The following is a 72,089-nucleotide window of genomic DNA, read 5'->3' as shown; positions in this document are numbered from 1 at the left end:
TCATATATACATATATACAGTCAATAATTTTACTTTATAATGCAAATCCTTAGTATTCATCAGCTATGCATAGAGCTAGCAATGCCACAAATTGTATGACTATTTGTATATAAATGTGTGGTGATAGGATAAAAATTATTAGATTGTCTTTATAAGAGTGAACTACAGGTAGCAGGCCAAGATCACTGAGTAAAATGGTGCAGAAGCATGGGGTGTGTGTGTGTGTGTGTGTGTGTGTGTGTGTGTGTGTGTGTGCATAATGGAGAAAGAGAGAGAGAGAATACAGGATGGTGACGTGGTTTAATTGCAGAATTAAGGTTTTCTTCCTATAGGTTTGTTTTTGAAAATTAAAATCATTAAAATAGAAGTATTAAAATGTAGAGAAAATTAATGAATGAAATAAGAAATCAGAAACCCTAACACATGAATCTTATAGTAAGTTCCTGGTGAATCTGATTCCCTTTGGGTGTTTTATCTAAATGATTCTGTAGCTAATTAAAGGAACAAAACTTTTATAAATGCCAGTCACAACTGATTGCATACTGCTACTTATAAAGTTGTACTGAGAGAGATTTGAAGGCTAACTCAATTAGTAATGTCTGCAGTGGCCACAGTATGGGCCCAAGTCATGATAAAACTGTCAGCCTTGAAGCAGACTGTGTTTACCAATGCCTTCAGAATCTATATATGAACACTTGAGGGCGATCTCTTCCTGCGTTATACATACAGAGGGTTTTTTTTTTTTTTTCTTCCTATAGTGTAATTCCAACAGAATGGAGTCCACTGGAGAAAGGAATGGCAAACCACTTCAGTATTCTTGCCTTGAGAACCCCATGAACAGCATGAAAAGGCAAAAAGACAGGACCCTGAAAGATGAACTCCCCAGGTCAGTAGGTGCCCATACTGCTAGCATATTGCTACTGGTGATCAGTGGAGAAATAACTCCAGAAAGAATGAAGGGCTGCAGCCAAAGCAAAAACAACACCCAGTTGTGGATGTGACTGGTGATAGAAGCAAGTTCCGATGCTGTAAAGAGCAATATTGCATAGAACCTGGAATGTTAGGTCCATGAATCAAGGCAAATTGGAAGTGGTCAAACAGGACATGGAAAGAGTGAACATAGACATTCTAGGAATCAGCGAACAAAGATGGACTGGAATGGGTGAATTTAACTCAGATGACCATTATATCTACTACTGTGGGCAGGAATCCCTTAGAAGAAATGGAGTAGTCATCATAGTCAAGATAAGAGTCTGAAATGCAGTACTTGGATGCAATCTCAAAATTGACAGAATGATCTCTGTTTGTTTCCAAGGCAAAGCATTCAATATCATGGTAATCCAAGTCTATGCCCCAACCAGTAATGCTGAAGAAAATGAAGTTGAACCATTTAATGAAGACTTACAAGACCTTTCAGAACTAACAGCCAAAAAAGATGTCTTTTTCATTATAGGGGACTGGAATGCAAAAGTAGGATATCAAGAAACACCTGGGGTAACAGGGAAATTTGGCCTTGGAGTACAGAATGAAGCAGGGCAAAGGCTAATAGAGTTCTGCCAAGGGAACACGCTGGTCACAGCAAGCACCCTCTTCCAACAACACAGGAGAAGACTCTATACATGGACATCACCAGATGGTCAACACCAAAATCAGATTGATTATACTCTTTGCAGCCAAAGATGGAGAAGCTCTATACAGTCAGCAAAAACAAGACCGGGAGCTGGCTCAGATCATGAACTCCTTATTGCCAAATTCAGACTGAAATTGAAGAAAGTGAGGGAAAACCACTAGACCATTCAGGTATGACCTAAATCAAATCCCTTATGACTATATAGTGGAAGCGAGAAATAGATTTAAGGAATTAGATCTGACAGAGTGCCTGATGGACTGTGGACCAAGGTTTGTGACATTGTACAGGAGACAGGAATCAAGACCATCCCCAAGAAAAAGAAATGCAAAAAAGCAAAATGGCTGTCTGGGGAGGCCTTACAAATAGCTGTGAAAAGAAGAGAAGTGAAAAGCAAAGGAGAAAAGGAAAAATACAAGCATCTGAATGCAGAGTTCCAAAGAATAGCAAGAAGAGATAAGACAGCCTTTCTCAGCTATCAATGCAAAGAAATAGAGGAAAAAAACAGAACGGAAGAGACTAGAGATCTCTTCAAGAAGATGAGAGACACTAAGGGAACATTTCATGCAAAGATGGGCTCAATAAAGGTCAGAAATGGTAGAGACCTAAAAGAAGCAGAAGATATTAAGAAGAGGTGATAAGAATACACAGAAGAACTGTGCAAAAAGATTTTCATGACCCAGATAATCACGATGGTGTGATCACTCACCTAGAGCCAGACATCCTGGAATGTGGAGTCAAGTAGGCCTTAGGAAGCATCACTACAAACAAAGCTAGTGGAGGTGATGGAATTCCAGTTAGGCTATTTCAAATCCTGGAAGATGATGCTGTGAAAGGGCTGCACTCAATATGCCAGCAAATTTGGAAAACTCAGCAGTGGCCACAGGACTGGAAAAGGTCAGTTTCCATTCCAATCCCAGAGAAAGGCAATGCCAAAGAATGCTCAAACTACCACACAATTATACTCACCTCACATGCTAGTAAAGTAATGCTCAAAATTCTCCAAGCCAGGCTTCAGCAATACATGAACCGTGAACTTCTAGATGTTCAAGCTGGTTTTAGAAAAGGCAGAGGAACAAGAGATCAAATTGCCAACGTCTGCTGGATCATGGAAAAAGGAAAAGAGTTCCAGAAAAACATCTGTTTCTGCTTTATTAACTATGTCAAAGTCTTTGACTGTGTGGATCACAATAGACTGTGGAAAGTTCTGAAAGAGATGGGAATACCAGACCACCTAACCTGCCTCTTGAGAAACCTGAATGCAGGTCGGGAAGCAACAGTAAGAACTGGACATGAAACAACAGACTGTTTTCAAATAAGAAAAGGAGTAGGTCAAGGCTGTCTATTGTCACCCTGCTTATTTAACTTCTATGCAGAGTACATCAGGAGAAACGCTGGGCTGGAAGAACAAGCTGGAATCAAGATTGCTGGGAGAAATATCAATAACCTCAGATATGCAGATGATACCACCCTTAGGGCAGAAAGTGAAGAGGAACTAAAGAGCCATTTGAAAGTGAAAGAGGAGAGTGAAAAAGTTGGCTTAAAGTTCAACATTCAGGAAACTAAGATCATGGCATCTGCTCCTGTCACTTCATTGCAGATAGACTGGGAAACAGTGGAAAGTGTCCGACTTTATGTTTTTGGGCTCCAAAATCACTGCAGATGGTGATTGCAGCCATGAAATTAAACGTTTACTCCTTGGAAGGAAAGTTATGACCAATCTAGACAGCATATTAAAAAGCAGAGCCATTACTTTGTCAGCAAAGGTCCATCTAGTCGAGGCTATGGTTTTTCCAGTGGTCATGTATGGATGTGAGAGTTGGGCTGTGAAGAAAGCTGAGTGCCAAAGAATTGATGCTTTTGAACTGTGGTGGAGAAGACTCTTGAGAATCCCTTGGACTGCAGGGAGATCCAACCAGTTCATCCTAAAGGAGATCAGTCCTGGATGTTCATTGGTAGGACTGAATTTGAAGCTGAAACTACAATACTTTGGCCACCTGATGCAAAGAACTGACTCATTGGAAATGACCGTGATGCTGGGAAAGATTGAGGGCAGGAGGGGAAGGTGATGACAGAAGATGAGATGGTTGGATGGCATCACTGACTTGATGGACATGGGTTTGGGTAGACTCCGGGAGCTGGTGATGGACATGGAGGCCTGGAGTGCTGTGGTTCACGGGGTTGCAAAGAGTTGGACATTACTGTGTGACTGAACTGATACTGTAATTCCTTTTTCCAAATGTGTGTGTGTGTGTCTGCTATGTTTCTTCACTCGTGTCTGACTCTTTGGGATGCTATGGTCTGTAGCCTGCCAGGCTCCTCTGTCCATGGAGTTCTCCAGGCAAGAATACTACAATGGGTTCCCCGTTCCCTCTTCTAGGTGATCTTCCTGACCCAGGGATCCCACGTGCTTCCCTTATATCTCCTGCATTAGGCGGATTCTTTACTACTAACCACTTGGGAAACCCCCTTTTTCCTAATATAAAGTAGTTAATCACGCTACACTCTAACTTTCCCAGCCATACAAGATCCATACAGCATGAAATGCACTCCAGATAACTGTTGATAATTTAAATTTAATTTTAACCAGCCTGATATGTTGATGAATATGAAAGGCTGCAGAAGCTGAGGATAAAGGCCCAACTATGCTGGATGGGTTTGTGGTTCTGGAGCTCACTGGTAATTACAAATGTAGATGTATATCTGGTATTTTTCTGTAGATAAGTATGGAAGTGTAAATATCAGAAAAATATTCAGACTACTTCTGCCAGCAGAACTCTGTATCTGGTGAAATGGAATACGTGAGGGAGAGAGACCATCTGCTTGACCTTTACTGTTTATTAAGTCACACCAATATAGTAGACCATTTGAAAGATAAGGCAATAAAGTCGTATCCCTTGCAGTGAGAATCTGTTACAATCTAGACATATATATATATTTTTAAATGGGACACATTTTAAATGTTAAATGCTAGAGGAAATTTAGATGCCAACTCAGAAGCTTACAAAGTAATCCTTCCATCCCTGTGATAACATTATGAGGTATATCTAACTTCCATAAAATTCTACTAAGAAGGGCATGGACTAAAGTCATTTATGGCAACAAAGGATGATTTTCTCAAGGCATATACCAGGGAGATTAAAGTTTAGTACAAGGAAAAGAAATGTGACTACAGAACCAATAACGACATTCACAAACAGGAACAGAGACACGTTGTTTGTCAATCACTGCAAAACCAAGGGAAACAAAGGCATGAATGAGGAAGAGTCAGGAGGGAGTCAAGAGTTCACCTCAGATAAACTCAGAGGCTTATTCAAAGTGTCCTGTGAATAGTGCTGACATTTGGTTCACTAAAGCTTAAAAGTGCAGGCCAGAGGCCAGGCACCTGTGTACATATAAAAAGGCATAGCTATAAGTTGTGTTTTTGTCACTTGTTTATGGGCTTGGGCAGTTTCAAGAGCCAGCATTCTTTTTCACCTATGAGTTCTCCTTATCAGCTGCTCACTGATGCCAGAATTTTCTTCAAGAGTATGATTTCATTTTTATTCAGTTCAGTTCAGTTCAGTCGCTCAGTCGTGTCCGACTCTTTGCAACCCCATGAATCGCAGCACCCCAGGCCTCCCTGTCCATCACCAACTCCCAGAGTTCACTCAGACTCACGTCCATCGAATCAGTGATGCCATCCAGCCATCTCATCCTCGGTCGTCCCCTTCTTCTCCTGCCCCCAATCCCTCCCAGGATCAAAGTCTTTTCCAATAAGACAACTCTTCACATGAGGTGGCCAAAGTACAGAAGTTTCAGCTTTAGCATCATTCCTTCCAAAGAAATCCCAGGGTTGATCTCCTTCAGAATGGACTGGTTGGATCTCCTTGCAGTCCAAGGGACTCTCAAGAGTCTTCATTTTCATTAGAACTTGTGAACTCTGTTCAAACACAGCCAAAGTTTTGACTATTTTAAATGCTGCTCTTTGACAAAGAATGCTTAAACATTACCTAAATGAGTACGTGCTAAGGATTTAGATTTTCAGAAGGTTGGAGATGGAAGTGCAGGTTGCCTTTAGCGAGAAGTGGTTGGGAAAGGTCACTCATATTGTTATGGTGTCTTTGAAAGACCAGGTTTAGATAGGAATAGAATAGGATGAGAGTGAACATATGTTAGGTTAGAAGGGAATAGGTTTATGAGCCTACAGACAATAAAGACATTTGACTATTTTATAATTATTCTGGAAGATGGCAAAATTAAAAATTGTCCTTTGTGTATTGTCATTTTCTTAACACTTCAGTTCAGTCACTCAGTCGTGACCAACTCTTTGTAACCCCATGAACCACAGCACTCCAGGCCTCCCTGTCCATCACCAACTTCTGGAGTTTACTAAACTCATGTCCATTGAGTCGGTGATGCCATCCAACCATCTCATCCTCTGTCGTCCCCTTCTCCTCCTGCCCTTAATCTTTCCCAGCATCACGGTCTTTTCCATTGAGTCAGTTCTTCACATCAGGTGGCCAAAGTATTAGCGTTTCAGCTTCAACATCAGTCCTTCCAATGAACACCCAGGACTGATTTCCTTTAGGATGGACTGGTTGGATCTCCTTGAAGTCCAAGGGACTCTCAAGAATCTTCTCCAACACCACAGTTCAAAAGCATCAATTCCTCGGGGCTCAGCTTTCTTTATAGACCAAATCTCACATCCATACATGACTACTGGAAAATCCACAGTCTTGACTAAGATGGACCTTTGTTGACAAAGAATTGGCTCTGCTTTTTAATATGCTGTCTAGGTTGGTCATAACTTTCCTTCCAAGGAGTAAGCGTCTTTTAATTTTGTGGCTGCAATCACCATCTGCAGTGATATTGGAGCCCCCCAAAATAGTCAGCCACTATTTCCACTGTTTCCCCATCTATTTGCTATGAAGTGATGGGAGCGGATGCCATGATCTTAGTTTTCTGAATATTGAGCTCATAACCCTTAGGACTGCTAAAAAGTACCTATCTTGAGATAAGCATCATTTCATTCTAAATTAGGCAAATAAATGCCAACTATTTATATTACTGTGTGTAGATGTGTAATTTAGGTGTAGGGAGGATTTACAGGGCACCTTAGAGAAACAATTGAGATAATTAAATGTTTGGGAAATTGATTTTTTATGTAGGGTGAAGGACTTAAATCTTTTGGTTTGTGTAAAATAGGACCACATAGGATCACGGATTAATGTAAATATTAGAAATTATATTGCACAAAATTAAAGTGGTGGCATGTACCTCTTCTCCATATATATCACCCTACTTAAAGTATGAAGCTTGCTTTTGATATTTTTCTAGAGCCATCATTATAGGCTTTATTTCCTTTCTTCAGTAAGAAGTAATACAATAGTGCTTATAATGAGGTGGCAGGGATTGAAATTAGAGAATACAAAATATATTTCATACATTTTAATGTGATAATTCATTTACATCTATGAACATTTAATAACACTATTGGATGGAAATGAAAGGATATGCAGATCATACTTGAATCCCCTTTTCATCTGCATTGTCCTGATTTTCCTTGTATTTGTTTGAGTGAATCTACTCTTTTCCATAATTATTTGATGATTTTAGCCACAATTACAACCAACTAATTGTAACGCTGCTTCTTTACTATCAGGCATGACTCATTTCCTTACAGAAAAAACTATTACTTAATTTCACTGCAGTTTTTTCCCTAGCTCTATTGAAACCATCCTAAAAATTCAAAATGTCAAATCCTGGAAGATGATGCTGTGAAAGAGCTACACTCAATATGCCAGCAAATTTGGAAAACTCAGCAGTGGCCGCAGGACTGGAAAAGGTCAGTTTTTATTCCAATCCCAAAGAAAAGCAATGCCAAAGAATGCTCAAACTACTGCACAATTATACTCATCTCACATGCTAGTAAAGTAATGCTCAAAATTCTCCAAGCCAGGCTTCAGCAAAAAGTGAACCGTGAACTTCCAGATGTTCAAGCTGATTTTTAAACAGTAGAGACATTACTTTGTCAACAAAGGTCTGCCTAGTCAAAACTATGATTTTCCAGTAGTCATGTATGGATGTGAGATTTGGACTATAAAGAAAGATGAACACTGAAGAATCAATGCTTTTGAACTGTGGTATTGGAGAAGACTCTTGAGAGTCCCTTGGACTGCAAGGAGATCCAACCAGTCCATCCTAAAGGAGATCAATCCTGGGTGTTCACTGGAAGGACTGGTGTTGAAGCTGAAACTCCAATACTTTGGCCATCTGATGCGAAGAGCTGACTCATTTGAAAAGACCGTGATGCTGGGAAAGATTGAGGACAGGGGGAGAAGGGGACGACAGAGGATGAGATGGTTGGATGCCACGATCGACTTGATGGACACGGGTTTGGGTGGACTCTGGAAGCTAGTAATTGACAGGGAGGCCTGGCATGCTGCAGTTCATGGGGTTGCAAAGAGTCGGACATGACCCAGTGACTGAACTGAACTGAACCCCTGTGTTCAGGCTTTGTTACTGGATGATTTAGAGTTCTGGCATCTGGGCTACAATAACTTAACTCTATCAATTCTTTTAGATATTATGATTTTGTTTTTTTTTAATTAACTGTTTATTATTTTTTAAAAATTAAAAGATTTAATTTTTTAGCTTTACTGAGGTGTAATTCACAAAGTTGTAAGATATTTAAAATGTACAATGTGATAATTTGATGCATGTATACATTGTAAAAAAATTTTCCCCATCAAATTAATCAGCATATCTGTCGCCTCACTTTTTTGTGTATGAGAATTCTTACTTTTAAAAACTATAGTTGATTTATAATATTGTGTTAGCTTCAGATGTACAGCAAAGTGATTTAGTTACATGTATTATATATTTTTCAGACTATTTTCCCTTATATGTTATTAGAAGTTACTGAATGTAGTCCCTGTGTTATACATTAAATCCTTGTTGCTTATCTATTTTATGTACAGTAGTTTGTATCTACTAATCCCGTACATTTTCTGTTGTTTAGTTTTTCAGTGCTGAAGTTTGTAACCATTTTTCACATTTAAAAAAATGTTTATCTATCTACTTAATTTTGGCTGTGCTGGGTCTTTGTTGCTGCACTGTCTGGTTACATTGAGCAGGGGCTGCTCTCTAGTTGTGGTGCGTGAGGTTTTCATTGCTGTAGCTCCTCTTGTGGCAGAGCACAGACATGAGTGCTTCAGTAGTTGTGCGCAGGCTTAGTTGCCCCATTGCACGTGGAATCTTCCCAGACCAGGGATCCAACCCTTGTTCTCTGCACTGGCAGGCAGATTCTTAACCACTGGACTACCAGGGAAGTCCAATCCCATACTTCTAGTTTATCTGCCATCCCCCGACCCACTGTACTAAGGGAAAAAAAAAAAGTTCATGCACTCTGGTAGTTCATGTGTGATTACAAACCTTGGTGGGTTTTCATCTCTGTTTACCTAGAATTAAAGCTACGGTTGTTATACACCCTCCTACTGTTGGTGAACTCAGTTTGCATGTTGCATTAACACTGTAACACTGGACATTATTTTGATGTCCTGTTTTCATAATTCTTTATCAATGCTCCCTACAGTTGCCCCTGAAAGTGCATTTGCTTGCCAGTCACATTATTCAACATTTTTCAGTAAAATTAGGTTGCATTCAGTTTCTCACAGCCTCTTTTGACCTATCATAACCCACCACTTCTTTGTTTGCTTGTTTGTTTTTGGCTGTGCTGGGTCTTTGTTGCTGCCTTTGGGCTTTCTCTAGTTGCTGGGGGGTGGGGTGGGAGCAAGGTTATTCTCTGCTGCTGCTGCTGCTAAGTCACTTCAGTCATGTCTGACTCTGTGTGACCCCAGAGATGGCAGCCCACCAGGCTACCCATCCCTGGGATTCTCCAGGCAAGAACACTGGAGTGGGTTGCCATTTCCTTCTCCAATGCATGAAAGTGAAAAGTGAAAGTGAAGTCGCTCAGTCGTGTCTGACTCCTAGAGACCCCATGGACTGCAGCCTACCAGGCTCCTCCGTCCATGGGATTTTCCAGGCAAGAGTACTGGAGTGGGGTGCCATTGCCTTTTCCAGGTTAGTCTCTAGCATGTGGAATCTCCCAAGACCAGGGATCAGTTCTGTGTCCCCTACATTGGCAAGTGGATTCTTAACCACTGAACCACCAGGGATGTCCCATAGCCCACCACTCTTAAAAAAGAATGCTACTGACTTGATTACAAAGCCAGGTCAGTTGCTCTGCATAACGTCCTAATTTAACCCAAGATTCATCCTTAACTTTTTCCTCTATTCTCCATGTTTCCTATAGACATTAGGATTGATTGGATTCAGGCTCAAGGGTTTAACTTTGTTTTGTTAAGACTATTTCATGGGTGATGCTGTATACTTCATATTGCATTGTATTTGAAAGCATGTTATATCTGGTTGTTTCACTTCTGCTGCTGCTGCTGCTAAGTCGCTTCAGTCGTGTCCGACTCTGTGCGACCCCATAGATGGCAGCCCACCAGGCTCCCCCGTCCCTGGGATTCTCCAGGCAAGAACACTGGAGTGGGTTGCCATTTCCTTCTCCAATGCATGAAAGTGAAAAGTGAAAGTGAAGTTGCTCCGTCGTGTCCGACCCTCAGCGACCCCATGGACTGCAGCCTTCCAGGCTCCTCTGTCCATGGGATTTTCCAGGCAAGAGTACTGGAGTGGGGTGCCATTGCCTTCTCCAATAGTGGATGCTAAGACTGATCAATGAGTTCAAGAGTTGGCAACTTGATTCCTTTATTATAGTTTTCCATTTATCTTTTACTTAATGATTTTATCACCTATTGACAAACATAGTTTGAGTCATTTCATTAGGAGTTGTAAAATGTTGACTTTCTAATTCTAGTATACTCTTATCCAATAAAACGATTAGATTTCCAGGAAATACTATTCATACTGCAAAAATAATATAAAATCTCAATTCTTTCGCTTTAGTTAGGAGTTTTAAAAATAATGAGTTAGTGCCCAACAACATTTAATTATGGCCATGAAGGCTTATTTTTTCTTTTCTCTTTTTATATTTTTCATTTATTTTAATTACTTAGAATAATAGTATTTTTGAATCATCAAATCATCTCACCTTTGACCAGTGGGAGCCTCCTCAATCTGACTCTTGAGTTTTTTGTTTTTGTTTTTGGATGTGTACCCATTATTAGCCTTTGATAGCTTCTTTGCTTTCTGGTACAACAATCTGTTCCAAGCTCATCTTGTATATTTTCTGCCCCAGAAATGGATTAAGCTTGGTCCTTTTAGTGAAAATCATATTTAATTGTAGCTATTCTAATTGAGGCGTTTAGTGGTATTTTATTTTGGATTTAATTTGCATTTCACTGATAGCTAATGATTTTGAACCTCTTTTCATGTGCTAATTGACTATTCATACATCTTCTTTGGTGAAAGTGTTCAAATAATTCACCTATTTTATTTATTTTTCTATATATATTTCTAAAATTTTACTTTATAATACTGTATTTGTTTTGCCATACATTGACATGAATCCGCTTCGGGTGTACATGAGTTCCCAATCCTGAACCCCCTCCCACCTCCCTCCCCATATCATCTCTCTGGGTCATCCCAGTGCACCAGCCCCAAGAATCCAGTATCCTGTATCAAACCTAGACTGACAATTCGTTTCTCACATGATAATATACGTGTTTCAGTGCCATTCTCCCAAATCATCCCACCCTCTCCCTCTCCCACAGAGTCCAAAAGTCTGTTCTATGCATCTGTGTCTCTTTTGCTGTCTCGCATACAGGGTTATCATTAACATCTTTCTAAATTCCATATATATATCGAATTTAGTTACTGTATGGAATTTAGTGTTAGTATACTGTATTGGTGTTTTTCTTTCTGGCTTACTTCACTCTGTATAATCGGCTCCAGTTTCATCCACCTCATTAGAACTGATTCAAATGTATTCTTTTTAATGGCTGAGTAATACTCCATTGTGTATATGTACCACAGCTTTCTTATCCATTCATCTGCTGATGGACACCTAGGTTGCTTCCATGTCCTGGCTATTATAAACAGTGTTGCGATGAACATTCGAGCACACGTGTCTCTTTCAATTCTGGTTTCCTCGGTGTGTATGCCTAGCAGTGGGATTGCTGGGTCATAAGGCAGTTCGATTTCAAGTTTTTTAAGGAATCTCCACACTGTTCTCCATAGTGGCTGTACTAGTTTGCATTCCCACCAACAGTGTAAGAGGGTTCCCTTTTCTCCACACTCTCTCTAGCATTTATTGCTTGTAGATGTTTGGATCACAGCCATTCTGACTGGCGTGAAATGGTACCTGATTGTGGCCTTGATTTGCAGTTCTCTGATAATTAGTGATGTTGAACATTATTGTGATTTTAGAGACAACAAATTTTTAAAGGGTTGAGATTATTATGTGGCTATTTTTTCAACAGCTGAAAGTTTGTCCTAAAGTGGTTAAGTGGCTGATGTCCTGAAGCTAACAGTTGTTACAGCTGGGACCCTGGCTTAGGATGCAGTGTTTCTGTCACTAGAACCTAATCTGTTAACTAGTACTCTCTGAATCATCCTTAACTATTTCCAGAAGTCAAAATTCTACTGATGTCAAAATTTGTGTTTTTTGGGGGGCCCAACGAATCAAAATTTCAAAACTTTTTCTTAGCTTTTGAATTTTCCAGGCTATTGATAACCTGTGTCATTACACTAGCAGCCAGTCCAGTATTCCTGCTGTCACCTTTCCACAAGCCAAGGGACATGGCTCCAGGGTCCTCTGTCTTCAATTTTCCTTCCTCTCTTTGTAAGTAGTCCCAGGTGAGTTTTAAATTTGTTATCCTATTCCTCAATTTTTTTTAAAGTGAAAGTCTTGTCTTTAGTATTTTTTGCTATGTTTCTTTTAATTGAAGTATAATGGATATAAATATTATAGAAGTTATAGGTGTATTGTGATTTACACTTTTAAAAAGTATTATATTAACGTATTCCCTGTGTTGCTAGATATAGCTTATTTTATACATAAAAGTTTGTACCCCTTAATCTACTCCTTAAGTTCCTTTCTTTCTGCTTCGTGTAGAGCCAATTCTGTTTGTAGGATCTCAGCCTTTACGTTTTTCTTTCTCCTGATTTTCAGATTCAAACCGACTTCACTAGAATCTGACTTATAAGGTTTTATATATTTAAATATACAGAGTTATGAGTTTGCCAAAGGTTTCATTCATTGCTCAAATACCATCCATCTTCCCATGTCTGAGTAGGGTGTGATTTAACAAGGAGTTATTCTCTCATCAACTTGATATCTAACTCCAATCTGAATTCTGTCTATTGCCTCTGGGGCCTCCCCAAGAGGTTTCTTTGTTCTAATATTTGGAACCTTCAAATGTTAACTTATTTGGCAAAAAAGAAAAAAAAAAAAGCATCTTTGAGAGATGTGATTAAGTTTAGAGTTCAAAAATGGAGAGATTATACTGTATTACCTAGGTGGGCCCTGAATGCAATCTTTAGTTGTGTCCGACTCTTTGTGATCCCATGGACTGTTGCCTGCGAAGCGCCTCTGTCCATTGACTTTTCCAGGCAAGAATACTGGTGAGTTGACATTTCCTCCTCCAGGGGGACTTCCTGACCCAGGAACTGAACTTGTGTTTCCTGTGTCTCCTGCATTGGCAGGCAGATTCTTTGCCAGTGAGCCACCTGGGAAGCCCCAAATGCAATCATATATACCTTTTAAAGGCAAGATTTGAAAACATACATGGGAGAAAATACTGTAAAAAATAATCAGACAGAGGCTTGATGCTTTATTCCCTGAAGATTAGAATGATGCGGCCACAAGTTAAGAGATGCTAATAGCTACAGAAAGAAACTGGGAGGGTCACAGCTCCCCAAAAGCCTATCAAAGGACCATTGACCCTGTGACATATTAATTTCAGCCCAGTCAACTTGATTTTGGACCTCCTGAAATGTGAGGGAATGAATTATTTATTTAAGCCACCAACTTTGTAATTTGTTGCAATAACCAAAAGAAATCAGCACACTTATCATGCTTAACTTCATGTTAGTTTGTATTATTTTCTAATTTCCAGTAAAGTTCTAATGCCATGTGTCCTTGGTATGCTTTCTCATTCTGCCTCTGATACATTTCAGCTGTGTAATCTTGGCAAATCATTTATCTTCTCTGTTATTCAGTTGCCTAACGTTTGTGGGAATAATAATTGTATATACTTGTAGGGTTTTTTAAGGGCTTAATAAACTTACATTGTTAGGAGCTTAGAACAGTGCCTAGAACTGCAAAGTACTATGTAAATTGATGTTAGATAAATGTTTAAAAAGTAGGTAAAACATTTTAGGGGAAGGGAAATGGGGAGATAGCCATGGAATGATGCTTGTCTCCTCTTTATGTTTTGCTGAATGGTTTACTTTTGTTTTAGGTTCAAAGGATTTGTTAACTAAAGAAACCACTCATCACACATAATAAGCAATTTTAATATTTAATAGAGGATTATTGGACTTAATTTAAATACACAGTCATTGCAAGTGAAGAAACAGAGGCAATAGAGAAAAGTAACAGCACATACATCGCCAAATGGAGCTGAATGACCTACAGAGTTAAATAGCACTGGGAAGTCCCTTGTTAACAGCAATCTGGAGTCCCAGATTGGGAAAGGATCCCAGCAGTGCATCCATCCCATGGGTGAGACTTCAGATTGCAATTCCAAGAGCTCCCACTTATTATCCCAGGCCACAAAGTGATGTCTTTACCAGATTGTGCACAAAAATGCAGCCCTGGTTTTACTTTAATTTTTTTTTTTAAAAAACACTGTGTTTCACTCTGTAAGTCAAAGGATTTCATTAGACCTCCGGGGGATTGGCCAGACCCTCAGGGACTCAAGAATTTCAACACCCATTCCCTTTCTTATCTAAAGTACCACTTGACTTGCTATGCTTACAGACAGGCATGGAATCCAGACAGGGTCCAGACAGGTCAGAAGCAGGTCAGCTCTCCTACTTCTGAAGCCTGAACAAGACTTCTTCCTTTTTAATTTCCTTAACAAACTACTTTCTGTTTACTTTCAGAAGAAACAAATTGGAAACAAAAAATAAAAAATATTCTTTTTGTGTTGTGTTTTTTATATAGGGTTTATTCAAAAGAAAAGCACATATTGCCATCAGATGTTTAAATCTCTGACAATTATTATTTACATAGTTAAGAAGTAACCTTTTAAAATTGTGAACTGGAAAAAAAATAAACCAAATATCATTTCTATATAAATTAAATCCAATGAAAAAAAATCACAAACAAACCTATATGGTGAGACTGATTATTTAAATGTTTTTTATTGAAATATATTTTTAATATAACAGAATGGTAGTCTTTGAAAAGAAAATAAATTTTTTTAGCTTTCACTGATTCTTGTTCCAATTATTCCTGAAAAAGAAAGATAACATATTAGTTTTGTATAAAAAGTATCCAATGGCTATATAGAAAATTCCTGTTGTTGCATTATGATTTTAACATTAAGGGACTATATTGAATGGTTATCTATAAATCCATGCTACTGGAGATCCAGCCAGTCCATTCTGAAGGAGATCAGCCCTGGGATTTCTTTGGAAGGAATGATGCTGAAGCTGAAACTCCAGTACTTTGGCCATCTCATGCAAAGAGTGGACTGATTGGAAAAGACTCTGATGCTGGGAGGGATTGGGGGCAAGAGGAGAAGGGGACAACAGAGGATGAGATGGCTGGATGGCATCACGGACTCGATGGATGTGAGTCTGAGTGAACTCCGGGAGATGGTGATGGACAGGGAGGCCTGGGGTGCTGAGATTCATGGGATCGCAAAGAGTTGGACACGACTGAGTGACTGACCTGAACTGAACTATTAGAAGTCATATTTAAGAGAATCAAGTTTGTTTTCCTCTATCTTCTTATAGCTATTATGCAGTTTCATAACAATTTAAAAATACAAAGCTAATTCAATGTTATGATTTATTTGCAGGCATACATATATTGTATAGAATATTTTGTGTGGGAGTGTCGGGATCAGATCACCAATCTCCTGATACTAAATGACTTGAAGTAGAATTCATTCTCTTTCTTAAAAACTTTTGTAGAAAAGTAGTACTCTTTCTTTTACCTGTTATGAATTATCATTAATATAGTAAGGAAAGAAATATAAATGTTTATTAAAATATGAAAGTATTAAAATTTGGAATATCTTGAACTAATTCACTAATAAATACCCTTTTATCTTATATAATAGTAAAATAAAAACCTCAAAGAATATGACAGAAGAAAAGGTTTAACAATTCAACATTTAAGCCTTTTAATTTGTTTCGTAATAGCTGCTGTTAAGAGGCATCACTAACAATAGTAAAAGGTATCAAATTAGGTCTTCATTTCTACTGTAAGCACTGATGTCATCTTAGCAGAAATCCTGATGTGGTTAACAGTCAAAGCCTTGCCATTTTCCTGTCTAGCGAATATTTTTAACAGTCAAATTGGAAAAGATTTATGAAAGGATAAAGGAATGAGGTCACAATAAAGGATAGAAATGGTATGGACATAGCAGGAGCAGAAGATATTAAGAAGCAGTGGCAAGAATACTCAGAAGAAGTATACAAAAAAGGTCATAATGACCCAGATAACCATGATGGTGTGATCACTCACCAAGAGCCAGACATCGTGGAGTGTGAAGTCAAGTGGGCCTTAGGAAGCATAACTATGAACAAAGCTAGTGGAGGTGATGGAATTCCAGATGAGCTATTTCAAATCCTGAAAAATGATGTTGTGAAAGTGCTGCACTCAATATGCCAGCAAATTTCAAAAACTCAGCAGTGGCCACAGGACTGGAAAAAGTCAGTATTCATTCCAATCCTAAAGAAAGGCAATGCCAAAAAATGTTCAAATTACCATGCAATTGCACTCATCTGATACTCTAGCAAAGTAATACTGAAACTTCTCCAAGTTAGGCTTCAACAGTACATGAACCGGGAAGTTTCAGACGTTCAAGCTGGATTTAGAAAAGGCAGAGGAATCAGAGGTCAAATTGAAAACATATGCTGGATCATCGAAAAAGCAAGAGAGTTCCAGAAAAACATCTATTTCTGCTTTATTGACTATGCCAAAGCCTTTGACTGTGTGGATCACCACAAACTGTGGAAATTCTGAAAGAGATGGGAATACCAGACCACTTTACCTGCCTCCTGAGAAATCTGTATGCAGGTCAAGAAGTAACAGTTAGAACTGGTCATAGAACAGCAGACTGGTTCCAAATTGGGAAAGTAGTATGACAAGGCTGTATATTGTCACCCTGTTTATTTAACTTATATGCAGAGTACATCATGCAAAATGCTGGGCTGGATGAAGCACAAGCTGGAATCAAGATTTCCAGGAGAAATATTAATAACCTCAGATATGCTGATGACACTACCCTTATGGCAGAAAGTGAAGAAGAACTAAGGAGCCTCTTGATGAAAGTGAAACAGGAGAGTGAAAAAGCTGGCTTAAAACTCGAAATTCAAAAAACTAAGATCATGACATCCAGTCCCATCACTTGATGGCAAATAGATGGGGAAACAATGGACACAATGACAGACTTTATTTTCTTGGGCTCCAAAATCACTGCAGATGTTGATTTCAGCCATGAAGTTAAAAGATGCTTGCTCCTTGGAAGAAAATTTATGACAAACCTAGACAGCATATTAAAAGGCAGAGACATTACTTTGCTGACAAAGGTCCACCTAGTCAAAGTCATGATTTTTCCAATAGTCATGTATGGATGTGAGAGTAAGACCATAAAGAAAGCTGAGCTGATGAAGAATTGACGTTTTTAAACTGTGGTGCTGAAGCAGGCACTTGAGAGTCCTTTGGACTGCAAGGAGATCCAACCAGTCCATCCTAAAGGATATCAGTCCTGAGTGTTCATTGGAAGGACTGATGTTGAAGCTGAAACTCTAATACTTTGGCCTCCTGACGTGAAGAGCTGACTCATTTCAAAAGACCCTAATGCTGGGAAAGACTGAAGGCAGGAGGGGAAGGGGACGACAGAGGATGAGACGGTTGGATGGCATTACCGACTCAATGGACATGAGTAAACTCATGAGTAAACTCATGAATAAACTCCGAGAGTTGGTGATGGACAGGGAGGCCTGGTGTGCTGTGGTTCATGGTGTCACAAAGAATTGGACATAACTGAACAATTGAACTGAACTGAACTGAACTGAACTGATACTGCTATCAGACTTAGCTTTTGGAAACAAAGAACTGGTCAAATTTTGTAATAAAGGTCAATAAATTCCTTTTGATACAGGAAACAATTAGCAGTGTTTTCAAGGCCCACTTTTCTGAAGTCTTATTTCTTTTTACCCATACATTCTAAAATATCTCTTTATCTCCATGTGAGTCATGAACTATAAGTATGTATATAGACTGATGGAAGGAGAGTTGCTGCTGCTGCTGCTAAGTTGCTGCAGTTGTGTCTGACTCTGTGAGGCCCCATAGACGGCAGCCCACCAGGGTCCCCCATCTCTGGGATTCTCCAGGCAAGAACACTGGAGTGGGTTGCCATTTCCTTCTCCAATGCATGAAAGTGAAAAGTGAAAGTGAAGTTGCTCAGTCGTGTCCGACCCTCAGTGACCCTATGGACTGCAGCCTTCCAGGCTGCTCCGTCCATGGGATTTTCCAGGCAAGAGTACTGGAGTGGGGTGCCATTGCCTTCTCCGAAACAACTACTAGGAGTATTCAATTAGTGGCAATACACTTTAGAAATTATTCACTGTTGAATTTAAGCTCTCATTTGTCTTTAGCCTGTGCCCAGGTTTCAGAGTATCTTCCATGTACTTTGGAATCCTTCTTTTCCTTTTTTAAAATAGCCAAAGCTCTAAAACTTAGGGACAAAAGGCTTCTATTTTTTTTTTTTAATCATTGTTTTTAAGAAAATTTAGAGGACTATAGTTTTGGTCAAAATAAGTAACAGAAACTGAATATACCATCTTGTCTGAAATGAACTTAAAATTTACCAAAATATGAGAAGCAACTATTTCTCAAGATCTGAATATCAAGTTATGAAGAACAGCAATCCCTAAGAGACAAGAAGTAGAGGAAATGAACCCTATGATTGTCTTAGCTTACTGCTTGCATTGCTTCAAGGCCTTAGTGAAGGGAGATGGAGCTGGGAGTCTAAGAAGACCAAGATAGCTACAATTCACAGGATAGAGAATCTGAAGGAAAGAGGAGGACAAAGACATAGACACAAAGATCTAAAAAGGTTATCCTATGCTTATAGCAGCGTTATTTACAATAGCCAAGATATGGAAGCAAGGTACATGTCCATCAACAGATGAATAAATAAGGTGACAATGGATTATTAGTCAGCCATGGACTGAAGCCCATCAGGCTCCTCTGTCCATGGAATTCTCCAGGTAAGAATACTGGAGTGGATAACCATTCCCTTCTCTAGGGGATCCTCCCATTCCCGGGAGTGAACATCAATCTCCTACATTGCAGGCAGATTCTTTACCATCTGAGCCACCAAAGAAACCCCATATGTATTAGTAGCTCGGTCATGTCCAACTCTTTGTGACCCCACAGACTGTAGCCTGTTGGCTTTTCTGTCCATGGGATTATAAAGGCAAAAATACTGGAGTGGATTGCCATTCCCTCCATATATATACCAATATATACAAATATTAGTCACTTATAACAAAGAATGAACTTTTGCCATTTGCAACAACCTGAATGGACCTAGGAGTATTATGCTTAGTGAAATAAGTCAGACAGAGAAAGACAAAGTCTCTGTGTTATCAACTTATATGTGGAATCTAAAAATTAAAACAAAATACTGTATATAACAAAACAAAAAAAGACAATTATGGAGCACGAACTAGTGGTTATTGGTGGGGAGAAGGAAGGTGGGAGGGAGAAGATAAGGGTATGGGATTAGGAGATACAAACTACTCTGTATAAAATAGATGAGCAACAAGAAAATACTGTACCGCACAGGGCAATATAGTCAATGTTTTGTAATAACTTTATATGGAATACAATCTTTAAAAATATCAAATCCCAATGATGTATACCTAAAACTAACATCATATTGTAAATCAACTATAAGTCAATATAAATAAATAAATAGGTTATCCTAAGATATGATGATACTACCTCAGGTCAGGTCAAGAGCCATCTGAAAAGATGAAATGAAAAAAATATCTAGTGCTCAAAATGGCATAATATCTGGCAGGAAAAAAACATTTTTATGAGTGCTAAGTCACTTCAGTTGTATCTGACTCTTTGCAACCCTATGGACTGTAGCCTGTCAGGCTCCCTGTCCATGAGATTCTCCAGGCAAGAATATTGGAGTGGGTTGCCATGCCCGCCTCCAGGGGAACTTCCTGACCCAGGGATTGAACCTGCATCTCTTATGTCTCCTGCATTGGCAGACAGGTTCTTTACCACTGGAACCACCTGGGAAGCCCTTGATCACACAGCCAGAGTAAAAAAGCTTAGTTTTCACAGGTCATATGGCTGAGCACTCAGAGTGATTTGATCTCTGCAGTGGGAAAAATTATCCTTAGATCAAAATGTTTCTCCGTTCCTGTTTACTAAAGGTGAAAATCATAGCAACCTAATGATATCCTAGAATAAATTCTTTCCCTCAGTATCAGAAGCAAGGCAACATCATCCATCTAATCAGTTTTATTGAATATTGAACTAAGCAATTTAAGCCAGTACTGTATGCAATATGTAACTGGATATAAATAAATGGTATAAATGGTATTCAGCTTGGAAGTTAAAATATTCATAAACAAATGAATGGGTAAAAATTATGATATATCTGTATAATCTAACACAACTTTGCAAAAAAAGAGACTGAACTATTGATATGCATAACTACATGGATAAATCTCAGAATAATTATGCTGAGTGAAAGAAACCAGTCACGAAAGAGTATATACAGTATGATTCTGCTTATATAGCATTCTGGAAATTGCAAACCAATCTGTACCAATAGAAAATACATCAAGAACAGGAAAAAGGGGAGTGTGGGAATATTTAAACAAACATTAACAAAAAAACAGTAGGATACTTCTGGCTATTACAAATATAGTCTTATCTTGGTGTTTTTTTCATTGCTGTTCTTCAGTCACTAAGTTGTATTGGACTCTGGAACTGTGTGAACTGCAGCAAGCTAGTCTTTCCCTGTCCTTTACTATCTCTCTGAGTTTGTTCAAGCTCATGTCTATTGAGTCAGCAATGCCAACAAACCATGGGTGTGTATATACATGCCCAAACTTATCAAAGTATGCATTTTTAGTACTGGTAGTTTGTTTTATATCCTATCTCAACAAAGCTGTTCAAAATATCTCAGTGGATATATGTTTGTTTATGGAGAGACTTTCTTTCCTGCTACTATAAATCTCATGCATCACAGGACTAAGACTGAGGCCACTTACCTGGTCAAAAGAAATAGAGGACTGAGGTTCCAGGGCAGCGTGGGCAGCTGCTGCAGGCTCGGCTTCATCAGGCTCTTTGATAGTAAGTGGTTGGACATCTGGGAGAGTAGGTGAGGGTGTAGTAGGTGGGACAAGAATCTCAACTATATATGTATTGTCTGCAGAAGGTGCAGCTTCATTTGGTGGGTAAAAAGGTCCTGTAGGTCTATGTGAGGCAGGAACAAGGCGGAAAACCCCAGTAGGAGGAGGTTGACCGGAAAAAGGAGATATGGGAAGACTAGCAATACTGTAGAGGGGAGCTCTAAGAACAGTGAAAACCAGCGGATTTGAGGGTACTGCTGTACCAGGATCAGGATTCCCAGGGTAATTGGGGAAATTAGTCTTTGTAACATAGACAGGAGGAGGGAAATCGCTGTCTGGCATGGGATAAGGAATACTTGCAGATGGGTTAACTGGGTAAGGACTGCCTATGTTGTCACTGTGATCCTAAAGGAGAGCAAAGTAGTCAATTAAAGATGATTACCTCCATCCTATCTATATTACTTATGACTATGATGACATTTAATAAGTAAAGATTATATTATATCATCCTTTGGGCTTATCACAAAATCCCCAGGGACTAAAGACTTTGCAATATAACTTCTCAATGAGTGTTCCTCAATGGTTCGGGGACACTTTGTCTTTCTTGATGGATTTTCAAAAACTTTTTAAAGTATCAAATGAGTGCCTGCTCTGTGCTGTCCATGTGCCCCATGTCCACATGGATAGAACAGACAAGGTTTCTTTGCCTGTGCCACAGTTGTTGTCTCTCAGGTAGGAAGCTTCTTCATCAAAATTTAATATTGTGTATAGTATTCTTTCCAATTTTAGGGTCATTTCCTGAATTACTGAGTTAAAATACTTGCTCCTGGACCATGAAGGGTAAGATGCATGATACACAAGCAATAGACATTCCAGTGTTCACAGAGGCAGACACATAACAGTGATTCATATTGTGATCAGGGAGTTCTAATTCTTATGATTAACATCTTAACTCTTGTAAGAAATTAAAAATAGTATCTCATATTGTTTTCATTGTAAGAATTATTTTCTATTCCTTTGCCTTATGTCTAACGGTATTTGGTTAAAACTATACACATCGGGATCACAAGTCTTGGCTTTTCCTTGATAGATTGTTGTGTTGAGTTACTGCACACTTGTGGGTAGATATTATTGTTATTTTCTTAACACACTCCTGCCATCAGAATTGAGGCAAAAATGACAAAGAATTAAACAAAAATTCTAATGGCAGTAAACTGATGAATGTCTTGGTGTGCTACATAGGGATACTTTGAGTATTTGCTGCACAGAAGTCACCTAACAATTTGGGACACACTCCTCCTGCTAGTAATTCCTAGATCATGCTTTCTTCCGCTATGCTTTCACATAGGCAAAATCTTCTCAGATTCATCACTTATTTTGTCGAAGTAAACTCAGTGCAATATTATTATAAAATCTTGTCAAAGCATGAGGAGGAAACCTGGGCTTAGCAAAACTTATATCCACTATAAAGGGCGTATACTTGCTTAATGCTTCTGTTCATTGAAAAGAAATAAAATTCTTACAGTAAATATATATAAATATATATTTATACTTCATAAACATTTTCCTATCAACTATGAGCTTAATAGGATTAATATTTTAACAGCAATAGTAGTCACAAAATTGCATGCTAAAAATCAGAGAGTTTTAAAATGTAAAATATATTTCAAGGTAGAAACAAATACGTTTCTGTGCGTGTTAGTTGCTCAGTCATGTACAACTCTTTGCAATTCCATGGACTGTAGCCCACCAGGCTCCTCTGTCCATGGATTTCTCTAGGCAAGAATACTGGAGTGGGTTTCCATTTCCTCCAAAATACATTTATACATAGATGAAAAAAAATTTTTAACACATCAATAAAGTGGAAGCATTTCTAAAACAAAGGAAAAAGTTAATTCACTATGGTTATTCATTATGGAGTTCCAGAGAGATAAGAAAGGAGAGATAAGAAAGACTTCTTAAGTGAAAAATTCAAATAAATACAGGAAAACAGCAGAATGGGAAAGAATAGAGATCTCTTCAAGAAAAATGGAGATATCAAGGGAACATTTCATGCAAATATGGGCACAATAAAGGGCAGAAGCAGCAAGGACCTAAGAGAAGCTGAAGAGATTAAGAAGAGGAGGCAAGAATACACAGAAAACTATACAAAAAAATCTTCATGACCCTGATAACCATGATGGTGTGATCACTTCCTAAAGCCAGACATGCCAAAGTATGAAGTCAAGGGGGCCTTAGGAAGAATTAGGAAGAACAAAGGTAGAGGAGGTGATGGAATTCCAGATGAGCTATTTTAAGTCCTAAAAGATGATGCTGTGAAAGTGCTGCACTCAATATGCCAGAAAATTTGAAAGGCTCAGCAGTGACCACAGGATTGGAAAAGGTGTTTTCATTCCAATACCAAAGAAAGGCAATGCCAAAAAATATTCAAACTACTATACAATTGTGCTTATTTCACATGCTAGCAAGATAATGCTCAAAATCCCTCAAACTAAACTTCAACAATATGTGAACTAAGAACTTTTAGATGTACAAGCTGGATTTAGAAAAAGCACAGGAACCAGAGATCAAATTGCCAACCTCTTCTGGATCATAGAAAAAGCAAGGCAATTCCCCCCCCCAAAATATCTGCTTTTGCTTCTTTGACTATGCTAAAGCTTTTGACTGTGTGGAGCAGAGCAAACTGGAAAATTCTTAGAGAGGGCAATACCAGACTACCTTACCTGTCTCCTGAGAAACTTTTATGCAGGTCAAGAAGCAACCGTTAGAACTGGACATGGAACAGTGGACTGATTCAAAATTGGAAAAGGAGTATATCAAGGCTGTATATTGTTACCCTGCTTATTTACCTTTATGCAGAGTGCAGTTGCTCAGTCGTGTCCGACTCTTTGCAACCCCATAGACTGTAGCCTACCAGGCTCCTCTGTCCACGGGATTTTCCAGGCAATAGTACTGGAGTGGGTTTCCTTCACCAGGGGATCTTCTGGACCCAGGGATTGAATTTGGGTCTCCCTCATTGTAGACAGATGCTTTACCGTCTGAGCCACCAGGGAAGATATCATATGAAATTCCAGGATGGATGAAGCACAAGCTGGAATCAAGATTGCTGGGAGAATTATCAACAACTTCAGATGTGCAGATGATGCCACTATGACAGCAGAAAGCAAAGAGGAACTAAAGAGCCTCTTGATTAACATAAAAGAGGAGAGAGAAAAAGTTGGTTTAAACCTCAACACTGAAAAAACTAAGATCATGGCATCTGGTCCCTTCTGTTCATGGCAGATAGGTGGGGAAACAATAGAAACCGTGACAGACTTTATTTTCTTGGGCTACAAAATCACTGGACAGTGACTGTAGTCACAAAATTAATAGATGCTTGCTTCTTGGAAGAAAAGCTATGACCAACCTAGACAGCATATTAGAAAGCAGAGACATCACTTTGCTGACAAAGGTCTGTGTAAAAACTATGGATTTTCCAGTATTCATGTATGGATGGGAAAGTTTGACCATAAAGAAGGGTGAGAGTTGAAGAATTGATACTTTTGAACTGTGGTGTTGGAGAAGACTCTTGAGAGTCTCTTGGACTGTAAGTCAATCTAACCAGTTAATCCAAAAGAAATTAACCTTGAGGCTGGAGGATAAAGATGGCGGAGGAATAGGATGGGAAGACCACTTTCTCCCTCACAAATTCCTCAAAAGAACATTTCAACGCCGAGCAAACTCCACAAAACAACTTCTGTAGGCTGGCAGAGGACATCAGGCAACCAGAAAAGCAGACCATTGTCTTCAAAAACAGGTAGGAAAAAATATAAAAGACGAAAAAGGAGACAAAGGAGGTGGGGAGGGAGCTCCATCCCGGGAAGGGAAGCCCGTCCCGGGAAGGGAATTTTAAGAAGAGAGGTTTCCAAACACCAGGAAACACTCTCCCTGCCGAGTCTGTGGAGAGCCTTGGAAACACAGAGGGCAACATAACAGGAAGGAAAAATAAAGAAATAATTAAAACCAAGAGATTACAAGCCCAACAGTAACTCCCCCAGTGGAAAAGCGGCACAGACACCTGCATCCGCCATTGGGAAGTGGGGGCAGGGCAGGGACGCGCGGGAGGCGCGGGCTGCAGTGCTTTGTAAGAATCGGGCAGGAATGCCCCAAGTGCAACCAGAACGATCTAACTTGGGCTAGCAAATCAGACTGTGGGATAGCTACCGCATGAAAAGCTCGAACATAAGACACCGCCAGGACCGAGCACAGAACAAAGGACGGAACGGAAAAGCCGGCTGCAGACCATCCCCCGCCGGGGACAGGCAGCCAGAGCCGTAAGGACTGGAAAGGGGCAACTGCAGACCCAGAGAGACTTTACTTACCTAACTGCAAGCAGGCTTCTTTGCCAAGACTTCTGGGGGTGCTGGACAGTCACAATCTGCCTCACTGGGGACACCAGCGGTCCACCCAGAAAGCTGAGCAGCAGCGGCAGAAAAGGTGACAAACCGCGGCGATCGCGCTCGCCAAACTCCTGAGCTACTTGGACCTGGGAAGGGCACAAAGCGCAGCCCCAGCCGAATCTGTGCCTCTGAGGGCTGCCTGAGCGCCAAACCTGAGCGGCTTGGACCGGGGAAGTGCACGCAGCCTAGGGCCGGCCCCAGACGGTTCCCGGCTGAGCATCGTAGAGCCGGAGCGGTTTGTGTGCCGCGAGAAGGGACAGGTCAAGCGGGGTTCAGACACTGTGTGCACACGACAGTGCTATTTGTTTGCAGCATACCCCCTCCCCACAGCGCGACTGAACTAGTGAGCCTAAAAAAACCAGCAAACGGAAGAAGTTAAACAGAGGGAACCACCTTGGAAGTGATCCCACACGGCCCAAAACATCAGAGAAGGGCCAGATATATTTTTACTATTTTTAAAATCATTCCTTTTTTTTTTTCTTTCTTCTTTTTTTTTTCTAACTCTTTTTAAATTGTTAAGTCTTCTATTTCTCCTCTAATTTTTATTACTATAACCTACTATTTCTATTTAAAAAAAAAAAGGACTTTTTTTTTTTTTTTAAGGCAAACACCATATATAGCCTTTGGATGGTTGTTGGTGGTTTGTTTTTTTTTCTTTTTTGTTTGTTTGTTTGTTTTTAATAATTCTTGTTTTTTTTTCTTTCTTCCTTTTTCCTTCTGCTTCTTTTCTTTAATATTGTATTTTTGAAAATCCAACCTCTACTCTAGATTTTTAATCTTTGCTCTTGGGTTTTTGTTGTCAATTTTGTACATTTAAAAACCCAAACTTCACTACCCAAGTTTACCTGAGAGCGAGATTACTGGCTTGACCACTCTCTTCTCCTTTGGACTCTCCTTTTTCTCCACCAGGTGGCCTCTCTTTTCTCCCCCATCTCTTCTCTATCCAACTCTGTGAATCTCTGTGTGTTCCAGACGGTGGAGAACTCCTAAGGAACTGGTTACTGGCAGGATTTGTCTCTCTCCTTCTCATTCCTCTCTCTTATCCTCCTGGTCACCTCTGTCTACTTCCTCCCTTTCCTCTTCCCCGTATAACTCCGTAAATACCTCTGAGCGGTCCAGACTATAGAGCGCACATTAGGAAGTGACTACTGCCTAGCTTGCTCTCTCCTCTTTTGATCTCACCGCATCTCATTCCAGTTAGCTCTAACTACCCCCTCCATCTTCTCTTCTCCTTGTAACTCAGTGAACCTCTCTGAGTGTCCCTCAATGTGGAGAAACTTTTCATCTTTAACCTAGATGTTTTATCACTGGTGCTGTATAGATGGAGAAGTCTAGAGGCTACTGTAAAAATAAAACTGAAAACCAGAAGCAGGAGGCTTAAATCCAAAGCCGAAAACATTAGAGAACTCTTGAATTCAGGGAACATTAAGCAATAGGAGCTCATCAAATGCCTTCATAGCTACACTGAAACCAAGCTCCACCCAAGGGCCAACAAGTTCCAAAACAAGACATACCACTCAAATTCTCCAGCAACACAGGAACACTCCCCTGAGCTTCAATATACAGGCAGCTCAAAATTATTCCAAAACCTTTGATGTCTCATAACCCATTACTGGTCACTCCACTGCACTCCAGAGAGAAGAAACCCAGCTCCACCCACCAGAACTCCAACACAAGCCTCCCTAACCAGGAAACCTTGACAAGCCACTGATAGAACCCCACCCACAGTGAGGAAGCTCCATAATAAAGAGAACTCCACAAATTACCAGAATATAAAAAGGCCACCCCAAACGCAGCAATATAACCAAGATGAAGAGACAGAGGAATACTCAGCAGGTAAAGGAACAGGAGAGTTGCCCACCAAACCAAACAAAAGAGGAAGAAGTAGGGAATCTACCTGAGAAGGAATTCCGAATATTGATAGTGAAAATGATCCAAAATCTTGAAATCAAAATGGAATCACAGATAAATAGCCTAGAGACAAGGATTGAGAAGATGCAAGAAAGGTTTAACAAGGACCTAGAAGAAATAAAAAAGAGTCAAAATATAATGAATAACGCAATAAATGAGATCAGAAACACTCTGGAGGCAACAAACAGTAGAATAATGGAGGCAGAAGATAGGATTAGTGAAATAGAAGATAGAATGGTAGAAATTAATGAATCAGAGAGGAAACAAGAAAAACGAATTAAAAGAAATGAGGACAATCTCAGAGACCTCCAGGACAATATGAAACGCTCCAACATTCGAATTATAGGAGTCCCAGAAGAAGAAGACAGAAAGAAAGATCATGAGAAAATCCTTGAGGAGATAATTGTTGAAAAATTCCCTAAAATGGGGAAGGAAATAATCACCCAAGTCCAAGAAACACAGAGAGTTCCAAATAGGATAAACCCAAGGCGAAACACCCCAAGACACATATTAATTAAATTAACAAAGATCAAACACAAAGAACAAATATTAAAAGCAGCAAGGGAAAAACAACAAATAACACACAAGGGGATTCCCATAAGGATAACAGCTGATCTTTCAATAGAAACTCTTCAGGCCAGGAGGGAATGGCAAGACATACTTAAAGTGATGAAAGACAATAACCTACAGCCCAGATTACGGTACCCAGCAAGGATCTCATTCAAATACGAAGGAGAAATCAAAAGCTTTACAGACAAGCAAAAGCTGAGAGAATTCAGCACCACCAAACCAGCTCTCCAACAAATTCTAAAGGATATTCTCTAGACAGGAAGCACGAAAAGGGTGTATAAACCCGAACCCAAAACAATAAAGTAAATGGTAACGGGATCATACTTATCAATAATTACCTTAAACGTAAATGGGTTGAACGCCCCAACCAAAAGGCAAAGACTGGCCGAATGGATACAAAAACAAGACCCCTCTATATGCTGCTTACAAGAGACCCACCTCAAAACAAGGGACGCATACAGACTGAAAGTGAAGGGCTGGAAAAAGATATACCACGCAAATAGAGACCAAAAGAAAGCAGGAGTGGCAATACTCATATCTGATAAAATAGACTTTAAAACAAAGGCTGTGAATAGAGACAAAGAAGGCCACTACATAATGATCAAAGGATCAATCCAAGAAGAAGATATAACAATTATAAATATATATGCACCCAATATAGGAGCACCGCAATATGTAAGACAAATGCTAACAAGTATGAAAGGGGAAATCAACAATAACACAATAATAGTGGGAGACTTTAATACCCCACTCACACCTATGGACAGATCAACTAAACAGAAAATTAACAAAGAAACGCAAACTTTAAATGATACATTAGATCAATTAGACCTAATTGATATCTATAGGACATTTCACCCCAAAACAATGAATTTCACCTTTTTTTTCAAGTGCTCATGGAACCTTCTCCAGGATAGATCACATCCTGGGCCATAAATCTAAACTTGATAAATTCAAAAAAATCGAAATCATTCCAAGCATCTTTTCTGACCATAATGCATTAAGATTAGATCTCAATTACAGGAGAAAAACTACTAAAAATTCCAACATATGGAGGTTGAACAACACACTTCTGAATAACCGACAAATCACAGAAGAAATCAAAAAAGAAATAAAAATATGCATAGAAACTAATGAAAATGAAAACACAACAACCCAAAACCTGTGGGACACTATAAAAGCAGTGCTAAGAGGAAAGTTCATAGCAATACAGGCATACCTCAAGAAACAAGAAAAAAGTCAAATAAATAACCTAACTCTATAACTAAAGCAACTAGAAAAGGAAGAATTGGAGAACCCCAGAGTTAGTAGAAGGAAAGAAATCTTAAAAATTACGGCAGAAATAAATGCTAAAGAAACAAAAGAGACCATAGCAAAAATCAACAAAGCCAAAAGCTGGTTCTTTGAAAGGATAAATAAAATTGACAAACCACTAGCCAGACTCATTGAGAAGCAAAGAGAGAAAAATCAAATCAATAAAATTAGAAATGAAAAAGGAGAGATCACAACAGACAACACAGAAATACAAAGGATCATAAGAGACTACTATCAGCAGTTGTATGCCAATAAAATGGACAACGTGGAAGAAATGGACAAATTCTTAGAAAAGTACAATTTTCCAAAACTGAACCAGGAAGAAATAGAAAATCTTAACAGACTCATCACAAGCACGGAAATTGAAACTGTAATCAGAAATCTTCCAGCAAACAAAAGCCCAGGTCCAGACGGCTTCACAGCTGAATTCTACCAAAAATTTCGAAAGAGCTAACACCTATCCTACTCAAACTCTTCCAGAAAATTGCAGAGGAAGGTAAACTTCCAAACTCATTCTATGAGGCCACCATCACCCTAATACCAAAACCTGACAAAGATGTCACAAAAAAAGAAAACTACAGGCCAATATCACTGATGAACATAGATGCAAAAATCCTCAACAAAATTCTAGCAATCAGAATCCAACAACACATTAAAAAGATCATACACCATGACCAAGTGGGCTTTATCCCAGGGATGCAAGGATTCTTCAATATCTGCAAATCAATCAATGTAATTCACCACATTAACAAATTGAAAAATAAAAACCATATGATTATCTCAATAGATGCAGAGAAGGCCTTTGACAAAATTCAACATCCATTTATGATAAAAACGCTCCAGAAAGCAGGAATAGAAGGAACATACCTCAACATAATAAAAGCTATATATGACAAACCCACAGCAAACATTATCCTCAATGGTGAAAAACTGAAAGCATTTCCCCTAAAGTCAGGAAGAAGACAAGGGTGTCCACTTTCACCGCTACTATTCAACATAGTTCTGGAAGTTCTGGCCACAGCAATCAGAGCAGAAAAAGAAATAAGAGGAATCCAAATTGGAAAAGAAGAAGTAAAACTCTCACTGTTTGCAGATGACATGATCCTCTACATGGAAAACCCTAAAGACTCCACCAGAAAATTACTAGAGCTCATCAATGAATATAGTAAAGTTGCAGGATATAAAATCAATACACAGAAATCCCTTGCATTCCTATACACTAATAATGAGAAAGTAGAAAAAGAAATTAAGGAAACAATTCCATTCACCATTGCAACGAAAAGAATAAAATACTTAGGAATATATCTACCCAAAGAAACTAAAGACCTATATATAGAAAACTATAAAACATTGATGAAAGAAATCAAAGAGGACACTAATAGATGGAGAAAAATACCATGTTCACGGATTGGAAGAATCAATATAGTGAAAATGAGTATACTACCCAAAGCAATCTACAAATTCAATGCAATCCCTATCAAGCTACCAGCCATATTTTTCACAGAACTAGAACAAATAATTTCAAGATTTGTATGGAAATACAAAAAACCTCGAATTGCCAAAGCAATCTTGAGAAAGAAGAATGGAACTGGAGGAATCAACTTGCCTGACTTCAGGCTCTACTACAAAGCCACAGTCATCAAAACAGTATGGTACTGGCACAAAGACAGACATATAGATCAATGGAACAAAATAGAAAGCCCAGAGATAAATCCACACACATATGGACACCTTATCTTTGACAAAGGAGGCAAGAATATACAATGGAGTAAAGACAATCTCTTTAACAAGTGGTGCTGGGAAAACTGGTCAACCACTTGTAAAAGAATGAAACTAGATCACTTTCTAACACCGCACACAAAAATAAACTCAAAATGGATTAAAGATCTAAATGTAAGACCAGAAACTATAAAACTCCTAGAGGAGAACATAGGCAAAACACTCTCAGACATAAATCACAGCAGGATCCTCTATGATCCACCTCCCAGAATTCTGGAAATAAAAGCAAAAATAAACAAATGGGATCTAATTAAAATTAAAAGCTTCTGCACAACAAAGGAAACTATAAGCGAGGTGAAAAGACAGCCTTCTGAATGGGAGAAAATAATAGCAAATGAAGCAACTGACAAAGGACTAATCTCAAAAATATACAAGCAACTTATGCAGCTCAATTCCAGAAAAATAAACGACCCAATCAAAAAATGGGCCAAAGAACTAAATAGACATTTCTCCAAAGAAGACATACAGATGGCTAACAAACACATGAAAAGATGCTCAACATCACTCATTATCAGAGAAATGCAAATCAAAACCACAATGAGGTACCACTTCACACCAGTCAGAATGGCTGCGATCCAAAAATCTGCAAGCAATAAATGCTGGAGAGGGTGTGGAGAAAAGGGAACCCTCCTACACTGTTGGTGGGAATGCAAACTAGTACAGCCACTATGGAGAACAGTGTGGAGATTCCTTAAAAAATTGCAAATAGAACTACCTTATGACCCAGCAATCCCACTGCTGGGCATACACACCGAGGAAACCAGAATTGAAAGAGACACATGTACCCCAATGTTCATTGCAGCACTGTTTATAATAGCCAGGTCATGGAAACAACCTAGATGTCCATCAGCAGATGAATGGATAAGAAAGCTGTGGTACATGTACAGAATGGAGTATTACTCAGCCATTAAAAAGAATTCATTTGAATCAGTTCTGATGAGATGGATGAAACTGGAGCCGATTATACAGAGTGAAGTAAGCCAGAAAGAAAAACACCAATACAGTATACTAACACATATATATGGAATTTAGAAAGATGGCAATGACGACCCTGTTTGCAAGAAAGGAAAAAAGACACAGCTGTGTATAACGGACTTTTGGACTCAGAGGGAGAGGGAGAGGGTGGGATGATTTTGGAGAATGGCATTCTATCATGTATACTATCATGTAAGAATTGAATCGCCAGTCTATGTCTGATGCAGGATACAACATGCTTGGGGCTGGTGCATGGGGATGACCCACAGAGATGTTATGGGGAGGGAGGTGGGAGGGGGGTTCATGTTTGGGAACACATGTAAGAATTAAAGATTTTAAAATTAAAAAAATAAAATAAAATAAAAACAAAACACCCCCCCCCCCAAAAAAAAAGAAAAGAAATTAACCTTGAATATTTACTGGAGGAACTGATGCTGAAACTGAAGCCCCAACACTTTGGCCACCTAATGCAAAGAACCAACTCATTGAAAAAGACCCTTATGCTGGAAAAGATTGAAGACAGGAGGAGAAGTGGGTAACATAAGATGAGATGGTTGGATGCCATCACCAACTCAATGGACATGAGTCTGAGCAAACTCTGGGTGATAGTGAAAGAGAATTCTGGAGTGCTGCAGTCCATGGGGTCATAAAGAGTCAGACATAGTGACTGAAAAACAACAACTACATCAGACCTTCAGCAATGGGACTTCACTTCCAGAGGAAGCCTAATCCAGTTTTGTATAATTTGAAAATGTAAACTATTAAGATCATCTGCCTGGAATTCTGGTTCCCTATAATTTATTCTCCTCCAACCCACTGACTTTCTGAATTCACTTCTTTTCCTTGCTGCTTATTCATTTTCAGATTGCACAACTTTTATTATTTTGGTATTGAAAATTTTTTTGAAGAGTTTGGCACAGTAAACTGCATACTCATTAACATGTCTCTGCATCATTATCAACACTATAACTACAATATACAATTGTAGAATCGCTATCTACAACTATTTGATGATTATACTATTAGTGCAATTTAAAAAGTCCATTTACTTACCCTTGCTAAAGAAACATACATGAGGCAGGCCCAAACGAGAAACTTCATGTTGGTTGACCCTATGAATATTAATGTTATAAACTGATTGTTTCAGAAAACATACAATATATTTCATATTTTTCTTCTATAGAATAACAAAAGTATCTATGGCTTTATTAGTCTGACAGAATGGGAAAGACTAGCGATCTCTTCAAGAAAATTAGAGATATCAAGGGAACATTTCATGCAAAGATGGGCTCGATAAAGGACAGAAATGGTATGGACCTAACAGAAGCAGAAGATATTAAGAAGAGGTGGCAAGAATACACAGAAGAACCGTTCAAAGAAGATCTTCACAACCCAGATAATCACGATGGTGTGATCACTCACCTAGAGCCAGACATCCTGGAATGTGAAGTCAAGTGAGCCTTAGAAAGCATCACTACATTACCAGTGGAGGTGATGGAATTCCAGTTGAGCTATTTCAAATCCTGGAAGATGATGCTGTGAAAGTGCTGCACTCAATATGCCAGCAAATTTGGAAAACTCAGCAGTGGCCACAGGACCAGAAAAGGTCAGTTTTCATTCCAATCCCAAAGAAAGGCAATGCCAAAGAATGCTCAAACTACCACACAATTGCACTCATCTCAAGTGCTAGTAAAGTAATGCTCAAAATTCTCCAAGACAGGCTTCAGCAATACATTAACCATGAACTTCCAGATGTTCAAGCTAGTTTTAGAAAAGGCAGAAGAACCAGAGATCAATTTGCCAACATCCACTGGATCATGGAAAAAGCAAGAGAGTTCCAGAGAAACATCTATCTCTGCTTTATTGACTATGCCAATGCCTTTGACTGTGTGGATCACAATAAACTGTGGGAAATTCTAAAAGAGATGGGAATACCAGACCACCTGACCTGCCTCTTGAGAAACCTATATACAGGTCAGGAAGCAACAGTTAGAACTGGACATGAAACAACAGACTGGTTCCAAATTGGCAAAGAGTACGTCAAGGCTATATATTGTCACCTTGCTTATTTAACATCTATGCAGAGTGCATCATGAGAAATGCTGGGCTGGAAGAAGCACAAGCTGGAATCAAGATTGCTGGGAGAAATATCAGTAACCTCAGATATGCAGATGACACCACCCTTATGGCAGAAAGTGAAGAGGAACTAAAAAGCCTCTTGATGAAAGTGAAAGAGGAAAGTGAAGAAGTTGGCTTAAAGCTCAACATTCAGAAAACAAAGATCATGACATCTGGTCCCATCACTTCATGGGAAATAGATGGGGAAACAGTGGAAACACTGTCAGACTTTATTTTTGGGGGGCTCCAAAATCACTGCAGATGGTGATTGCAGCCATGAAATTAAAAGACACTTACTCCTTGGAAGTAAAATTATGACCAACCTAGACAGCATATTCAAAAGCAGAGACATTACTTTGCCAACAAAGGTCCGTCTAGTCAAGGCTATGGTTTTTTCAGTAGTCATGTATGGATGTGAGAGTTGGACTGTGAAGAAAGCTGAGTGCCGAAGAATTGATGCTTTTGAACTGTGGTGTTGGAGAAGACTCTTGAGAGTCCCTTGGACTGCAAGGAGATCCTACCAGTCCATTCTAAAGGAGATCAGTCCTGGGTGTTCTTTTTAAGGAATGATGCTAAAGCTGAGACTCCAATACTTTGGCCACCTTATGCGAAGAGTTGACTTATTGGAAAAGACCCTGATGCTGGGAAAGATTGGAGTCAGGAGAAGTGGACAGCAGAGGATGAGATGGCTGGATGGCATCACTGACTTGATGGACATATGTTTGGGTGAACTCCGGGAGTTGGTGTTGGACAGGGAGGCTTGGCGTGCTGTGATTCATGGGGTCGCAAAGAGTCGGAAACGACTGAGTAACTGAACTGACTGACTGACATTTCTTGAAGTGTTTTTAAAAGAAATTTTACATAAGTTGTTTAAATAATACCAACTTAAATTATTATTGTGTTATAATCAGTTCAATTCAGTTCAGCCGCTCATTGCTGTCCAATTGTTTGTGACCCCATGGACTGCAGCACACCAGGCATCACTGTCCATTTCCAACGCCCGGAGGTTACTCAAACTCATGTCCATTGAGTCAGTGATGCTATCCAACCATCTCATCCTCTATCACCCCTTTCTCCTTCTGCCTTCAATATTTCCCAGCATCAAGGTCTTTTCCAATGAGTCAGTCCTTCACATCAGGTGGCCAAAGTATTGGGGTTTCAGCTTCAGCATCAGTCTTTCCAGTGAATATTCAGGACTGATATCCTTTAGGATGGATAGGTTAGATTACCTTGCAGAGATGTTTGTATTATATTTTAAATCCAATTTGACCTTTTTCTTAATATGACAACTGTTAATTTAAGGAAGCTTAAATGCATTAGCAATGCTCTTAAAGTGAAATAAATATTTCTTCTTCATAAAGAATGTAAAAATAAAATTTTAAGTCCTTTCAGAAAATTTGATAGCTAGTAAAGGATAATAAAACTATAATTTTAGACTCTTTAAAATAAAAACTTTAGAAATGGTCCCAGATGTGTCTGCATTTAAAAATCTCACCAGGGTATCATTGCCTCAATTCACTTATCTACCCATGTATCACTTGTGATTTATTATTTTAGAATGCTCCAAAAATGGAAAAAAAAACCAGCAACAAAGAACATTTATGACCCATTCAAGTAATGCTTTTTATCCTCTCTTTTCCTCAGATTTTATTGTTTTCTTCAAATAGATTTAAAGTGAGAAGGGCTGACTTGACCCCATTTTTCAATCCTGCAGAAGAACATGAGAATTCTTCAGTAGACACTCATCCTTCTCAGGTTTATGTGAACTCTTAAGTCCAGTATACACCTAGAGAAGACAAATTTTTCTTTGATACCTCTCCTCTCATGCAGCCTTGAAGTGAGAATTTAAGTGTTTGGTGGTTAGATTTACATAACACCCTGTATTACCAACCTCTCCAAACCAGGAAAGAATATAAATATGCCATGCATTTATTCACTGATGGTGGTTTAGTCCCTAATTCCTATCTGACTCTTTGCAACCCCATGGACTGTAACCCACCAGGCTTCCCTGGGATTACTAGAAGTGGGTTGCCATTTCCTCTTGCAGGCAATGCATTCTGTTAAAATTTACCTGAGACCCACCAAAGAATCCTTTTTTTTAAAAAAAAAAAAACAAAACTCTTTAAAAATGTCAGCATCTTAATAAGGTGTGTGTGGTGGGATGGGGGAGTGGGGTACCATCTTTCCAGGATGGAAACTAATGGCTATAGGTCTTAGTCTTACTCTGGACAATATGACTTACTTCCTTTCCTACAGGGGTGTTTATAAGAAATCCTTAATCTAATGTTTCTTCTTTTGTTTGAAATAAATTAGCATTAAAACTAAAAATAATTTTGCCTTTTCATACTGTTCAATATGCTACTGGAGATCAGTGGAGAAATAACCCCAGAAAGAAGGAAAGAATGCAGTCAAAGCAAAAACAACACCCAGCTGTGGATGTGACTGGTGATAGAAGCAAGGTCCGATGCTATAAAGAGCAATATTGCATAGGAACCTGGAATGTCAGGTCCATGAATCAAGGCAAATTGGAAGTGGTCAAACAGGACATGCCAAGAATGAATGTCGACATTCTAAGAATCAGTGAACTAAAATGGACTGGAATGGGTGAATTTAACTCAGATGACCATTATATCTACTACTGTGGGCAGGAATCCCTCAGAAGAAATGGAGTAGCCATCATGGTCAACAAAAGAGTCTGAAATGCAGTATGTGGATGCAATCTCAAAAACGATAGATGATCTCTGTTTGTTTCCAAGGCAAACCACTCAATACCACAGTAATCCAAGTCTATGCCCCAACCAGTAATGCTGAAGAAGCTGATGTTGAACAGTTCTATGAAGACCTACAAGACCTTTTAGAACTAACACCCCAAAAAGATGTCCTTTTCATTATAGGGGATTGGAATGCAAAAGTAGGAAGTCAAGAAACACCTCGAGTAACAGGCAAGTTTGGCCTTGGAGTACGGAATGAAGCAGGGCAAAGGCTAATAGAGTTTTGCCAAGAGAATGCACTGGTCATAGCAAACACCCACTTCCAACAACACAAGAGAAGACTCTACACATGGACATCACCAGATGGTCAACACCAAAATCAGACTGATTATATTATTTGCAGACAAAGATGGAGAAGCTCTATATAGTCAGCAAAAATAAGACCAGGAGCTGACTGTGGCTTGGATCATGAACTTCTTATTGCCAAATTCAGACTTAAATTGAAGAAAGTAGGGAAAACCAATAGATCATTCAGGTATGACCTATATCAAATCCCTTATGATTATACAGTGGAAGTGAGAAATAGATTTAAGGGCCTAGATCTGATAGACAGAGTGCCTGATGAACTATGGACAGAGGTTCGTGACATTGTACAGGAGACAGGGATCAAGACCATACCCAGGAAAAGAAATGCATAAAAGCAAAATGGCTGTCTGAGGAGGTCTTACAAATAGCTGTGAAAAGAAGAGAAGTGAAAGGCAAAGGAGAAAAGGAAAGATATAAGCATCTGAATGCAGAGTTCCAAAGAATAGCAAGAAGAGATAAGAAAGCCTTCCTCAGCGATCAATGCAAAGAAATAGAGGAAAACAACAGAATGGAAAGACTACAGATCTCTTCAAGAAAATTAGAGATACCAAGGGAATATTTCATGCAAAGGACTCGATAAAGGACAGAAATGGTATGCACCTAACAGAAGCAGAAGATATTAAGAAGAGGTGGCAAGGATACATAGAAGAACTGTACAAAAAAGATCTTCAAGACCCAGATAATCACGATGGTGTGATCACTCACCTAGAGCCAGACATCCTGGAATGTGAAGTCAAGTGAGCCTTAGAAAGCATCATTATGAACAAAGCTAGTGGAGGTGATGGAATTCCAGTTGATCTATTTCATTCCTGAAAGATGATGCTGTGAAAGTGCTGCACTCAATATGCCAGCAAATTTGGAAAACTCAGCAGTGGCCACAGGACCAGAAAATGTCAGTTTTCATTCCAATCCCAAAGAAAGGCAATGCCAAAGAATGCTCAAACTACCGCACAATCGCACTCATCTCACACACTAGTAAAGTAATGCTCAAAATTCTCCAAGCCAGGCTTCAGCAATATGTGAACCGTGAACTTCCAGATGTTCAATCTAGTTTTAGAAAAGGAAGAGGAACCAGAGATCAAATTGCCAACATCCGCTGGATCATAGAAAAAGCAAGAGAGTTCCAGAGAAACATCTATCTCTGCTTTATTGACTATGCCAATGCCTTTGACTGTGTGGATCATAATAAACTGTGGGAAATTCTGAAAGAGATGGGAATACCAGATCACCTGACGTGCCTCTTGAGAAATCTGTATGCAGATCAGGAAGCAACAGTTAGAACTGGACATGGAACAACAGACTGGTTCCAAATTGACAAAGGAGTACGTCAAGGCTTGATATTGTCATCCTGCTTATTTAACATCTATGCAGAGTGCATCATGAGAAATGCTGGGCTGGAAGAAGCACAGCTGGAATCAAGATTGCTGGGAGAAATACAAACAACTTCAGATATGCAGATGACACTTATGTGTCATCTTATGGCAGAAAGTGAAGAGGAACTAAAAAGCCTCTTGATGAAAGTGAAAGAGGAAAGTGAAGAAGTTGGCTTAAAGCTCAACATTCAGAAAACTAAGATCATGGCATCTGGTACCATCATTCCATGACAAATGGATGGGGAAACAGTGGAAACAGTGTCAGACTTTATTTTTGGGGGCTCCAAAATCACTGCAGATGGTGATCGCAGCAATGAAATTAAAAGACGCTTACTGCTTGGCAGGAAGTTATGACCAACCTGCTGCTGCTGCTGCTAAGTTGCTTCAGTTGTGTCCGACTCCGTGCGATCCCTTAGAGAGCAGCCCACCAGGCTCCCATGTCCTTGGGACTCTCCAGGCAAGAACACTGGAGTGGGATGCCATTTCCTTCTCCAGTGCATGAAAGTGAAAAGTGAAAGTGACGTCGCTCAGTTATTTCTGACTCTTCGCGACCCCATTGACTGCAGCCTAACAGGCTTCTCCATCCATGGGATTTTCCAGGCAATAGTACTGGAATGGGGTGCCATTGCCTTCTCCAATGACCAACCTAGATAGCATATTAAAAAGCAGAGACATTACTTTGCCAACAAAAGTCCGTCTAGTCAAGGCTATGGTTTTTTCAGTAGTCATGTATGGATGTGAGAGTTGGACTGTGAAGAAAGCTGAGCACTGAAGAATTGATGCTTTTGAATTGTGGTGTTGGAGAAGACTCTTGAGAGTCCCTTGGACTGCAAGGAGATCCAACCAGTCCATCCTAAAGGTGATCCATACTGAGTGATCATTGGAAGGACTGATGCTGTAGCTGAAACTCCAGTACTTTGGCCACCTCATGTGAAGAGTTGACTCATTGGAAAAGACCCTTATGCTGGGAGGGATTGGAGGCAGGAGGAGAAGGGACAACAATGGATGAGATGGCTGGATGACATCACCGACTCGATGCACATGAGTTTGAGTTAAATCTGGGAGCTGTTGATGGACAGGGAGGCCTGGCATGCTGCAATTCATGAGGTTGCAAAGAGTTGGACATGACTGAGTGACTCTACTGAACTGAAAACTAAAAAAAAAAAAAAACCTATCAATTTTCTGATTTGAGTGTAAATTACTTGCTTATTTCAGAACCATAAAAATAGCAAAGTTTAAATGTAATTCCAAAACGCACTTTGCAAATATGTATTAGGTGTGTTTGTACTAAATCACAGCAGTCACGTCTGACTCTGTGTGACTCTTCGGACCTTAGCCAGCAGGATCCTCTGTCCATGGGATTCTCTATGCAAGAGTACTGGAGTGGGTTGGCATGCCTTTCTCCAGGGAATCTTCCCAACCCAGGACCCAGGGATCGAATCTGCATTGGCAGGTAGATTTTTTACCAGTGGAGCCACCTGGGAAGTCCAAATATGCCTTACTTGTCTGATTTTTTTGCATCAATTGGTAATTACAGTGGAGGAATCGTATGCTTTATTTTATTTTAAGTATGGAATACAATTGAAAAACAAATAGTTTAAATATTTACAGTATAGTCTCTCTTCTTATGTTCAGTTCAGTCACTCAGTTGTGTCTGACTCTTTGTGACCCCATAAACCGCTGCAAGCCAGGCCTCCCTGTGCATCGCCAACTCCCGGAGTCCACCCAAACCCATGTCCATCGAGTCAGTGATGCCATCCAACCATCTCATCCTCTGTCATCCCCTTCTCTTCCTGCCCTCAATCTTTCCCAGCATCAGGGTCTTTTCCAATGAGTCAGCTCTTTACATCAGGTGGCCAAAGTATTGGAGTTTCAGCTTCAGCATCAGTCCTTCCAATGAACAACCAGGACTGATCTCCTTTAGGATGGACTGGTTGGATCTCCTTGCAGTCCAAGGGACTCTCAAGAGTCTTCTCCAACACCACAGTTCAAAAGCATCAATTCTTTGGCACTCAGCTTTCTTCATAGTCCAACTCTCACATCCATACATGACTACTGGAAAAACCATAGTCTTGACTAGATGGACTTTTTTTGGCAAAGTAATGTCTCTGCTTTTTAATATGTTGTCTAAATTGGTCATAACTTTCCTTCCAAGGAGTAAACGTCTTTTAATTTCATGACTGCAATCACCATATGCTGTGATTTTGTAGCCCCGAAAAATAAAGTCAGTCACTCTTTCCACTGTTTCCCCATATATTTGCCATGAAGTGATGGGACCAGATGCCATGATCTTAGTTTTGAGAATGTTGCGCTTTAAGCCAACTTCTTCACTCTTCTCTTTCACTGTCATCAAGAGGCTCCTTAGTTTCTCTTCACTTTCTGCCAAAAGGGTGATGCCATCTGCGTATCTGAGGTTATTGATATTTCTCCCAGCAGTCTTGATTCCAGCTTGTGCTTCCTCCAGCCCAGCGTTTCTCATGATGTACTCTGCATATAACTTAAATAAGCAGGGTGACAATATATAGCCTTGACGTACTCCTTTGTCAATTTGGAACCAGTCTGTTGCTCCATGTCCAGTTCTAACTGTTGCTTCCTGATATGCATACAGGTTTCTCAAGAGGCAGGTCAGGTGGTCTGATATTCCCATACCTTTCAGAATTTTTCACAATTTATTGTGAGTGTTACAAATATGAATTACCTACCAAAATAATTATAATCATTAAAACTTAGAAGAGCCCCTCCATCCTGTGAATTTATTTATCAACCACTGTATCTCCAGTTACACGTAGTACTGAATAAGAAATGACAAAATGATATCATACTGTTTGGCAGTGCTCAAGTCATCATCGGAGCAACATGAAGTTATTTAGCTTGATGTATTCTTGAATCATAATAGTGGCTGCAGTGTTTATTCAGAGTAAGAGAATCCTTTCTTCAAGTGCTTAATATTCTTTCTGTGAGTCAATTAATACAAATCCCACTACTAAAGCCCTCATAGAAGGAAAAGAAAAGTACTCACATACAAGCATAAAATGTTTTCCTCATCTTATTCTGAAATATAACATATGTCTGACATTCAGTAAAGAGACTTACAAGATACACTGAAAGTCAAGAAAAAATTATGAATTTAAAAAGAAGCCATCAGACCAGAGTCAGTTATACAGATGTTAGAATTCTCCTTCAGGGGATCTTCCCAACCCAGGGATCAAACCCAGGTCTCCCACGTTGCAGGTGGGTTCTTTACCATCTGAGCCACCAGGGAAGCCCAAATGTAAACTTCATTGACCCTCTATTTCTGACTGTTACACTGAAAATTAGTATTATTAAGTCCATTACTTTGTGAGTCAACAAGTTAGGAAATCTGCAGATTATGTTTGACAGGTGGAAAGAATACATATGAATAAACATGAGAGTACTCTTCTGTTACGTACAACCTAAAAATAGGTGGTGACTTCAGAATACAGATAGAGCAGAACATATCTTGCTATTTTGTAATAATGGAAATAGTATACTTTATACTTTGTTATTGACTGCTATGCTCTTGGAAATGTCGAGATGTTTAATTTACAAGAGACATACTCAACAAAGATATGCCACTAACTATTGTTACCCTAAGTATGGAATTCATCTCCAAAGTTTTGTAATGTGTTTTCCTGCTTTCATATGTTTTAAGTCTTTTTTAATTATAGGAGACTCTTTAGGTATCTATCTGTACCAATAATGTAAACTTGCATCTAGTTAGTGTTTGAAAATTATTTGTTGATTGCAAAAAGCAGCTACGATAAATACTGTGTTCCAGTTTAATTTGTGGTAACAAAATATTACCATCAGGCTTCCCTAATGACTCAGTGGTAAGGAATCCGCCTGCCCATGTAGGGGACTCAGGTTGGGTTCCTGATCCAGGAAGATGCCCTGGAGAAGGAAATAGGAATCCTCTCCAGTATTCTTGCTTGGGAAATCCCATGAATAGAGAAATCTGGCAGGCTACAGTCTATGCGGTCGGAAAGAGTCAGACACGACTTAGCGACTAAAACAGCAAAGCAAATAAAATATTAGGTGTGGAGTATATGGAATATATGGAATTCATTCAAATGTCAGATAATGTATTGATTACTGAGGACTTGATGTCTGCTTACACATTCCCACTGACATTGCTTACATTTTAATTTGGAAACCCAACAAATATAGACAGGGTTTCAGAAGTCAACTGGGTATATCTGTCTAAATTTGGGGAACAGTAATTTAGAGCTGAATTTATCTAAATAATTAGGAGCTGATTTTAATCAGCCAATTGTATGTGGCAACTAAAATATTTAAAGTGGACAATATGATTTAGGAAAAAATATGTTGAAATTGAAAAGAAGTGGCTGTGGCCAGAGGCCTAGAGAGCATTGATATTTGTGTAGAAGAAAGAAATGGGAGTGTTTCCAGTAAGAAATAGCTAAATAAGGACAATTGAAAGAATCACCAGGATGTAAATATCAATAGATCCAAGTAGAATGTTGCCACTGAAGACAACATATTTTTTTTTTTTTGCTAAAATTTCCTCATCCATAAGGTATAGTATTAAGAGTTATTAGTAATGAGTATTGTTAATAGTTATAAAGATAATTGAGACAAATATATAAATTGCCCTGCACATAGCTGTTCAATGAGTTTCAGATGTTATAATCATTATTATTACTTTGCCCAGTGAACAACACTGAACAGGATAGACTACAGAGGAAATTTTAAAAAGCACAAAAGGAGCTATTAGTTTTGAACCAGAGAAAGATCACCACAGCCCTTGAGATTTGAAGACGACAGTTAAAGTTATGTTCAGATTTAGATCAAGTTAGTGAAGTGTCATGCTAGCGAGGTAGATAGTGTTTAGGACTGATAAACTCAATATGTGTCAATAAAGTAGAAAGGTAATTTTTTTTTCAGTAAGATAATTAGGAGTTTAGAGAGAGTTGAAGAAGGCAGCTAACTCTAATGCCAAGACAACAAAGATTGATAAGCAGTCTTTCATGACTAACATGTTTAGAGATGTTTAAAAAACAAACTTACTTTAGTATTCAGCTGCTTTGCATGAAGTAGCAGTAGAAATTCAGTTCATGGTTGCATGCTTTCCAGTAGCACTAAGTACAGAGGGACAGAAGAGTTACAAGAGTTATCAAAGTGATACTTAAAAAAAATCTAAGGGTGAAGTCTGGGCTGTGTAAGAAAGGAAGTGAGGCGAATAAGAAATAGAATGGAATATATTCAGAGTGTTAAGGGATCGAGAGTTCTATGAAGACAAAGTAAAATTCTCTTAGCTTCTACCCCTTCCACTCTTTCAAAATATATGGCATGTGTACCCTTCTTCTGAGAAACCCTTCAGTGTTCAGCCTGAATAGGAAAAAAAGTGAGGTTAAGAAGGCTTGGATAGAATGGAGTACAATGAGAAGGTTAAAGGACTGGAGTAGTCTACTGAATCAAAGAAAAAGTCTCCAATTTTCAGATCTTTTCATCAAAGATACTTATCATATAATGTCACTTGCCTATGAAAACTTCTCCAATGTCTTCCCATCACAAGCAAATGTCACAGAAATTTCTAAGCTCAAATAGCTTTCATCTTCATTCTTTCCTCTTTAATTCACTTTCCTTTAAGTTCCCTATCCCTCTGTCTTCTTTGGATATGTCACCCTTCTAGAATTTTCTTATGTTCCATACATGAAGCCATTTGTTTTTGCTATTTCTCCAGTTGTTAATACCATTACTGGGGGACTTCGGAAGGTTTATGTTCCCAATGCCTGTCTCCCTACTTTAGTGTGACAAGGCAACCAGAGACAGGAGGACTGAAGCCTCTGGTGAAAGTTTGGGGTTAATGCTGTGGCAGATGATGGGCACAAAGTAAAAAAAAAAAAAAGGTAGAATGATGATTGAATAATACTGTAAACCTAGCTGTGGTTGGAGAATATAATAAGCAATATTTATGAGAAGGAAGATTGAATTACTCAGAAAGTGTATGGTTCTTTTGATGGTAGTCAAGCTGGTTCAGAGTTACTGTTAGGACTCTTTTATATTATAAGAGACTCTTTATGTTATAATCCATGAAGCCTTCCCCGGTGGCTCAGCAGAAAAGAATTTACCTGCAATTCAGGAGACAAGGGTTTAATCCCTGGGTCAGAAAGATCCCCTGGAGAAGGAAATGGTTACCCACTCCAGTATTCTTGCCTAGGAAATCCCATGGACAGAGAAGCCTAGTGGGTCATGGTCTCAAAGAGTTGGATATGACTTAGCAACTAAACAACAAACAATATTATAATCCACAGACTCATGGGCCACTATGAACGATGGAAATGATGATTACACACCAAAGAATGCACTTGACATTTTATTTCCAGAGGGAAAGAAAAATATTTCTATAACTCAGAAAGATTAGGGAAAGGATTTTAAATAATCATCAGCTAAGTTTGTATGAAACCACCATATAAACCCAGTATATTCAATATAAACTAACAGGGAGAGTATAAATAATTCAGGAAATACTCTGCGATTTGTCTTATTGATGCGCCACCCCAAATATGCTGGTTGTATGAAGTAAAGTGGTAGATATGAAACTGTAGAAGATAGATTTTCCAGTCCAACCTGAAAAGGAAAACAGAATACTACATTACCTATTGATCTATATTCAAGAAATAATGTATGTCTGTATACAGAACCCACACATACTCATCCATACTAGTTTATCAGAATGTTATTATTTTTTTTCAAACTTTAAAATTTATTTTGTATTGGGGTATATTTGATTACCAATGTTGTGGTAGTTTCAAGTGAACAGCAAAGGGATTCAGCCATGTATATACATGCATCCAAAATGTTATTATTTGTAACTACTATTAGTTAATATTTTCTAGTGTTCAACGTGATAACCTAGCACATAGTAGTAGGATTTTAATAACTATTTGTGAAATAATTTAATGCATGAGTGAAAACTGATAGCCAGTTTCTTTAATCCAACAAATAAAAGTAGTATTAATATTTATATTTATTTATAAGATCATGGCAGATGGTGACTGCAGCCATGAAATTAAAAAACACTTACTCCTTGGAAGAAAAGTTATGACCAACCTAGACAGCATATTGAAAAGCAGAGATATTACTTTGCCAACAAAGGTCAGTCTAGTCAAGGCTATGATTTTTCCAGTGATCATGTATGGATGTGAGAGTTGGACTGTGAAGAAAGCTGAGCATTAAAGAATTGATACTTTTGAACTGTGATGGTGTTGGAGAAGACTCTTGAGAGTCCCTTGGACTGCAAGGAGATCCAACCAGTCTATTCTGAAGGAGATCAACCCTGGGATTTCCTTGGAGGGAATGATGCTGAAGCTGAAACTCCAGTACTTTGGCCACCTCATGAGAAGAGTTGACTCATTGGAAAAGATTCTGATGCTGGGAGGGATTGGGGGCAGGAGGAGAAGGGGGCAACAGAGGATGAGATGGCTGGATGGCATCAGTGACTCGATGGACGTGAGTTTGAGTGAACTCCAGGAGTTGGGGATGGAAGGGGAGGCCTGGCGTGCTGTGATTCATGGGATCGCAAAGAGTTGGACAGGACTGAGCGACTGAACTGATAAAGTGGTAAATATTTACACTTCAGCAACTTGAAGGAATATTTAATTATTCTTATTTTCTAAATAATTTATTAAACATGAAATGTTGTTGCTTCCTGCACCTAAAACCCTTTAATCTAATTGAAATCTAGATTTTAATAAAACAAAATAATTATGCAAAATGACAATGGGCTGATACATTAAGAAATTGCTAAAATTATTAAATTCTTTAAAACTGACTTGCATTTTTGGTTTCTCTGTTTCTTTTGTCATTTTTCTATCAGTTTGATACCTTTTTTTTTCCTTTGTCATTGCTTTGCTTAGCCTATTTCTAATTATCCGAAAGGACTTACTTTAGGACTTATGTTTGAGGCATCACTAGATCTTTTTGTACTACTACATATTTCTGATGTCTCTAACTTAGCATCTGGCACCTTGTATTGCATTTCTGTGACTTTAGAATAGAGCTTAATGAAGATAAGTTTGGTACCTTATTTTTGTCTCCTTCATGTCTCTCACAGTATAGAACACATGATCAAATTTTTTAATGTAGAATAAGTATATAAATAATGATAGCAAAGTGAATAAGGCTATTTATTAAACACAACTGAATATTCAGCTCATATTCATAATAGTTATTCTTTTTTTTTCACAGAAAATTAATAGTCTAATCCTTTCCATAATTTGGAGGGAAAAAGTGATATGACAAAGCAAATCAAGTTTGTGACAACATAACCTAAAGCCAAAAAAGTGTTCTAAAAGATTCCTCTCGTTGGACTTGGATTGTAGCTTGGCAACAATAGTGGAGTGTTTGAGTCCTAGAACTGGAAATCTGTGCTGGATTCTTGGCTTTCCCACTTTTACATGGTGATCATGAACAAGCAGTTTCCTTATCTCAACGTGGCTAATAATATTGGTTATGTAGGTTTCTGTGAACGTGAAATTTAATATAGGCAAAGGGCTTAGGATTGTGACAAGCATTGCAAGGCCTCAATAAATGACTACCACTGTTACTACTCGTTCCTCTGAAACCTGCTTTGTCCCACTGCAGGACACATACAAAGAGGAAGAAATCTTGAGTGAGACAGAATGCCAAGATTGGAGATGACTTATGTACTGCAAGGACAATATCAAAGAAAAAGTGACTACACAAAAAAGCAACATTGATGTATACTTGTTTCCTTGACTGTTCATCATGGTTTTAAGGCAATGTTTAAAATGTCAAAGAGAATCACTAGGAGAAGTAGGTTTTATGTGTTTAAAAAGATAATGATTTTTTCCAGAGAAAATAATGCTGGTTTTAAACTAGCTCGTGTAAGAAAACTATAGTGTAGATCTTTCACCAAACTGAAATTCTGGGTCTGAGCTCTAAGGTGACAGGCTATCATCCTTGTGACCATTATGCTTGTGACAATTTTCCCCCTGAGCTCTTGCTTCTGACTGAATTTATCATCAGCTATAGAGAACTTTCTCTACAATTTATTTTCAAAATATTTATAAAATGCATGCAAATACACAGATCACTTACATTTGTGAATCCAGGAGGTATAAGCAAAATTTTAAATATTTCATAAACCAAGTATGACTTAAAGTTGAAGCTATATACTTCCCATGTGACGTTAGTGGTAAGAACCTGCCTGCCAGTACAGATGTAAGAGACATGAGTTCGATCCCTGGATCGGAAGATCCCTTGGAAAAGGGCATGACAACCCACTCTAGTATTTTTGACGGGAGAATATCATGGATAGAGGAGCCTGGTGGGCTATAGTTGATGGGATCACACAGAGTCAGACATGACTGAAGCAATTTAACATGTATGTATATTACTTAATATTAGTCATCCTTCACACAAAAATCCCATTTATTGTTTAAATTATAAGCCTAAAGTTACTTACCATAACCAGGTAGAAGCAGTTAATTCAAGAATCTTAAAGGTACCTCTTTAAAAGAGAAAGAAATAATATATTTTAGCTAATTGCTTATAATAACAAACAAAAAGAATATTTACAACTCCGTGGAAATATTTAGAAAAAATTTTGGCACATTATATCCAAACTACAGATACTAAATTCTTATTTTCTCTAATCACGGGGAAGATATTTTTAAATGCTATATGTATATCCAATACAGTAAATCATATTTTAAAAATCCATATAAATGAAATGACTTGCCCCAAATCAAAAGTTTATTTATGTCAGGTCTTCTGGATTCCAATCTTATATTTTTATATTAAATTCTTGGTTCTCTAGGTAAAATTTCCTGCTCTCTCCCTTATTCCTTATCTTAAAATACATTTCCTCAGTCACATTTAAACAAAAATGAAACAAAGGAGAAATGTTAATTAGAGTTTGGTCAGGCTACTTTTTGGAATTTCAGATACTTTTGTGAAATGGCAGTAATATTCTCTGTGCTGACCCACCTTCAGGAAATGCTATAGAATCAACTGAAATATTATAAGCAAATACTTATGAAATTTAAATCCAATGCAAACACAATGTATCATGATAATTATTTCTGCTTATTTAGCTCTGTTCACCCTATATGATTTATAATTCAGTTTCCAGCCTAGAACATTCATTTAATTTTGTTTTAGCTTTTACTTTAGGACTTAGAATTTTATTTCCATATTTCATTTCCCTATCTTATTTTTATTACAAAAGACAACTCGTTTTAAAATTAAAAATAAAAGGGTGAACTCACCACATAGGGAATAGCGTTTGTCTTAGGTTGAGTCCATGGCTTCATAGCTTTCTGATGCTGATAAACAGTCTTGAGATACTGGGGCCAGGCAAATTTCTGGTAATACTGGCTGATTTTTTTCTAGGAAAATTGTAATTATTCCATTATCCCATATGTCAGAACACCTGGACCTAACCAAATAAAGTTTTACTTGGATAAATTCTAAATGATACCAAACAGACTTAAGCAAAGTAAAGTTTATTCATATAAAATTATGTTTACTTTTATAAAATAAATGGTAGGTTTAAAAATATTCTTTGGTTATTTCAAACTAATGTCAAAATGCTTAAGTGGGAAAAAAAGAAAAATATATTTGTGTAAGAAGGCAAGAGGATAATTTATTAACAGTGTCTTAGATTGCAGCTTCTTTTCCATATCTCGTGGAAATACTTTAGTCCTTAGAGTCATATAGAATGTGTGATTTAACTCAGTAGAACCTGTGACACTGAGCCAATTGTTAATCTCTGAGTGTCATTTATCTTATAGAAGTAAATGATAATATATTGCTTGTCACCTATTCTGTAATTAAATATCCCTCTCCTCTGTGTTCTATTTTGAACCATTTATGTGGGTACAACTATAGATTATTATAGAGATTAAACACAGTAGTATCTGTCTTCAGGATAATTTTCTATTTTTACAAAATGAAAAGTCAGTGAGTTTTTGGAATGACTGGTTGTGTGGATACATGGCAATAGTACAACTGGTACAATGGGAGAAGGTTTTTGCAATAATTTTCATAAAGTATAAGGAAGACTTATAGAAATTAGAATTCGTTTAAAAAAATGTGAGTTTTTTGTTTTGCTTTGTTGTTGTTGAGAGGATTGTGGTTCAGTGGTGTCCAAGCTGAGTTTGAGTGTGCGCACGTGTTTGTATAAAAATTTACCAGAAAATTTAGGCGATTCTTTTCTTCTTCAGTCAGTTTAGTTTTCTGTTAATAATAAAAATAAACTGCAATAAATGCAAAGCAAATATTATAGGATAGCATGTAATTAATTTTGTTTGACAGGAAAGTACTTACCTTAGTGAATACTTCTGTTGATTCCTTATGGAAAAAAAAATGAAAATCAGCTTTACTTGAATAGCCCACCAGTAATTTTGTCTGTATCATTACAGTAGAGAACTAGAGCTAATTATTTTTAACAATTCAAGGCTAAATCACTGCTATCAAGTAACAAAGTGCTATTTTATAGAAATTTATTATGAATTTAATGAGTTTGAATATGCATTTTCAGGGCATTCTCTGTGTCCATATAATTGACTGACTGAAAGTATGTTTTGAGTTTCCATTTATGTATATTATTCATATAATGTCAAATTTTCATTGAGTATAGCAGATGCAAAGCCAGGGAGTAGAGGAGAGAGGGAGAGAGAGAGGGAAAACTAAAACAAAGCAGGCTCTTGAGGTATGTAGCAGAGCTTGCACATCCTTTCTGGGAAAACCATTGTTTTTTTAATGGCTGCGCCTCCCTTCGTGCTAAGTCACTTCAGTCCTATGTGACTCTTTGCAACTCTATGGACTGTAGCCTGTTAGATTCCTCTGTCCCTGGGATATCCAGGCAAGAATACTGGAATGGATTGCCATGCCCTTCTTCAGGCAATCTTCTCAACCCAGGGATCAAATCTGTGTTTCTTGTCTCCTGCATTGGCAGTCTGGTTCTTTAGCGCTAGCGCCATCTGGGAAGCCCTTTTTAATGGGTATGGACCCCCAAATTGAAAGAAAGGGTAAGGCATGCTCTTAAAGCTCTCAATGAGGTTGATGTTGGACTGTGCCTCAGGCCATAAGACTGTGGGCCACAATCCATGTTTCATCCTCTCCTGGGATGTCTTCCCATTGCGTTTTTCCACTTGACTCATTCTAACACAGCAAGTGTTCTTGTAACTGTGATTTACACAACCCATAACCCAATCCAGTATTCAACCCCCTGAACAACCAGAGAGATTCAGGGAAGAACTATGGTGAAAGCAATTGACAGGATGTTTATTTGGCATTGGCTTAATTGAAAAATGCCTGTTATCAATGAATCAGGGTCCAGCTGAACATTATCAAAAGCATGGCTAGAACAGCTACTCAAACCTTTGGATACACTTCCTTTCAGATCTCTAAAATGACTTTGAATCTGTGTATTTTTCTTACATGTGTTTTTCTTTATTTTACTGGCTATTTTGATGTGGCTCTGTTAAAAAATTAAGTATTAGCAAATACCTAATATGCTAAAAATAATTAACAGCAGAAAAGTGCAATAAGCTAGTTGGTTATTTATTTTAAAAATATATTTTTTCTCACTGGATGAACTATAAGAAGATTCTGGGAGAAATAAAAAAAATAATCAAAATTTGGGGACCAAGATAATTGAATTCTTAGCAGTAGCAGTATAATTTTAACATTTGTGGAGTTTTAGTTCTTTCTCATTTTACAAAAAGAATAATAGTACAATAGGTAAAAAAGAATTGAAGTAAAATATTTAGTTCAAAAATTGATTAAAAAAAAGAAGCAGTGGAAATAATATAAAACTTTTGTGATATAGAAAAGTCTTGCTCACATGGAAGGACTTAATTGAAAGAATTCAAGACAATTGAGTGGAACAGAGTTAAGTGTTGGAGAAAAATCACATTTTTAAATAACTTACAAATATAACTATTTTATTAAAAGAAGAATGTTTCAGATAAGCCTAATTATTGATATTAGATTTTGAAACTATTAATTAAAATAGCTTCATATAGAAATAATATCTTACCATATCAACGGTCTTCTTTGAATTTTCCTTGAAAAATAAAAGAAGAATTAGACATTTAATTCCCACTGTATTGTCTATACATAATTTCCTTTTGACTATATGTAGAAAAACTCCTCTTTTATAAAGAATAATTCAATTTGTTTTTATTGCTTTGTAAATCACTGTTGTATCCCAAGAGTCTAACATAATGTAAAGGGCATAATGCTGGTTAAATGCATATTTCTTAAGTGAATGATGAATGACATATCAATGAATCAATAAATATGTAGATACATTTTATCTGACTGGTCTGCATAACCACATTGTCTCCTGATTATATTTATGCAAATAAATAATATTTTATAACTGTAACAACATAAAAAGTAATTTATTAACTGTATTTAATGTAAGTGGTTTTGACTTGCTTCCTGAGAGGAGTTGGCAGATACCTTAAGAAAAAATTGAAATGATACATTTTAGTCTTACTTATGAAATTGCTATTTCTCTTTTCTCAAATATTTTATCATTATGAAGTAGGAATAAAGCTAGGCAATTTCTTATGTGATGTGAAAATGTGTTTAATTATGTGTGATGTGCAGGAAGACACTTGGATAACAGCAATTTATATGGATCTGAATTAATTTGTATTCTTATTTCAGAATAATACATTGAATTTCTCTCACTCTGTTTCTAAAATTTAAGATCTATACCAGGTCCCATGGTGTGATAGTAATATTAATGGTGAGCTATAAAAAAAGAAGTAGTAACAGCATTTTGACAAAGTATACTAGCACAGATCCAATCTTTGTATCCTTCAATGTGTACATATTTGTTCTGCCTTTCCCAGATTTTTCTTAGGGATCTAAAGTTCCAGTTTTCCAATCGGAAAAATTTTTTCAATTTTTATGTAAATCCAGATTTATTGCTTAAGCAACTACATCCAAGACTGTCTAGTACAGTGTATAATAAGTGAATAATATCTTACTAGTTATCAGATTATTGCCTTTGTAGGTAAATGCCTTACCTCACTGGTGGAGAGCTGCTCTCTGTTCTATATCCAAAAAAAAAAAAAAGGACCATGAAAACTTTCATTATTTATTCCTCATGTGCGAAAACATTCCTTAAGACAGACTGTTTTATGAAAGAAAATGGTAGAGAGAGAACCTGGAACCTAGGTAAATTACTTCATTTCTTTATATTTTCTTAACAAGGCAATCTTTTTGTTACATGAAATTAATGATTACTATCTCCTCTTAGAGAATTGTTTGAGAAGCCAAGCAAAATGATTTAGAAGCATACTGTTAAGACAAGTATGTTCAATTTAAATTAAATTACTTATTTGTCATTATGGTTGCTATTGTTATTTGTTACTATACTTGAGCTATATTTTGTTTGTGGTTTAATTTCTGGACTATAAGATTTTTGCAGTTGTTCTACTTTCTAAGTTAAAACTTGTCTCATTGGGACATTTTATCTCTAGACATTTTACAAATCTTTATCCTGAACTCATCCTTCACCAAAAGCAGAAAGAGAAAAAAAACAAGAGACAACATATAAAAAAGCAGCACTCACCATGGTGGGAGTAAAGGGGCCAGCATTTCTCTTAACCTGATCCCATGGGTTCAAAACGATTGGACCTTGATACAGATACTGGAGATACTGGGGGAACTTCTGATAAAACTGATTGATTTCATTCTAGAGAGAAAGAAAATTACCAATATTTACTCCAGTATTGAATCTTCTCTATGTGTCAAAAGTAGATTATAGAAGAACCAAGTTTCTTAGAACTTTATTTAATTAGATAATTCATACAACATTGCAAATTTACCTAACAAGGGTTGTTTAGTAACAAAAAATTTTCTGTAACTGGGATGGAATAGTTATGTGAACATTTGGAGAAGAAGCAGTGTTACTATGACTGTTTACTTGAAGTTATAATTTGTATGAAAAATTTACCAGTGCTTTCTGGTAGTGCTTATCGTCCACAATAATCTTAACTTCCTGTTAAGAAAACGAAATGCTTGTTATAAAAATACACAAAGAGAAAACAAAGCTGGACGATATGAATTTCATTTTATTTGAATGAAAATTAGTTACCTCTGGGGCAACTTCAGCAGATTCCTTCAGGGAAGAAAAGAAGGATTAACTTAACTTGCATGATTTAGTCTTAGCATTGTACTAGAGTAGAAAGGGCAATTCATTAAGTATATTTAGAGTCCAAGCTACTACTACTGAGAAATTACAGTATTTATTCAGTTCAGTTCAGTTCAGTTCAATCTCTCAGTCGTGTCCGACTCTTTGCGACCCCATGAATCGCAGCACATCAGGCCTCCCTGTCCATCACCAACTCTTGGAGTTTACCCAAACTCCTGTCCATCGAGTCGGTGATACCATCCAGCCATCTCATCCTCTGTTGTCCCCTTCTCCTCCTGCCCCCAACCCCTCCCAGCATCAGAGTCTTTTCCAATGAGTCAGCTCTTCACATGAGGTGGCCAAAGTATTGGAGTTACAGTATTTATTAGAGATTCAATACATGGAAAATTCAGAGTCCTCAGTTTCAAAGTAATAACATGTGACTGAAAACATGTTTAATTTTAAAGTTTTCATCAATTCTACATTATTAATTCAATATCAAATGTTTAGGGAGTGTAAACAGGTGACAAACAAGTTTACAAAGTTGGCCTAGTGAGATGTGGCAAACTGAATCCAGTATACCTTTTCTGGATGACACATTGCTATTCATAGGAGGCCATTGGCTCTCCATTCCAGACAGACCCGTGGCCTAGAGAAACAGTAAAGCAGGCTTCCTAGATGTTAAGTAGGAAGTCTTCAGGCGCAGCCTCAAGGCTCTGAGCCAAGGCTATGGTTCTCCCTTTTCCAGACACCTTTCCCCGTTGTGCTCATTGCTTGGGTATTTCTATCAGTACCAGAGCATATCTTTATTTCTTTCCTCTGGAGTCAGATATTTGATATCCCTGTGAAAGAACATCCATGTACACCAGGGTGTAGATAGTCACTTCCCAGTCTCCCCAGTATGACATTAAGTTTGGGTAAATGATTTCTCTATTACACACCCTATTTGTGATGCTAACAACAAATTACTACACATTGCTGAAAATCTATTTTGGATGAACTTGCTATTCAGTGTTAAAAGAAAAGGTCTCTTACCTCACTAGATGATCTGATAGAATATTCCTTGAAAAAAATAATATATACAATATAAATCTGGTTGCCAGAAGAAATGCAAACATTATTCCTTGCATGTTAATGTTTACTTGGGATATGTCTCTTATTACAAACATGATCATTAGTATGATAAGTTAAAAGGATTGAAATAAAAGCAATGCAACCAGGCTTCTTGGCTGCTTGTTTTTAATCACCTTTAGCAAATAAGTGGAAGAGATAAAAATGATCATATATTTAAATGTAAGTGGCTCAAGAGAATACACAGTGATTTAGGTGGACATTACTCAAGTGGACAGGGAAAAACTGTCATTTTGAAAGAACTTATAAATCATTTTCCAGTTTATTAAAAAAGGAAATTTAAACATCTTTCCATATGCCATTACTAATTTTAGAATATTAAATATTGGTAATATGAACAAAAAATGTTCAAATGTATAAAAATTTCTCACCTCTTCATTTGAGTTCCTTACAACTTCCTTAAAGAGAGAAGAAAAATAATTAGATGTATTTCCCCACAGCATTGCTATACTATTTTCTCCTGAATATAGAAGGAAAAATTTCTCTCTCATTAAGAGATGCATTAGACTGGATCGCTTTCATTGTATGAGTTTTGTATAAGTTATAACAGAATTTCCTATTTGATGACAGCGGTATTTATTGTTGTTTACTGTGTTTATTGTTGTATCCCCAGTGAGTCTCATAATTATTACTGTATTCCTAGAGACTAAGATAATGTTGGGGACATAGTTCTTGTTGAATAAAAGATTTGTCAAGTGAATGAATGAACATACAAGATAACTTTAGGCAAGGCATGGATAGATTTTTCTTTCTCATTTTAATAGTTGTTACTTATTATGTATTAGGAAAAATACATCACTAGGGAAACTGACATGCTTTAGGAAGCAAATATATATTGTTTCTGTGATAAATTGATTGAGTCAGTTTTAAGAAAATATTGCAACAGAAAAAGAATTTTAAAAAAGGATAAAATAAGTTTGATACTGAAAAACACTAAAAGATAAGTTCTTCATTCTTCATAGATTCTAGGAATCAAATGTGTTAGTTGATTCATGCAAAGATATATTTTCTTCATTTGATTTAGTCATAGAATTGAGAAGACTATAATTTTGGTCTCATTGTTTAAAGATAATCTTGGTTTTCAAGTTTGATTGATTTGAAATATATTTTCCAAATAAAGGTTAATTTCAATGTATATTAATTTATACAATGTATGTTAATTTCAAACACTATAACATTTTACTTCACATTATGCTACAAATGTGAAATCAGTGTATACCTCGCAGGATGTGGTGCAAAGTTTCTCCTAGAAGAAAACAAAGCCAAAAAGATATAACATTTATTGAAATGTAGTATAATATTCTTGAGCATACAGTTATAGCAAAGAAAATATGATTTTGTGAACAAAAGAGTACGGAATTAAGGAAGAAAAGTAAAAATGATGAATCTTTAACAAGAAATTCTTTCGAAGATATTCTACTTTAATATTGTGGCTCAAAAATGGCTCTCAAATCTTTTCCCAGAATTCCTTTCATTAGTATATAGCATTTAAACAAAACAATGAAAACATCACCATTTTCACAATCACAAACACAATTCTCTTTTTGACTGAATGAGAAAGTGATCGAGGTTTGATAGAAAAACTGTCTCATCAGTGAAAGATTAATAGACTAAAGTAATCAAACTTTACCTTGCTGGGATGAAGGGCCATATTCTTTTCCTGCTTATATGTCTACAAAATAAATAAATTTATTTTATAACTTTGATTAAAGAAAGAAAGTTAAAATATATTACATTTGACTTAAGAATTTGGTATTTACTTCCTGGGAGATATTGATAGATTCCTTAGAAAAAGAAAGACAATATTACTCATTTACCTAAATTGAATTCATATTAGCTTAATCATATATTGATCTACAACCATTATCCATGGGGTAGATAACATATTAGTCTTTATCTGAATTACAGAACAAAATTAACTGGTTTCATTACCTCTACTTAACTATTATATTTCACATACCTAACTCATTTTGCATTGTGCTTTGGGTTACGAATATCTGAATCAAAAACTTTCCCAAGTATCATCCACAGGGAAGAAAGAATAGGTTTTCTATATCCTCTGTACAATTTTCAGGGTTTTTTTCATATTATTATTATTACACTTTTTCCTCTATCTTTTTAAGAGAGATTAAACACATCACAGGAAAATAAGAGAATGCTTAGGTGGCGCTGCCGGTGACTGTGGGAACCTGTTTGTACCCATAGCTGGGAAGTCACTTAGGAAGTAGCATGTAATATGGCTCCAGAAAGCTTTAGTCCTTTTTGCAGAAACAGAATGGATCCTTGTTACTGTACTCACAAAATATTCACCATGACTTGTGAACATACCTCATTAATATTGAGACATCTTCAGAAAAAAAATGTACTAATCTAATTTTGGTGATTTGAATGTGTAGATTTTTGGTCTTTATTCCTCTCTATATACTTTTTCGTTGTGGTTGCACTTCCAATTTTCTCTAATTCTATAGTTCTAGACTCATTGGTGAAAATTTATTTTAAAGACAATAGTTTAGAGCATATTCTGTTTTTATTAACTGAAAAGATTTTCTGTTGATACTAAAGTATCTTAGCTCACTGGAGGAGACATGTTCCATCTTCTACAAACAAAAGCAAATACAGTTTTCAGTTTTATGGTAGATTTAAATGCCAAGGTATCTCACTATTTTGTTTTGTTTTTATCATTATTCCTGTTGTTTTGATGACAAGAGACTTTTAAGAATTTGTTTCTGGAAATGCATGATATTTAGTTGAATATTTTCATTATTATTATAATATTATATCCTATATTATTACCAGCAAATCATTCTGTACGTCAAACAAATCCTTTTTATAGCTTAATGTAATTCTTACTTTTAGGAAATGTTGGGTTCTTAGTTTATCCTATCACTGTTTAAAATATAATGTATGTGCACATGTGCTACAGAATCTTAAAATGTTTATAATACCATGATATTTTATTTAGTTTTTGTTAATTGCTAGATTTAATTATTCTTAGGGGAAAGACTGAGGACAATTACTGATTTACAGAGAAGAGTAATTAAGACTAGGAGATTATAAATAATGAAACAATGAAACTTGGTGTAAGATTGACCACTGAAGCTTATTTTATCTTATATTCACCTAACTGGAATTCTTACTGTAGCTAAGCTCTTGGTTTGGCTTTAAATTTAGAGACTAACAGAAACTTTTCAAGATTGATGTGTGAGGTGTGGAAATGGAAAGGAAGCAAAGAACTCTGGTCACCCTGATGATACGGTACATCTGAAAAGTGAAAGTGAATGAAAGTATCTGACTCTTTGCAACCCTCTGGACTGTGTAGTCCATGGAATTCTCCAGGTCAGAATACTGGAGTGGGTAGTCTTTCCCTTCTCCAGGGGATCTTCCCAACCCTGGTATCAAACCCAGGTCTCCAGCATGGCAGGCAGATTCTTTAGCAACTGAGCCACAAGAAAAGCCCAATCTGAACTGAGTGAGAACTGGACCTGGGAGAGGTGTTGGCAGCACAGGCTGCAGGGTAAGGGAAGAAGCCCAGTTGCTCCTGAAGGAGCTAACAGATTACAAGCCTGTATTTTCAAAGCGCTTCATGTGAAGCATCTAATCCTTCTTTATCACTGTATGATATGAATATTTCTGTAACATTCTCACTAGAAGATGTTGCTTTGAGAAATGAATCACCCACAGAGATGTTATGGGGAGGGAGGTGGGAGGGGGTTTCATGTTTGGGAACACATGTAAGAATTAAAGATTTTAAAATTTAATAAAAAAAAAAAAAGAGAAATGAAGGGTTGACTTTGCCTTAGGTTATCTGGCAAGTCATTTTCAAAGTTGTTGCTCTTTAGTCTCTCAGTCGTGTCTGACTCTTTGCAACTCAAGGCCTGTAGACTGCCACGCTCTTCTGTTTAAGGAATTCTCCAGGCAAGAATACTGGAGTGGGTTGCCATTTCCTTCTCCATGGAATCTTCCTGACCCAGGGATGGAACTGGAGTCTCTTGCATTGCAGGTGGATTCTTTACCACTGAGCCACCTGGGAAGCCCAACTCCTAAAGTTAGCACTATTCAACACATCCCTGTTTCCTATCAAAGTATCGCTGTTGCTGAGCTACTGGAGTCAAGAATGATGAAATTCTGACATATGCTTGAGAGATGGTTTGGGAATCTACATTTTCTCTGTGACTCTCCTGAACTTTAAAAGAAATCCTTGTTATGGTTTCATGTTTCTTACTTTTAAGAAGTGATTCTCGGAGTGAAAATATTTCCCCAATAAATTCAAATGTTTATGGAAGAAAGTGTATGCTTTTTAACTTAGCACTAAAAATCTTTCCAATCCTAGAAGGAGAACACTTTAGAAGTGGTATTTTTGTCCATCTTCATAACTTACATAAGGCAGAGCCAAGGCCATCTTTGATTATAGGTTTCAAAGTTTATACACTTCCTCTCTATTCCCTGCTGTCTAACCCTGACATTATCCTCATAAACAATTTAATATTCTTATATTTATATTATATATTATCATATGTACCTTATTATACTTACATGCTTTGCAAGGGCAACGGCCAAAAGGCAGGTAAAAATGAAGAACTTCATGTTTACTTGGTCCTGTGAAATAGATAAGAAGCTAATTAATAACAGTTTTACTCTCCTTATAATCACATATTTCCTCATTAATTATGTATTAAATAATCTTCAGATAATTAGGAAAGGGCAATGAAGACTGATAAAAGTAGATTCATTGAGAAACACATGGATTTGAATACAATGAGTTCTTTACAAGAATAAATTAACATAACATAAAGTAAAATCTGGAGAAGGAAATGTGAAATCTTAGTTTCTAAATAGTGGAGGCTCATTTGGGCATACCAAATTAGTGGCATAATTGACCCTATGTATAAATGGCTAATTTATTTATTAATTTACCCACTTTTCAATGAATACTTGCTATGTCAGGTACTATTCCAGACATAAAGATATAGTGATGAAAAATAGTGATGTTTATACTAATAATGCCATATTTTTTTTTACAATTCTTCTTAAATCCTGTGGAGAATCATCAGAAATGCAAAAAACAACAGAAATCTTTTGAAAATCAGATTTCAGGTGAGCCAAGATATGGAGCCTGCCTCCCTTATAAGGGAAGAATTGGCAGGTGAAAATAGCACTCTGCTGGGGACAAGAAGCCTGCTGATCCCAGCTCAGCCTGGGACAGGCTGCTGAACCTTGAGCATCACTAAACATCACTGAACCTGACAGAATAACCACCAAACGAGATTTTTAACTAAGAAGATCCCCTCCAGCTCAATCTCTAATACTATGACCACATATAAGTCCCCAAGGTTTGCTGACTACATATCAATGCAACTTTTCCAGTGCATAAACAAAGAACTGAAGAGTGAAATAAAGTTATTTTAATGCTTTTTTGCAGAGAAGGCAATGGTAACCCACTCCAGTACTCTTGCCTGGAAAATCCCATGGATGGAGGAGCTTGGTAGGCTGCAGTTTATGGGGTCGCTAAGAGTCGGTCACGACTGAGCAACTTCACTTTCACTTTTCACTTTCATGCATTGGAGAAGGAAATGGCAACCCACTCCAGTATTCTTGCCTGGAGAATCCCAGGAACAGAGGAGCCTAGTGGGCTGCTGTGTATGGGGTCACACAGAGTCGGTCAAGACTGAAGCGACGCAGCAGCAGCAATGCCTTTTTGACATATAATAGTGTGGAAATGGCACCCCACTCCAGTACTCTTGCCTGGAAGATCCCATGGATGGATGGAGGAGCCTGGTAGGCTGCAGTCCATGGGGTCGCAAAGAGTCAGACACGACTGAGCGACTTCACTTTCACTTAGTGCTTTACTCTGTAGATCTACAAATTTGAAATATTATTTCTAAACGGCAAGATTTTATTTGACTCAAAATTGTTAAATTTGCTGGTGATCTTTGCCTGTGCAAATTTAGCAAATGTGTATGCATGGGAATTATTCTCTCTTAAGATTAGCATTGCCTGCTTTTGTTATTAATTTATCATTTCTACTAAAGAATCCCAGATATTCTTGTTTCCTTTTACAGGATAATGCACATGACATTCACTTTATAAGCATTTCATAATGACAATGTTTTAAAATGATAAATATATTAAATTTTATAAATTAAAAATTTGAAATAAGTTCATTATATTTAGCCACTTACCTCAGTTTTACTTAAGATATTTTATTTTCCATGGATGAAAGAAACTGGAACATGGACAAATATTAACTGAGAGTTAAAGAAATGCTTTTATCTTGTTGATAAATGAGAACCATAGAAATAGTTGTAGTTACGAAGCATCCGCTATTGCCAGACATTGTGCTAGGTATGTTGTAAATTCTTTCTCTAGTCTGTGGAACAATTTGTTAGGTAAGTGTGTCTGATTAACAGATGAAGAAAGTGATCCAGGAGGTCATACATCTAATGTGTAGCACCCTGGATTTTCAAAAACCTCATTATGATTAGCTCATCCTTAAAACTGTGGCATTTCTTCATAAGATAGAGCAGTATAACAATTTCTAGCATCTGTATGTTAATTTTTTTAAGAAGCACTGAAAAGGAGATAAATCAGTAGCTTTGTTAGCTATCAAACAATTTCTCAAAGAATCTTAAGGTACACTGATATTAGTTTCTTTAAAAAATACTTTTTGGAACAATGCTATTAGGTTTTACAATATTACAAGGTACATAGAATAGCAAAAAGACAAATGAAAATATTACCTCGTTTCCTAAAAGGAAGACAAGTAGTCCAGGCAATGGAATATCTCTGATGGATTAGCACAGCACTATTTATAGCTTGTTCCTCCATAATATGGTAATTCTGTGGTTTGAAATACTTGAACAGAATTTGAATTCTAAGAAGTCATGATGATTAGAAATGCTTTTCTATCGAATTTTTGTACCCCATATTCCAAGGAATGCTTCTACTCAGTTTGATTTAGAACATGATAACAGGTCATGTGGGGTTTATAATATGTCATGATTGTCTATATTTCATGTTTGTGTAGCTCAGCTCTTCCACATTTTAATACTAGTTATGAGGCTCAGCATAAGGCTTAAGGCTTTTTTGGTTTATTTTTTGCCTAGACGTACCACAGAGCCTCTTGTAGTCACTGCCATTTAAAATAAGCATCTAAAATTATATTTTGGATATGTTAATTAAAATTTCACTAATAAGTGAAAAACACATCCTTCCTATTCACTCCTTCAAGTGAAGTGAAGTGAAGTCGCTCAGTCGTGCCCGACTCTTTGCGACCCCATGGACAGTAGCCTGCACCAAGCTCCTCCATCCATGGGATTTTCTAGGCAAGAGTACTAGAGTGGGTTGCCGTTTCCTTCTCCAGGGAGTCTTCCCGACCCAGGGATTGAACCCAGGTCTCCTGCATTGTAGACAGATGCTTTACCGTCTGAGCAACCAGGGAAGTCCCTGGTGAAAATGATTCACTGCTTATCGTTTGCCAGCTCTAAAAATAGGGTTAGCCATATGCAAGTCTATGTAATACACTGGGAAACAGCTCTTCTAGCTAGCAGTAACTTTTATAAGTATTTACTTTTTTAACTTTTCTCATTAGTTTCAAATCTGTCAAATAATACTATCTATATTTAATCCAATTTATAATATTGTCTTAAGTCTTAAAGTCGCTCAGTTGTGTCCGACTCTTTGTGACTCCATGGACTATACAGTTCATGAATTCTCCAGGCCAGAATTCTGGAATGGGTAGCCTTTCCCTTCAGGGTTTCTTCTCAACCCAGGAATCAAATCCAGGTCTTCCACATTGCAGGCAGATTCTTTACCAGATGAGCCACCAGGAAAGCCAATATTAAAATAATTAGAAATAATTTATATAAAGTGAGTTGGTAACTACATACAACCTACATTTTTTCTGTGCCAGTTTATCTTCCATTGCTTAGATACTTATCAACAGCTTTCTAATACATTTTGTAACTTCTCATCTGTTCTCTCCAACATGCACTTTCCACTAACTTCCTCACAAATGGTTTCTTTCTAAAATCAATGTAACAAGCAATTTTACTGAATCAAAATATTTCTGAGGTTTTGTATACTGTCTAGGGTAATGTTCAAGATGTTTAACGTAGAATTCAAGGTCATTCAAGATCTTTTCAGGAAATTTTTCTGCCCTCATTTCTTAACATGTCATATTCCTCATTCACAGTCTTTCCAGGGCACCATGATGTGTCCATGATCATTCTGACTGGAAATGCCTTTCTATCACATTATTTACCTTGTAAATGCCAATCTGTTCCTAAATATTTGGTTGAGATTTGAACCATCTGTGAAAAGGTCTCCCAAATCTTCAACATACTTGAACTTTTTAATAAATGTGACAAATGAAATAGTTGAACAGATACGGAAGTTGCAAATGTAGTTAAGATTTTTTTCTTTATTCTGTGAGTAATTCTTCAGTACACGCCAGGAATTTTCTAAGGATCTAGGAGAAAGCCATAAACAAATGAAAAATCTCTGCTTTCAAGGAGATTATATTTCAACTGGCTGAGAGAGATGATTCCATGATAATAACACATCATGCATGGTAAGAGGAAAACTGGAGAATGAGTACAGGAAGAATTAATAGGGATGAGGTGGTCACTCTTAGTGTGACCAAGGAATGTCTCCATGAGCGAAACAGCAAAAGCTTGAATGAAGACAACATTTTACTGTAGATAGTTCAGGAAGAACTCATCTGCAAAGGCCCTGATTTAAGAGTCGGGTTGGCAAATTTGAAAAATATTGGATAAAACAACATGGTTGAAAAATAGTAAATTTAGTTGAAACAAAGTCAGAGGGAAAAATGGGACCCATAATACAAAGTTCTTCAATATTGAAAAGATTTTAAGAAAACAGTTACACTGATCGGAAGATGCTGTCAAATAGAAGATAACTTGGGATTATCCACCAGAAGTAGACTGAAGGGGCAAGAGAAGAAATATGATCAATTTGGAGCCTACTGTAATAATATAGGCATGCGATTATGTCAGCAGATGGAATAGTGAGAAATGGTAGCATTCTAGATATACTTTGAAACTTAGAGAATGTAGAATTTAATAGATTAAAGGTGAAGTGTGAGAGAAAGGAAAAGGTCAATAATTACTCCAGATTTTTGGCTTGATCATCTAGAATAATGTAGTTACTACTTACTGGTATGGCAGATGTTGAGGGAGGATCTGGTTTGTGGGAAAGCCATTAGGAGCTTAGTTTTTTTTTCCCCTTAATTAATTAATTTATTTATTTTATTTTAAAAATTTTGTTTTATATTGGAGTTGCAATGAGCAGCCTGGTAGGCTACAGTCCATGGGGTCGCGAAGAGTCGGACACGACTGAGCAACTTCACTTTCACTTTTCACTTTCATGCATTGGAGAAGGAAATGGCAACCCACTCCAGTGTTCTTGCCTGGAGAAATTCATGGACAGAGGAACCTGGTGGACTACAGTCCATGGGGTTGTTAAAAGTCCAACAGGATTTAGCGACTAAACCACCACCACCACGGTCTTCTGTTGATGCTGTCTGGCCAGCAGAGGGAGTCCAAGATCCACCATAGGATTAGAGAGCAATTTACGGAGAAGGCAATGGCACCCCACTCCAGTACTCCTGCCTGGAAAATCCCATGGGCGGAGGAGCCTGGTAGGCTGCAGTCCATGGCGTGGCTAAGAGTCGGACACGACTGAACGACTTCACTTTCACTTTTCACTTTCATGCATTGGAGAAGGAAATGGCAACCCACTCCAGTGCCCTTGCCTGGAGAATCCCAGGGACGGGGGAGCCTGGTGGGCTGCCGTCTATGGGGTCGTACAGAGTTGGACACGACTGATGTGACTTAGCACCAGCATACTTTTAGAAGCTTAGTTTTATAAATATTAAATTTGAAGTTCAAACTAGAAATTTAAGTTGAAATATAAACAGTATACAACAATACAAAATAATCTAGTGGGATTGATTTCTTTAATCATTGAAGAATGTTTAAAGAACAGACAACAAAGATCTTACTATCATGATTTCAGTATTTTCTAATGCTACTGATTACATTACTTTGTCAACCAAGGTCTGTCTAGCCATGGCTATGGTTTTTCCACTAGTCATGTATGGATGTGAGAGTGGATTATAAAGAAAGCTGAGTGCCAAAGAATTGATGCTTTTGAACTGTGGTGTTGGAGAAGACTCTTGAGAGTCTCTTGGACTGCAAGGAGATCCAAACAGTCCATCCTAAAGGAGCTCGGTCCTGGGTGTTCATTGGTAGGACTGATGTTGAAGCTGAAACTCCAATATTTTGGCCACCTGATGCAAAGAGTTGACTTATTTGAAAAGACCTTGATGTTGGGAAAGATTGAGGGCAGGAGGAGAAGGGGACAACAGAGGATGAGATGGTTGGATGGCATCACTGACTCGATGGACATGGGTTTGGGTAAACTCCGGGAGTTGGTGATGGACAGGGAGGTCTGGCGTGTTGCAGTCCATGGGGTCTCAAAGAGTCGGACACGACTGAGTGATTGAACTGAACTGAACGGATGTACAGCTAAATGAGAACATAAAGAAAAAGAGGCTCTTACCACACTTAGAAATAAAAGACCTGGAGTAGGTGAGTTCTGTAGGATATAAATAAACAGAAAGAAAGAAAGGAAATTCTAAAATACTGAAAGTCCTATATTATTTCAGTGGGCATATGTATGTTGTCATATGTTCAATACATTGCAATGATTATATCAGTAGTTCATCAAGATGCTTATGTATAGAAATGTCCTTAAGTATAAGAACCAGGTAGTCCAGAAAGAAGATAATGTATAGAGGGGAGTTTGTGCAAAGTTGAAGGAACAGAGAGTAAGGTCATAAGTAATCAAAAAGGTCAATCACCCTGAGGATGAAAACAGAACTTGAATGCAGATTGATAAGAGCTAAGGATAATTTAAGATATGTTATCTTATAAATGTTACTAGTTGATTAGTGAATATTGGGTCATTGGAAATAATGTGGAAATTTTCAGTAATTTCTGTGTAAAACAAAGTGGTCTCTGGAAGGAAAAACAGTACTAGCAATGTGAGCTACGAGGAATGACATGAGAAATGTATCTAATCATTTTTTTCTAAAAAGAAGTTTAATTCAATGTATTTTTGATGTGCTTTGAGAAATCTATGAATGAAATCTTATGGAAACTCAAATCATATTTTAATATATTTATCTCTATTTTTAATGTCAAAATATTACTTTATTATGCAGAGAAATCCCTTTTAAACTAACTGTCTGTTATATATTGGAAGAATTGTATGCATGTGGGTGTTCTTTGGAAGGAATGATGCTAAAGTTGAAACTCCAGTACTTTGGCCACCTCATGCGAAGAGTTGACTCATTGGAAAAGACCCTGATGCTGGGAGGGATTGGGGACAGGAGGAGAAGGGGATGACAGAGGATGAGATGGCTGGATGGCATCACTGACTCAATGGACGTGAAACTGAGTGAACTCCCGGAGATGGTGATAGACAGGGAGGCCTGGTGTGCTGTGATTCATGGGGTCGCAAAGAGTCAGACACGACTGAGTGACTGAACTGAACTGAACTGAACTGAACTGAATATAATGCCTGGAGGCCTACGTACAAATTTAAAAATCCTGTTACCTCTGAGGAGCTAGGGATGGGAACGAAATTGAGCAGCAACAATGAAGCTTCAGTTGCAGTGACAATTTTCTTTTTTATACTCGTGAACTAAGGTATTTTAATAAATTAAAGTACTACTCGTGTGTGATGAAATGCACATGTTTTAACCGTACAGGTGGATCGTTTACCAGGGTCGAAGTGTGTTACTTTTCCATCACCCCATGAAGTTTCCTCCTGACCTGTCCCACTTGATCACCTCTCTCAGAAACTGTCACTTATCTGAAATGATCAATAAATCATTTTTTTCCTGTTTTCATTTGTATGGAATCATAGAGCATATACTGTATGACATCTAGCTTCTGTCTCATGGCATAATATTTTTGAGATTTATCCATGTTGTTGCAATTATTGCTGAGTCATCTATTATAAAAATGCTGTTGAACGACACCCTGGCTGTTTCTAGTTTGGGACTATCATGAATAAAGATATTATAATATTATTTGTACAAGAATCTTTGAAGATAATTTTTTTTGTCTTGGGTAAGACAGAAGAATGGTATAACCTTATCATATGGCAGATGCACATTGAATATTTTCATAGCATGTTGACAGTTACTTGCAGTTTTAAACTCAGAACAGAGCATATGTTAGCATTTGGAGTACAGCCGCTAATCTTGTATGACTTTCCCAGTAACTAGATAAACGGTATACTCAAGGTGGAATGTTCTCTAATTTTACCAGAAGAGGAAGAGAGATTCAAGGAAGTCGTGTGATGGGCATAAAGACAGAGTTGGACTCAAGTCAGGAAACATTGACTTTTATTCCAGTGATTTTTCTATATAAGAGTACTCTGTTCTATTATCCCACTTCTTTACTGAGCAATCTTTTTCAATTTTGATTTTGAGCCAAATACATCTCAGTATGTGTGTATGAAAGTGTATTTTTTCACCAGAAAATTTTGTGATCTAACTTGAGCAAAATATTTGTGTGAAAAAATTTAATAGACAACATAGGGGTTACTAAAATGTAGCTTAGAACACAAATATATTAGATATTTTAATGTAATTAATAAGAATTAGATTCCATCAGTGTAGTTAATAAGAATTTATCTTTTCAATTTTGTCATATACTTATATGAGGACTGCCTTGTCAACCACCAGAACAAGAATAAAGACACTGAATAGAAACTTGACTTTATTTGAATCCTAATAAAGTAGATATAATAAAGTAGTAATTCATTCATTCCTTCTCAAACTTGTATGGATTATACTATGTGCTAAAGAATTGTGATACTAGTGATATACAGAAAATTAAGATTATATTCCCTGATTTCAGGAACATATTTTCTAATAAACTCATACTAGATAAGTTAAACAAAATGTTGTAGTGGGAATATACTCAAAATGTTATGAGAATATGAAAAATGTTCATATCAATCAAATCAGATAAGCAGGGACATCTAGGAAAGGATCAGAGTAAATGTAGTGCTATGTCCTACAAAATGAGGGGAGCCACAGAGGAAGGAGGTGAGGAAAAGGAAGGTGTCAGAAGCCTTAACAGACAGGAAAATGAGAGAGGGTAGCCAAATAAGGAGCAACAATTTTGAGTTCAAGAGAAAGAGAGGCAAGAATTGAGGGTAAAGAATTCTAGGGGGCTAAACATTTTATGTCTCCTCTTGGGGGCTGAGAGTGGCATGGAAGACTCTTCATCAGCACTGAGGTGGAAGCGCTGAATTTTGCATTAATTATTGAAAAATTATTACAGAGAAAGATTTATAGTGATGTAAAATAGCAGACAGCCTTGCCATTTATGGGGGTGTGTGAAAGAAAGTACAATTATAAGGGCTGATTTGCTGAAATCACTGATGATGTTGATTAAGGAACAGATTGAAGAAATGTTTAAAAGAATAAATGACAGACAAACAACCAACCAAAAATGCAGGATGTTTTGTGTGTCTGCTATGAGAAACAGAATTGGAGTAAATGATTAAATTGTCCCAAAATTCTATTAAAAAGAAAATAAGAGCTTAATCTGGCACTATTTGTTATAATTCCCTTGCTCAATTGTATGCCAGTGAATTCAAAGCCAGCAAGTTAAATATGAACTATATTTGAATTATACACATAAAAGTTAAAATATGTTGTGAGGAATATTTAATAATTAAAGAATTTTTAAAATTCATATTTAACAATTGAAAAATGTAAAAGAAATAATAGATTTCTCCTGAATTTTTTCTCTCAAGAATGATACAATATTGCAGAGCCATATTGCACCTGAAAAGTAAATAGTACATTTCTGCTAAAAATTTAATAATCAAAGACTTGAAGAAGTAATATAGTAACTTCTATGTTGTTTTTTGCTGCTTTTTATTCACTAAGTCATGTCCGACTCTTTCGAGACCCACTGAGCCACCAGGGAAGCCCAATATGTTGTTTTACTTGCTTTTTATCTGTCAGTTTCTCTTATTTATTCACATCAAGAACACCGGATGTTATTCAGAATTCGAAGTATTTAGAGTAGCTAGTGGAGGTATTGGAATTCCAGTTGAGCTATTTCAAATCCTGAAAGATGATACTGTGATAGTGCTGCACTCAATATGCCAGCAAATTTGGAAAACTCAGCAGTGGCCACAGGACCGGAAAAGGTCAGTTTTCATTCCAATCCCAAAGAAAGGCAATGCCAAAGAATGCTCAAACTACCAAACAATCACATTCATCTCATATGCTAGTAAAGTAATGCTCAAAATTCTCTAAGACAGGCTTCAGCAATATATGAACTGTGAATTTCCAGATGTTCAAGCTAGTTTTAGAAAAGGCAGAGGAACCAGAGATCAAATTGCCAACATCTGCTGGATCACGGAAAAAGCAAGAGAGTTCCAGAGAAACATCTATCTCTGCTTTATGGACTATGCCAAAGCTTTGACTGCGTGGATCACAATAAACTGTGGAAAATTCTGAAAGAGATGGGAATACCGGACCACCTGGCCTGCCTCTTGAGAAGCCTATATGCAGATCAGGAAACAACAGTTAGAACTGGACATGGAACAATAGACTGGTTCCAAATCGGGAAAGGAGAACATCAAGGCTGTATACTGTCACCCTGCTTATTTAACTTCTATGCAGAGTACATCGTGAAAAACGCTGGGCTGGAAGAAACACAAGCTGGAATCAAAATTGCCAGGAGAAATATCAATAACCTCAGATATGCAGATGACATCACCCTTCTGGCAGAAAGTGAAGAGGAACTAAAAAGCCTCTTGATGAAAGTGAAAGAGGAGAGTGAAAAAGTTGGCTTAAAGCTCAACATTCAGAAAACGAAGATCATGGGCATCTGGTCCAATCACTTCATGGCAAAAAGATGGGGAAACAGTGGAAACAGTGTCAACCTTATTTTTGGGGAGCTCCAAAATCACTGCAGATGGTGACTGCAGCCATGAAATTAAAAGAAGCTTACTCCTTGGAAGAAAAGTTATGACCAACCTAGATAGCATATTCAAAAGCAGAGACCTTACTTTGCCAACAAAGGTCCAGCTAGTCAAGGCTATGGTTTTTCCAGTGGTCATTTACGGATGTGAGAGTTGGACTAGAAAGAAAGCTGAGTGCCGAAGAATTGATGCTTTTGAACTGTGGTGTTAGAGAAGACTCTTGAGAGTCCCTTGGACTGCAGGGAGATCCAACCAGTCCATCCTAAAGGAGACCAGTCCTGGGTGTTCATTGGAAGAACTGATGCTGAGGCTGAAACTCCAATACTTTGGCCACCTGATGCGAAGAGCTGACTCATTTGAAAAGACCCTGATGCTGGGAAAGATTGAGGGCAGGAGGAGAAGGAGATGACAGAGGATGAGATGGTTGGATTGCATCATTGACTCAATGGACATGGGTTTGGGTGGACTCCGGGAGATGGTGATGGACAGGGAGGCCTGGCGTGCTGCAGTTCATAGCGTCGCAGAGTCGGACATGACTGAGCGACTGAATTGAACTGAACTGAACTTTGGAGAAACAAATTCAAAGAATACATTTAAAATCTTTTGAAAATTAAAGTTTCCTTTTTTTTCAGCAGTTGAGATATTAGATAAAATAATTGACTAAAATAGGAATGATTAAGTGAGGATTATTTATGCAAAATAAAGTTTTTAATAATGGAAATAAAAATGTAAAGAGTAGGCAAAGGTAGATATGAGAATAAAATAACATAGAAAACTTCATGCCAACCTTAAAAACAAAGCAATTTTGTAAACCGCCATGTTAGAAATGAAACATAAGTTCTGAATTTATCTTGAGGTTAAAATACAATTAATTTTAGTGAGTATATATTAGACTTTCAGACAATAAATAAGGTTCTATGTACTCAAACAATAAGCTAGTAACATCCTATTTTTTGAGATTGTATTTTTTCTTTGGATTGTAGAGAAATAAGTATGTTTGAGACAGCTAGATAATTTAAATAATTTTTTCATTTTGATTTTTAAGTGTCATAGCTATGGAGACTATTTCTAAATAACTGTTGGAATAAGTCTGACTTTAAAAAATTACATTGCTAAGTCACATGAAAGGTTTATTCAAACATGTTTGATTGCATTTTTCTTTCTTCCTTCCTTTTGTATCTTGATTTTCCCTTCTCTCATCTTTTCCCTCCTCCTACCTCCCCTTCTTTTCTTCTTACTTTTATTTTTTCCTTATCTTTGAAACAAGGAAATTTTATAGATATTGGTCATATTATTGAGTGGATTTAAATCAATAATATGGCTCAAGTGAATACAAGAGATTTTGAATAAAAATTCAAATGATCCTACTTGAGTGTAATGTAAATGGAAATGTAAACCACACTGAAATTTAATATATTCTACATTTTAGGTTGGAATACTACATTAAAGTGTTATATGAATATATTCAACAAGATATATTAAAATTATACTCAACAAGATAGAAATTTGTGAAATATGTGTGACATTCAAAATAAAAACTGCTGACTGTATTCATAAGAGTGGCATTCTTATTTTGTTTAAAAAAAACTTCATAACAGGGAGATGGCTTTATAAAGCTAATAGACCAGAGCTTGTTTTTCTATCTTTAGAAAAAGAAAGAATGATAGAATGTTCTCCAAAGCCAAATATCAGGCTCTTGAAAATGACAAGATGTTTCCTTTACAATATAACACAACAAAGAGATATTGCTATCTCATGAGTGTGGTGCCATAAGGATACAATCCAGAGCCAGCTTTAATATGCACTTTCCTCTTTTCAGTCTCCTCCAAAGACAAGATGATCTTTAACTCTCAATTCATACTAATGAGAGAAACCCAAAGCTGAATCCCTGAAGGATTCTTGAAGTAAATTTTTTAAGCCATCAAGGAATTTAAGTGTATGCTATGTTACAGTTTCATTTTAATGTAATATAGAAATATGAGATGACAAATTTGAAAAAAGCTTTTAGTGCAATTAGATTGAAGATTTGGTTTTGACTTCAGAGGATCCAAA

General features: G+C 37.4%; 1 protein-coding gene across 1 annotated transcript; it reads right to left on the bottom strand.

Annotated features, from left to right (window-relative positions):
• Window positions 1-15,029: 15,029 nt before the first annotated feature.
• Window positions 15,030-59,579, bottom strand: PRR27 (proline rich 27). The gene is made up of 17 exons (XM_068974963.1): window positions 59,529-59,579; window positions 57,568-57,592; window positions 56,756-56,781; window positions 56,626-56,667; window positions 56,215-56,241; window positions 55,367-55,393; window positions 54,900-54,926; window positions 53,829-53,852; window positions 53,688-53,732; window positions 53,304-53,426; window positions 52,756-52,782; window positions 51,753-51,779; window positions 50,036-50,059; window positions 49,901-49,945; window positions 48,976-49,095; window positions 21,062-21,547; window positions 15,030-15,035 (listed from the first exon to the last, which is right to left on the bottom strand). Exons 1-17 carry the CDS (start codon window positions 59,577-59,579, stop codon window positions 15,030-15,032), a joined length of 1,152 nt encoding a protein of 383 aa, XP_068831064.1.
• Window positions 59,580-72,089: the final 12,510 nt, after the last annotated feature.

This window comes from Capricornis sumatraensis, chromosome 7 (genome assembly GCF_032405125.1).
Source record: "Capricornis sumatraensis isolate serow.1 chromosome 7, serow.2, whole genome shotgun sequence".
Taxonomy (NCBI): domain Eukaryota; kingdom Metazoa; phylum Chordata; class Mammalia; order Artiodactyla; family Bovidae; genus Capricornis; species Capricornis sumatraensis.
Note: the sequence above shows the minus strand (reverse complement) of the source record. Positions and strands in the feature narration are given on the sequence as shown.

Excerpts from the sequence above, each read along its gene's own strand:
- PRR27 (XM_068974963.1), bottom strand. The coding sequence starts at position 59,579 with ATGAAGTTCTTCATTTTTACCTGCCTTTTGGCCGTTGCCCTTGCAAAG. Across the intron at positions 53,427-53,687 it reads AGCACTACCAGAAAGCACTG|AATGAAATCAATCAGTTTTA; the intron begins GTAAATTTTTCA and ends CTTTCTCTCTAG. Across the intron at positions 49,946-50,035 it reads CAACAGAAGTATTCACTAAG|AAAACTAAACTGACTGAAGA; the intron begins GTAAGTACTTTC and ends TATTATTAACAG.